We start from the raw sequence: 72,089 nt of genomic DNA, 5'->3' as shown, positions 1-72,089 counted from the left end.
ACTTTTGAGTTGGATTTGTCTTCTGATCTTGTTGTTGTAGGAAAGGAAGAACTATTCCTCTACTTTCTAGATCCTTCTGGCTGGTCTAAGAATTAAATTGTCATGAGACAGAATAACAGGAGAAAATCAAACAAAGTTTAATAACATGTACACATGGGAGAAACCCAGGAAAACTGAGTAACTCACCAGAATGGCCAAAGCTGCCACCTTAAATACCATCTTCAGCTAAAGACAAAGGATGATTTTTTTTTTTTTTTGTGAGGAAGATCAGCCGTGTGTTAACATCTGCCAGTCCTCCTCTTTTTTTGCTAAGGAAAACCGGCCCTGGGCAAACATCCATGCCCATCTTCCTCCACTTTATATGGGACGCAACCACAGCATAGCTTGCCAAGCGGTGCGTCGGTGTGCGTCCAGGATCCGAACCTGCGAACCATGGGCCGCCGCAGCAGATGGCATGCACTTAACTGCTTGTGCCACCGGGCTGGCTCCTAAAGGATGATTTTGGGCGTAGTGGTTTGGGACTTCAAAAGGGAGGAAGGCAATTTACATGGAGATGGAAATGCAAATGTTTGATAAACAAGTGTTTGCTGGGCCATCTATAGACAATGTGACCAAAGAGACAGAACTTTGATAAAAATGGGCTTGCTGGTGCATTTCTTCTACCACGCTTATTTTACACTATACACGTAGAGTTGTCTTACGGTACTAGCTCCTTCCTGGTACAGGCCTTCTATCTCAAATTCTTTTAGACAGTTAGGGGGAAGGTCAAACTTTCTTTCAGTCTTTTGTTCTTAAAAATAGTCAAGCCAAATAGACACATTTTGGGGTGGCCAATTCTGATCCCCCACATTGTGCAATCTATTATGTCTTTAGAATTATCTAGATTAATTGCTATGGCCTCTCTGAATTCAAACAAAAGGTATAACTTAGAATTATACAATTTGTACCCTTCTTTGTCATTTCAGCAAGAATATAAATCGAATAAATAATCTATTTCTTCATTAATAGTTTCTATTTCTAGTTTATCATATTTAGTAGGTTGTGTATAAGAATAAGGAAAAAAATATGGGCTGCTGCCATCAACGTTGTAACTAAGCATCCAGCATGGAAAACATCTGAAAAATAATATGCTATTTTTATTTCTGAGTAACACAAATGATTTTGGCAAACATATTAGTTTCTGGCCTGAGCCTTTTCCCACTTTCTCTCTACATCTTATAAAAACAAAATAAAAAGTAAGTAAAGCTTTATTTAAAAAATTTAGGAAAAATCTGAAAGAAAACCACCATCCCCATCATGGGAAAATATGGTGCAGTTTAAAAAAATCATTTATATAAGGAATGATGACAGTGTATTTTTTACTCTTTTTCAAGAATGTCCTACATAAGAACTAAATTTATGAAAAGAACAATTTACACACAACGTTAGAGAATATTGCTTCCTTTGTCTAAAACCTTAAGCTAGCCATTCATCCTTGGCCAGATATTTTGATGTGATAATACATTATCTTCTAAAACCTTGTTGCCCAATAATACCTGTCTCCAGAATTTATGAATCACCATTCCTGGATTTGAAGCATCTTTTCCAGAAAGTAAAACTTCTCAGTGAGGGAAAATCACCAGTGATAATTTAATATAATGTGTTTTAGGCCATCTATGAATGCCTACTGGTGGCAAAGAATAAAGACATCGTTGTATTTTTGTAATTTTCCTCTAATAAATTGGTATTAATTTATGGTACAAATGAGAGTTTAGTTTTCCCACTGGTATTAACTTTCTATTTAATTAAGTTAAACTAAAGAGTAATCAACTAATTCATAACTATATTTTCCAAGTCCAATTCAAAATCTATTTGCATAACTTCCCTAGATGTTCTATAAGTTTGTGGCATAGTCAAAGATTTCCAATCAAATGTATTATTGAGAGTTAGACAAAATACCTGGAGGGGGGAGGCATAATTTATATTGCTTTCCCAAATCTTCCAATCATTTTCCTGAAAATCTATAAAGATATCAGCTTGGTATATTGACCCATAGAGTGGAACTTTTATTTATGTTGTTTAAAACAGTTCTGAAACAGTGAATTTCCTTGAAAATCACTCTGAACAGTCAGAGACACTCATCATAAAAAATGGTTGCAAGATTGATAAATCAATGTTCTTCAAACAAACTACGATATTACTATTCATTCTAATAATCAGAAATCCTACAGAATGGGGAGCATAAAAACATTACAACAGAGACAAGGGAATAATTTATGGGCTAAAACTCACAACAAACTACTTCTTTCAAAAAGAAAACAGCACATTTCCTATCACAGCACCTCATTAGATAATGTAAACCAATAGATAGGGAGACAATGACTTTAGAAGACCACAAAAGCCTTAGGTCGAAATTAGAAGTTCTTGTGTTGGATAATAAAAAAACGAGGCTTTTTTAAAGAAAATGACATTGTTCATAAAAGGAAGAGGAAACACTAGAGACACATGAAACCTGTGGAAAATCTCTAATTAAGCCCTACATTTAAATTCCTATTATATAAATCTATAAGACATTTCAGTAACTGTAGTGTCTCTTAGAAATATTCTAAGAAAATTTAAAGACAAAATGTCTTAAGGAAATGCAGGATAAAATGTGCTAGAATGTACCTGAAAACCATATTTTTAGAAAAACTAAATCTTTTAAAAAGACAAAATTATTGTCCAGAATTTTTAGGGAAGATGAAAAAAGTTAAGGGAGAATATATTCTTTTGTTTTTTTCTGAAGGTATATTTCCTTGTGTTTTTCTTTAACCCTCTTTAATATACTAATGAGGGGAGTTTTTGCTTCTGTTTTACTCTCAAACTATTTCTGCAGTGCTTAATTTGTTTGCATCCTTAGTACAATAATTTAAAACAACAACAACATGAGCTAAATATTTTCCCATTTTGCAAACAAGGACAATGAAAACCAGAGAGGTTAAACTATTTGTTGAAGGCATAGAAGAAAAATTAGAATTAAGTAAGACTCCAAATACTTAAGTAGTTCCTGGCTAATGCTATGTAGCCACGTTTTGATGCTACCACAACATGGATGAAATGAAATTCATTGAATGTTGTCCATGTTTTCTTTTTTCTTTTTGGATGCCTTTCCTGACGTCCAAACAATAAATTTCTGTTTTTTTCTGAAAAATTAACCTTCCATACCTGTGATTTGTTGTTTGGGATTTAGGAAAAAATTACTACAATTTTTTGTGCCTTTGAATATAAAGTAGAAGAATAAGAAGAACAAAATATTAGTAATTTCCTCCCATAATTCCCTCTTCAGGGAGGTTGTACATTTTTCATGATAGATATAGGAATTTATATAAGTACTTATTTATTAAATTTTAGCAGTAACTCACAACACTTTTTTGTAGCCTACTTTAAAATACTAGATTGTTTCAATATGTGATATAATTGAGGAATTGTGTCAAACATCAAGCAAGTTGGAAATGATTATTAATTACTAATGCTGTGTAGCAATGATTATAAGTATCTATGAAAGCATTTCTAGGCTAAAAGTATGAACAGGAAATTCATAGAAGAGGAAATTCCAATCACTAATACACACATGAAACAGTTTTTAACCTTGCAAGGAATCAGAGAATTGCTAATTAAAGCATGAATGGGATACTGATTTCTTCCATGAGATTAGCAAATAATTAAAATATGATAACATCAAGAGTTGACAGGGAAGTCAGTACATGGAAACACATCCTCTCATCTGATGGAGAAGTACCCGGGGGCAATTGGCAATATCTACTAAAATTTTACATGTATATCATCCACAATTCAGCAATTCTACTTCAAATTCTTAGAATCTAGGCTAACAGCAATACTCCTATATTAACATAAGAAGAAATGATAATGACATTCACTGCAGCATTGTTTGTAATAGAAAAAAAGGCAAATAAATATCAATTAATATGACCAAGTTAAAAACAGTGAGTTGGAATTATGTACATTCCTTTGCCAAAACAATGCTAAATGAAAAAAGAATATATAACTTTTCTTATTCCCTCTTAAATAATGTATGTATTTCCCATGCCTAGTGCATGTGTGCATGCATGTGTGTGTTTGTAAATACATAGAAAACAATTCTGGCAGTTGCACAGCAATTAGTAACCAATAAGAAGACTGAGATTGGTGGTATTAAAAACAATATTTGTAGTGACTTCATTCTTATGTACAATCATTTAATATTTTTTCCATGAAAAATTGTTATTTATATAATTAAAATTTTGTTTAAAAATCAGTTTAATATAAATACTACAATAGCTTTGAGAAAAAAATATATAATCCCAGGCCTAATGTTCTTCATTTAGTTACCATTTAGCTCTGTGTCAACGTTGGATTATAACTGTTTTCAGCTCTAGATCATCTTTGACAAAATTATAATTCTTACCTATATCTTGAAACAGGTTATGTCTCACTCTAAACCATATCTTCAGCATGCATCACAATGTTATGTCTGAGAGACACTGCTTTAACAACAGTTATTATAAAATGCTCTAAGTCGTTTTGGTCCTGCACAATGCTTAGGTTCTTTTCATTGGATAATGATAACTTCTAGAGAATTTTGAGGTAGGTGAAGATTAGCTCTACCTCTACAGTCTTGCTACAAGCTTGAAAGGAGAGAAACTTTCAGGCCAATTTCAGCCGTACACACAGATATTTGTTAAGCAAACGTTAACAAGTAGACATAAAATATTTCATGCCACTTATATTTTAAGTTGAATGAAACCCCAGTTCTCTGACCTTTTAATGCTTCACCCACACCTTGAATGAATGTTCATATAAGGCAGACAAGGTAATATTCCAGAGATAGGATTCTATTTTCCTTTTAGTTGATAACAGAAATTAGAAATTTTTTAACCCACTGGCTGGACACAAGCCTGTTTAATGATCAAGTGTTGTGAGAATTTTGTGCTCTGATTATGCAAAGATGAGTGATTCTTAATTATTTTAGTCAATTTACATATCCTGAATACTATTCATTTTACTGAGGACCCATTGCTAATATTCATTATGGTGATCAACAAGCCATTAATTTCACCAATAGAAACATATTTCTAAGATTCATTATGCTATTTGGAAAAAGCCTTAGTATTGATTGATATATGGAGAGTAGAAGTGCTTTTAGTAGCTACTTCTAAGTTTAGATTTCCAAAGTTTTATTATAACTGAATACCCTTGGAATTCAAATTCCTGAATAGGGCAACTGATTAAGCTTAGGTATAATATAATTTATTTAGTACATTACTAATGTTTTATGTGTTTTAAATTTCATTGAAATGATGCATATACTCAGTTTTACCAAAAGTACATATTATGTAGTAACTAAAATTTACTGATGAGACAATGGAGGGCTTGGAGTTCATCATTGTGCTGTGGTGCTCTGACTGAGAACCAGTGCCTCACAGAGTATTTGTTAAGCTCCATTTTTTTTTGGCTTAAAAGTGTTTTGTTAATTTCACAGGTAACTTATTTCCTTATTGTCTCCTTCTATTACTATAACAGTCAATACTCTTGGTTACAAGAACATAATCCAACTCAAACTGATTTAAGAGTTCACACACACACACACACACACACACACACACACACACAAGGAAGTCCAGAAATGGGGGAATCCAAAAATTGGTCTAATCCTGGCTCCCTCTCCATGGCTCCGTGGTCTCCCAGACTCTGCCCTCTCCATGTATCAGTTCATCCTCAGGCTGGCATCCATTTTAGAGCAAAATGGCTGTAGCGCATCTTTCCAATATGTCATCCTTATTGGAGAGAGTATATATGTCAGAATTGTGATCAGAGTTTCTATGCTTCACTTTGATTGAACCAACTTAATCACATTCTCATCTCTGAAGCAAATACTAGGGCCAGGGGATGGATTGTGATGATTGGTGTAGTTAAGGATCCATCCTTACTTTCCTAGATGGAAGTTTAGTTAACCTCCCTGACACAGCACTTAGAAATTCGGTACAATAGTAAAGAGTAATGGGTAACAATGAGTGCCTAGAAGGAAACAAACACATATCCTCTGCAGTTATTAACTTTCTACTGTCTCCCTATGAGAATACCATGATAAACCCTTTAATTTTAAATAAAGACAGGAAGGGATAAATAATAAATAAATAATTATTAAAAAAAATACTTTGCTCATGCTCCTTTACAGTGAACTTATGGATGTCATAGAAAAAAACGCTTTCTAGATATTAATTTAATATACAACTATCACAAAAGCGCCATATAAAGAGATCTTCTAAATCGCCTTTTTGGTCATTCTTATGCTAAACTGGTAATAGCTGGATGATGTTCTTAAGTACATGGGTATTAGTCAAAATTCCATAAGCAACATATGGAGAGGGCAAAGGGAAGACATTCATACATTTTTTTCTCTAGAATGCACTTTTCCAAATTAAGGTAGACACAATTTAGAAAAGAGAAGTTCTACTGGTCTCTGAATTCCTGCTATTTCCAATACCAGTTTTATTTTTTAAAAAATGCTTTCGAAGAGATAAGATTTGGTCATTTTAGTGTTCTTTGACCTGGTCACACAACTTTACTTGCATTAGGAGACTAACACCTCTTTCCACTCAAATCAAAAATTCTTTTTTTGGAAGTTGTTTAAATACAATACATTTGTAATATGTCCATTTATTTGATTTAAATAATTCATGCCCAGCTAGGCATAAACTCTTATGTCGAGCTCCCCTTGCCTCTAGTAATGTAGAAAAGAACAGAAGCTAATAATAACAGGTGTAGTCACATTTAATTAGTAGAATTAATGTAAATACTTTGTAATTACTTTCTATAAAGCTTTTTTTTTTAATTCAATGAAAACAGGCCAGAAAAGCAGCTAATTTCAGAAATCCTGTGGCTGCTTGCCAAGAGTTTAAGCAACCGATGATAGTCAGGGTCATTGGCTCTCTGAAAAACCAAGGGTGCCTGCTAGTTGTAGGTTTCAGTAACACCGTTGGGAACTTTCAATTTAACTTGATACTTAAAACCGCCAGTGGGAGTTTTCAATAAACTCAATCAATGTTGAAAGCAAAAAGCTATTAAAAACATGGGTAAACATTGATTTTAGGTTTCTGGTCCATTCAGGAACTATTCTTGGGGAGGTGTCTACTGCCTCATTCCTACAATAAGTGACGGCTATGGTAACACATACAACTGCACGTGGTAGTTGTCACATCAGCTTCTTGCCCGTGTTCGTGAATGATTGCATTTTAAAATCATGTAGCATTTTCTTAGTGACCATCTTGGGATGAAAAACCTCTTCAGTCTTTGAGGCCTCGCGCAGTATGCATACCTAATTTTCAATATGGCTATAATTTTTGGCTATGCGACAGGAAACAAATCTTATATTTTGAGCATTTCCATTAGTGTCACTTCTGAATCCATCATCATTCAACTTATGTCTCCTGAAGTACATTTTGCTGATCTGGACATAAATGGGCTGTGAATTGTAGCTGCAGATGGCTCAGGAACATACTTTATAGGGAGCGAACTTTAGATGACTGAAAGAAAATTGACAGAAATACTATGGGGAGAAATTGTATATCATTTCAATAATTGAAGGAATAAACTAAAATCAAAATAATAAGAACCTGCTCCCTAACAAAAAATTTGTCACATCCACCTGATGGATTAAAATGAATTCGGCCATTTCATGCAAAAAACATAAGACTTTCCCATTCTCCACATTGTAGAAGATTTCTGGTTGGTTATTGGGTTGGCAGGATATGAAAGGCTGTGTCCTCTCAGAAGAGATTCACGGTGAGGAAGGTCAGTGTGTGAAACTAAGCCAGGGTCCTTGAGGGGAACCAGAAAGCGGCTGAGTAAACCAACATGAACGCCAAGTCCAGAGGGACAGAGCTAGATGGCAGACAAGAGGCAACATTCTAGTGGGAACCAGATTGCAGCTGAGGCAGATGGTGAAGAAGTGGAGAGAGACAGGGCCAAGTGTTATGGAGAGGTATTTAGTTGCAGTATATTAATAACAGTTGCTTAGAAAGTTATTGAACTTATTTAAATGTTACTAAAATTTATTTCCAACTGTAAGTTCACAATTTTTATAAAGAACCATTTTGAAATTTCTTGTAAGTGAACTACAGAAATATTTGATACAAGTTAGAATCTCCTCTTTTTCATTGCTGTAGATCTAGGAGCTTTTAGGTTCTTCTCTTTTGGTTTTCTGATGTTTCATGAGGTTGCATCCAGGTTTAAGTCTCTTTTACTTACTTTTCCAGGTACTTTGTGGTCCTGTTCAATTTGGAAGATTCTTCCAATATTTGAGGGGATAATTTCCTTATTTCTATTTTCTCTTTTCAATCATTTTGTTAGTTTAATGTTATCTCCCCCAACCAATCTTCTCCTTTTTTGACTATTTTTTTCACACTCTTTTCCTCTTTGTCATTTACTCCAACAGGACTGTATTTAATTATTAAAACTGCAAATATATTTTGAAAATTTGCAAATTTATTTTGTTTTCTCACATTTTTTTTTTACAACAAACTTTTCTGGTTTATATTTTATGGCCTCAAACACTTATCAAATAACTCCAGGGACACAAATTTAAGATATGTAAAAATTTCTCCAGTATTCCCTTTGTTTTCTAAAATATTATTTTCTCAAAGATCCAATGACCTTGGCTTTCTGTTAATATTTAAGGACAAAGAGTCTGGATCGCAGCTTCTTCTATTCAGATTAATTTCTCAGTAGGTATGTACTGCTTTTCAATCTGTCAAAAATACTTTGATCAATATATGCAGGTGCCTTGGGTTTCTTCTGTCGTTATGTAATGAGGCTTAGATTCTCAAAAAGCCTGTTTCCTCCACCGTAAGGCTGACTGGCAGTTGAAGGGGTGTGCAAGAGCTGTGAGACTCTAGGCAAGCGTGGTGCATTTATGTGAAGACCGGAAGTAGGCGTGCTGTTGCTCCCAGCCCTCCCCTGCGAATCTCAAATGAGATGCATGACTCTGAAGTCCTAACGTCATCTTAGAAAACTTCATTTTTCTGTAGGCATGCAATTTCTAGAAATAGAGCTCCAGTTTTTCCCTTGAGAGAAACCCCAGGTTCTAAAGCCCTGTGTAAGTTGAGTTGGAGGATAGAGGATGACTAGGGCCAAGTGACCTAACAACTTTTACCACAGAAAACCTGTTAATTAATCAACCTGTTTTCTGTCCCACTACTCACTCCCACTTTCAAAGCTTACCCATCCTAAAGTCATGGGCTTTTATAAAATTTCCTCCCACCTCTCTTCTTGCCTTCTTATGTTTGTGTTCTAGATCACAGTTTCTTTTATTCTGATCAATAAAGAATTGATTTTCAACCTTCCAGAAATATTTTAATTGTGTTTGCACATTGATACCCCGTCCCTGCTGTGAACACTGTACTCCTCACTGTCACAGATTTTAACATTTTGTACTTCATTGCAATAAGATTTAGGGGGAACTGAAAGGCAGATAAATTTGCTGCTTTTGTCAGCTTGAGCTAAAATTTTCTAGCATGATTTTTTTAAACTTAAAGATTGTATTAGTTTCCTACTATTGCAGTAACAAATTACCACAAACTTAGTGGCTTACAACAACACACATATTATAGTTTGGAGGTCAGAAGTCTTAAAATGGGTCTTATGGAGCTAAAATCAAAGTCTCAGTACCACTGAGTTCCTTCTGGAGATTCTAGGGGAGAATCTATTCCTTGCCTTTTCCAGCTTCTAGAGGCTACTCACATTTCTTGGCTCATAGCTGTATTACTCCAACATCTTCTTACTTGTCACATCTCCTTCTCTGACTCTCCTGCCTCATTCTTTTCTCATCCTTATAAGGATCCTTGTGATTATACTGGGTCCACATGAATAATCAAGGATCTAGGATCCTGGATCCAGGCTCCTATCTCAAGATATTTAACTTTTAATCACATATGCAAAGCTCCTTTTGCCATGTAAGGTAACATATTCACAGGTTCCAGGGACTAGGATATGGACATCTTTGAGAGGCTATTATTCTGCCTACCATAATCATGTACATGGTTTTATGTTGTCAGTAAGTATCTTGAAACATCATAACTAACTGCTACAGAGATATTCCATCAACCCACCTCACCAAAAAAAAAAAAAAAAAAAAAAGCCCATAACCTTGGTCCTTGGTTTGAAGGAGCAGGAGTACAAGGACTTTATAACACTTCCCCGAAGGATTTTAAACTTGCTGTGGTCCAGTGACCACGGTGGGTCTCCCCCTCTTCCCGTTTCTGAATGGGAGTTTTCACTGTCCTTCTCCTGTCTCTGTTATGTGGGAGGGAGGTAACTTTAACCTCAGTTGTGGTTTTTGGGGGTGGTTGTTGTGTTTTCAGTCTCTGTGTCATTGAACTAGGAGGTGCCATGTCCAGACTTGCTGTTGCGAACTGCACGTCACTGGGAGGTCCTAAACTTTGGGCTGTGCAGTGACTGTGGGGGGATGAGGGCTCTCTATGTGGGAAGAGAGTAAAATGGATAGTGGGTGCCCACAATTTCAGACTGTGATGATTCACAAACCTGTTCCTTTGTCCTCTTGGGAGGAGCCGTCAGAAGGACGGCTGCCCTTCTGACCACACTCATAAGCCACCCTTGCCATTGGTGTGGTCAGGTGAGTGATTTATGGGCAGTGGAATGAAGGCTAAAGGGATGTTTGCCACCTCTAGGCCTAACCCGTCAATGCCTCTTGTGAAGTCCTCCAATATCATAATTTATTTAACCAATATATCTACTGGTATAACTTCCACCTAATTGAGGATAGAGATATAAGTGGGAATTATTTCCAATAAGAATTGAAGGTAGGGAGAAAGTTTAGAAGAGCCAAGGCTGAGCTGTAACTACTGAATCTGATTATTTCCAGTGGTTTCTGTGATTATTATAGATCTTTTTGGCCAACTGAGCTTCCATGACTTTAGACACAAATTGCTATCCCAAGAAGATTTTATATGTATAAAATCAGTAGAGAGGGCTGAACTGGTGGTGTAGCGTTAAGTTCACGCACTCTGCTACGGTGGCCCGGGGTTCGCAGGTTTGGATCCTGGGTGAGGACCAATGCACCACTTATCTAACCATGCTGTGGCGGCATCCCATATAAAGTAGAGAAAGATGGACACAGATGTTAGCCCAGAGCCGATCTTCCTCAGCAAAAAGAGGAGAATTGGCAATGTGATATTAGCTCAGGCAGGGCTAATCATCTTCCTCACTAAATAAATAAATAAATAAATAAATAAATATCAGTAGAGAATCTGAAATGTTACCTAGTTTAATTCTTTATTTTAGAGAAAAGAGTCCCAAGAGATTCCAGAACTCCTACAATTAGTGTCAAAGCAGAGATAAACTTAAATTCTCTAAATGATGTACATTTCATAACAAAATATTAATTATTTTCAATGTTTGTTCTTCTTTATGATTAACAAAGATCCCACAAAATTATACATGCAAAGTCTTCTTCTTTAAGCAGCTATGGAAATCACAGTCTCTTATGATGCTTGTGTATTTGCGATAAAATTCATTATTTTAAATTGTTATGTTATGTAATGGTAACAAAGTAGTTAAAGGCGGGTATCTGTGACAAGAAAGTTGACAGTAGTCAGACTTATTCTGCAAACTGCCCATCAACTTTAAACCCTAAAAACACACATAAATTTAGTTATCAGTACCTGCCTGAAACTGGAAATTTAGGATTTCCAGATTTAGGAGAGAGATGTTGATACCTCCAAACTTGTAGTCTTTGCCATCCCTGAAACAATCTTGTCTAAACAAGTGGTAAAATAATGAGGCAGTTAGCTAAGAGAACTCTCATAGACTACTTAAGGGTCAGAATTGAACTTGGTATTTCCTTTATATTTTCTACATTACTGAGCCCAGTTTTGTGTGTTTTGGAGCTCAACTAACAATTGTTGATGGATTAGTTGAATTCTCAGAAGCAGTGAAAAAAAAAAATCGTTGGGAAGAGGAGCATGGGAATGCCCATCTCAGGCTCCACGGCTAGTTTCTTACAGGATTCAATGATATCAGAGCACTTTATATCCGTGGTGACTCCTGAAAATGGCCTTTCTGCAATAAAAAAAATCTTAAGCTACTGAGACTTCCTTTTGAATACAGTCTTCTTCTTAGAGAATAAAGACAAGACAGAATGACTATTCTATAAAATTCTTAAGGGCAAGATAAACCTTATAGCTACCAACTGTTGACACAGAAAAACACCTGGTATACGTATTGATTTATAATGAAAAAAAGTCTTGTCTGCACAATCGGATTGTTTATAGAAAATATGTTTGAAAAACGAACCTTCTGATTCTAGTCAAGACAGCCATTTCATCAGCAATTTTCAGAGACCTGAAGTTGAGATCATTTTAATATTGAACAGATATTCTCCAGCCCATGCCAATCATTATTTATAAGTGACTTCAATTGCTGAATTAAAGAATCATGATACAGAACTGCAAAAATTTGTCATTAGACCACTGCATTTTAAAGAAGGCTTGGAAACCCTGGGGTGCTGCAAGCAGCAACTCAACGTGCTATGAAAACACATTAACTCTGGAAGGATCTGCTCCACCACCACCATTTAACCCTTAAAAAAACAAAACAAAACCAGAAAACAAACAAAGCTCCGCAGAGGTACAGAATGTTTCATTCTTGAACAGCACAACAAAAAATGACTAACACTGTTAGGCACTGAAAAGTACAAAATGTCTCCAAAGCTAGAGTAATTGACCATCCATAGCCGCTATCCCTAAAACAAAGGGCAGGAGAGGGAAAGTGAAAAGCAGCCCCTCGTTCACACTAGTTATTTTGTCGTCCTTCATGGCTGGCTTTTCTCCTTTCATAGAGGAAATAACATTACTTGAAATGTGAATTAGAAAATTTCAAAAGTGTTTTCCTGATAGTCTAAGAGGTATGTGCTCTGATTTAATTCTTTTTTAAACTTTTCCTTTTAATTACTGAATTTTATATCTGCTTGATTTTTTCTTATTTGTTTATTTTGTTTTTGTTTTTTTTCCTTGAGGAAGATTGTCACTGAGCTAACATCTGTGCTCATCTTCCTCTATTTTGTATTTGGGATGCTGCCACAGCATGGCTTGATGAGTGGCGTGTAGGTCCCCTCCCGGGATCCAAATCCACGAACCCCAGGCTGCCGAAGTGGAGTGTGTGAACTTAACCATTATGCCACCAGGTCGGCCCAATTTTTCTTATTTTTACAGAGAAAGATCTGTATTTTTCTACTATTAGGAATTGAAGTGGAAGACATGCTGATAATTTGTGTATACTTTTGCAAATATTTCTTTCCCAGGAAATGGATGAAAGAAAACAAATATTCTGTTGTTTTATTTTGGCACGAGAAGGGTTCCAGTAGCCAGGGGGAAGAGCTCCCTCCAGAACTACCATGGCGGGGAGCTTTATCACTGCAACAAACACTTTCTATTCAATTTATACAGCATCCTGACACTAGCTAGTGTATTGCGATTTTTCTCTAACTGGCCTAGCAAGCTTTGTTTGGAGTCAGTCTTGGCAGTGTTCTACTCTAAGTGTAGGATAGCCATCTACACCAGAGATGATGCAGCAGTAGTGGTCTAACCCATTAAATCCAGCGAGGGAATCTTCCCCTGTGGACTTTAGGCATTGCCATTTTAATTGCTGTCTATGACGTACAGACAGAGGTGCCCCTGATAGGAGTTATCAACCAAGCTTTTGTATCTCAAGACCTAAACACCCTCAGGTGGAAAGGATAGTGTTACTGGGGGCTTTCTTATATGAGGTCAACTTCCATTCACTTCCGTTTCCCATCTCTAAAAGAAATGGCAGTGAAATGTGGAGCAAACTGACAGAAAACACCAGCTCTGAGGTGGAATTCTCCCACTAGTTTTCAACTGTGATTAGCACAAGCGAAAAGGAGATTATCAAAGCCACAATGGCTCAGGTGTGTGGAGACAGCATATTCTGGGCAGCTGGGGCTGGTTACAAGAGCCTTCGGGTTGTCCTAGGCCTTGTTGACACATATCTTTTCAGAAGATACCACCTTCAAGTGGGACTCTTGTGCTGCTCACGCCATACTCAGGGCTGTGTGTGGGGGAATGATAGACTCAAAAGAAAACTTGGAAAGAAATCCAGAAACCGGGCTTGATTTGCCACAGTTGGTGTACCATACGGAAAACGAAGGCGCTACTGGTATAGATAAATACTACTGGAGTAGATAAAAAAGCGAACTTCCTCAAGTATTTATAATAGATGGGATTTATTCAGGGAATTGATTTTTCACATAATCAAGACCTGATATCTGAAACACTTTGAGGTTTTCCAGAGATTTGCATCTCAGGTTATTATGTTTAGCAAGCCACTGTTACCTTTAGGCTAGAGGGAAATGAGTGTAGTCAGCGTTACTAGAGCCCTGAGGACAGCTGGAACAGGCACACTGTGGGCTTATCCAGTGGGAGCTGGAACCACCGGGAAGATGCAGCCTTGGCCAGAAAGCCTTCCAAAGCTGAAAGTGTGACAGCAATATCCTGCATTCTGTCATCAGCCCTCCAATTTCCCACCTGTGTCTCTCTTTGATAACTCCCAGTTTGCCACCAACAAACTGACACCGGAGTTAGGAAAACTAAGCTGGCACAGGTCAGGTGCCTTGCAGTGCAGTGAAGATGGGGGAAGGGATAGGGATGCATATGAGAGCAGCCAAGGAGGTCTGGGAGTAATTTTCACTAAGGATCACCGGTTCTTGTGATCTATAACACTGGTCCTCTTTCTAGAGGAACACTCTCCCCACTCATTGCCTAGTACTAATGCCTTTTGCTACACAAACAAGCCAGTTTAAAATGTGATGCAAAATTTATGAGCCTTGTGTAGCATAGTGACTTATCAAAGAAGATTTAGAGTAATGGATAAAAAAGAGGTACTCACATATTTATTCTCCAGTCAGTGCGCATGAATATTCTTATTACTATCTAGTACCATCTCTTCTTACTTGGGTCCAGGAATCATCTCTTTGTGTTCTTTGTTTTTAAATGCATCATGCCTGGTTATCTTAGTCAGTTCTGGCTGCTATAACAAAAATGCCATAGACTGAGTAGCTTAAACATTTATTTCTCACAGTTCTGGAGACTAGAAAGTCCAAGATCAAGGCACTGGTATATTCAGTGTCTGATGAGAACCCACTTCCTGGTTCACAGATGGCTATCTTCTTGCTGTGCCCTCACATGAGGGAAGGGGTGAGGGAGCTCTCTGGGGTCTCTGATAAGGGCACTAATTTCCATTCACATGTGCTCAATCTTCATGACCTAATCACCTCCCAAAAGCCCACTGCCAAATACCATCACATTGGGATTAGATTTCAACATATGAATTTAGGGGGAACACAAACATTCAGTCTAAGACACTGACTAATTTTATATCTTTCATTACAAGAAAAAGATAGAGACTCTGCTATTACTCCCAATGCCATAGCTCTATATTTAATACAGAACTGGTCTATACTTAAACAATATGGACCTTCTTTCCTTTACATTTCCCTAAATTTACATAATGCTAGGGTTTCACTATTACTTATTATGTTGATTGCCCATTGTGCTGCCCATGAATCCTGGCTCCTGATGACTCTCTCAAAGATTGTTGCTGTACCTTATTGATAGTGAACACAAATCATGTCTCACCCAGAATATACAGGAAAATGTGAACAATAATTCATTTTTTGGTCATGTTAAATTAACTGTTCAGAATTTTATAGCATTAACATAATTAACATAGAATAATAAATCTTCCAAAAATAACTTCTCTGAAAGTCTTTAGGTCATAACCACTGCATTCCTAGATTGTGATCTTTTCCAACTTTGTCTGCACCCATGTCTTTTGCACTCGAAGTCAGAAGGGACAATAAGTAAGAATGTCTGTCCCTTGTCTGAGAGCTTAAGACCACCCTAGGAGATGTTGGAAGTCACCACATTGATTGGAAGAGCTGATTAGTATTGTGGAGCAACAGTCTTAAATGCTCTCAGAGGAGATAGTTGCGGTCACCTATATTAGTTTACTAGGGCTGCCGTAACAAAATACCTCAAACTGGATGACTTAAGCAACAGAAATTTATTGTCTCATGGTTCTGGAGGCTGAGGATGTTTCCTTCAAGGACTGTAAGGTATAAACTGTTCAATGCCTGTCTCCTAGTTCCTGGTAGTTTGTTGGCAATCTTCGGTGTTCCTTGCCTTGTGGCAACATAATTCCAATCTCCTCATGGTGTTTTCTCTGTGTCTCTGTCCCTATGTCCAAATGTCCCTTTTTATAAGGACCTAGACATATTGGATTAATGCCCATTCTAATGATTTCTTCTTAACTTAATCATTGACAAAGCCTCTATTCCAAATAAGTTCACAATCACAGGTACTGGGTGTTAGGACTGCAACACATTTTGAGGGGACACAATTCAACCCAGAACACTATCCTTGGAAGACTGCCTGTTGTCTGGCATGGAGCTTGCAGAAGAGGTGAGATAACTGCCCTTGGTGCCAATGATAGGCTACATATAGGGTAAAAGATGTCTACTCTACCCCCATTGCTCTTGGGTGTTGTGGACGGGAGGCGGCAGCATGGTTGGAATCGAATGGGAGAGAGCCGGTTAAGCACACACGTGTGGCTCAAGCCCAAGGGTTGGCAATGAGCTGTTGGAGAACATGAGTTCTGAACTAATCCTATGTCTGATGAGTGAGAGTTAACCAAAATCATAGCATTAGCACCATTCTGGCAGCCTAATATTACATGATCTTATGAGAGAATCCTATTTCTCCCATTTCTTTGGTGGTATGGAAGTACTTTTCAACTTATAATTTTCTATTTTTACTTCTTATTGCTTATTTCCATGGGAATCTCTATGGTGGTAGACATCAACTCATTTAGAAGGAAAGAGCAATACACCAGTATCCTTTCATTAGGAAATTAAACATATTCCATGCAAACATATTGTTGATCATATGATGTATAGCCAAGTGATGCTTACGTATGAAATAATTTTCTCAGTTTTACTTTGTGTTGAAATCTGTGCTATTAAGCTGAAATTTCTTTTAGATGTTGAATCAAGTAATCAAAATAACTGAAAAGAAAAAAGATTCCATTTACATAGAAGTTAGTAAATAAAACCGCCATTTTTCTGTTTTTAATGTTTATGATAGCCTTCTAAAAAATGGTCTGTAGGAGCACAAAACTTGACACTCTGGTCTCTAATTCAGGGTTATGTTGAAAAAGAAAAACAGCTTGGTAGAAATTACTAACGTCAATGATGTTAAAAATTCCTCATTGAAGAAAACTTAAGTACAGAAGTACTTTAAAACTATAATCTCTGACTTGTACAAATTAAAATATATTTTAAAAACTTACACTCAAAAGATGGGTTTTTCATTAGAAAGAAGATAGCTGAAACAATGTTCCAATCTCAAAGTATGTGAAATTTCAAATTCTAAGGAGAATACGTGTACAACAATGTAATTATCTACTATTAGTAGCTGTGAGGGGAAAAAAGCTTTTTTCTTTTAATGAAGGCTTATTATTTCACTAAATGAATCATAGTTTGGCTAAATTCAGTGATAATTCAGCTGTTAAAATTTGGAGTTTTATCATAGTCTAGAGGAAAGAGAGGTTGAGTGAAAACATCTACAACAATTTTCTGTTATCTTACAACTTCGTGAGACATTTATGTCATGGGACCAGGGTCTGGTTCTCAGTATTTTATAATCTGGATAGTGACTTTATCAGTCTATCTAGGGATGCTTATGTGCTAGTATATTCATTCAAATAACAATAGATTAATTTAAAAGTCAGAAAGCAATTTTATAACTGCGCATGGAGACATTAAGATGTTTAACCATGATCTCCATTTACATCCTAACTCAATGTTTCAGTACTTTCCTGTATTCTGCAGAGTTAAGTCTAATATATTTATCTTGCCAAGTAGCACACAGAAACCTTATTCCAGACTTGTTTTTACCCTTATCTGCTGTTACTCCTCCTCATACCCGCTATATTTCAGGAGTTTTTCCAGCTTCACCCTTGCCTGCTTCTGTGTGTTAGCTGTATCATACCCTCCACTTACAGCGTCAGTCCTCCTTTCCAGAGCTGTTCAAATCTTTTTCAGATTTAGCTCATGGAATCTCTTTCATGAAAGCTTCTCCTATTCTACCCCCTGCTTCCAAATGCCAAATGAAGAATTATCATCTCTTTTCTATATCCTTTTATTTAATGCTGTGGCTATGTTTTCATGGATTTATTGCCTTTGTAATTACACACTTTGAAGGCAGCAAATAAGACAAGACATATTTATTATTATACTCTCCATAGTTTTATGCAAAATATTTTCCACTTAGTATTTTCTCAATAAAATAATAATTTGATTAAATATGCTGAAGTTAAAAAACAGGTAAATAAAATATTTATACTGATTAACCAGTTTGCAAATTTATGAAAAGATCTAACTAGAGAAATTTGGAGGATTTAAATTAATAGCATTAATAATATCTAGTGGTTTAATCCAACCCTCAACAGAAAAAAGAAATATTTGCCAAGCAAATACAAACATTATTTTCAGTATTGTGGTTCTTATTCTCTAAGAAAGAGCCAACATATTGCTTAATGCTTGGCTCATAAGTAAGTGCTCAATGAATGTTGCCTGAATGGATGCCAGTGTCAAATTCTGGCCCTTTGGCTCTCTCTCTCTCTCTATTTTTTTTCCCCCAGACTTCAGGCATGCCTTAGCCTTCTGCTGACATTACATCGAAGAAGTTACAATTAATTAGGTCACAGTTTATCTTACATTGGCTTTATTTTAGTCTCTTTAATGAGATTTGAGAAGCACCCTTGTGTAATCATTTTCACATTTAGGAACCATCTGTTAGAATAGGTCACTTCTGCAGATGACTCATCTCATTAATTTATGTTGAATCTTTCCAGCTTCAATACCAGCTTCAATTTCCTACCGGTTCCCAATCTTTGGAGGAACACCTCATTTGGCGTCTTTAGCCATCTATGATCTGGAGAAAGAACTAAATTCACCCTGATTTATATGCAAATTCCTTTTACAATGAGAATGATTCACAAGTCAGATTGACTCCACGTTTATACAGCCTATTGTTACTCCCCATGGAGAGCCAGCATGCCATTTAGAAAGGTGGTAATTTGAGCCTCAATTAGTATTGGCTCAAATGGTGACTCATGACAACTGTGTTCCTTCAGAAATGACAAACGATGAATCCTATTGAATTCTTATATCTTCGTTCAATCCTAAACACTGGCGAAAGCGTAGTTTGAACCCTGCATGAAAGTATGTCCACAATTATCTGTAAAGAACAATATTTGGTCTGCACCTTTTCAACTACTTTGTCTTTCTACACTGGTTGAACAGTAATGCTATTGAAAACAGCGCTAATTGTATATTTTGTATTAATGGCACTGAACACTTGCACATATGGACAAAGTAAACCAGAACATTCAAGGATTTTAGAGAAAGTTGAAATAACCTCAATATCAGAACTTGACATTATAAATATCTATATGTATATTTATAATGTATAATGTATATGTGTATATATGTGTGTGTATGTATGTGTATATATGTATTTCCCTCATAAAAGTGGAAAATTACTGTCATAAAAGTTAATAACACGTTTAATGAAGTGAAGTGGAGAGAGATCATTAAATGTTAGAATTGAAGGAACCTTAGAAACTTCAATCATTTCACTTTTCAATAAGGAAATAAATACAGAAATCTATTGTGACCTACACATGACCAAACAGCTAATTATGGAAAAACAAGGACTAGAATCATGTGTCCAGGCTGTCAGAACTGTGTGTGTATTTGTGTGTGTGTGTGTGTGTGTGTGTGTGTATGGTCTAATAGAATTTATTTTTTTGGGTAGTTTTAGGTTCACAGCAAAATTGAGTGGAAGATACAGAAATTTCCCATATGCCTCCAGCTGACACAAATGTACAGCCACCTCCATTGTCAGCATCCCCTATCAGAGTGGTACATTTGGTACAATTGATGAACCTACGATGACTGATCATAATCCTCAAAGTCTATAGTTTACTTTGGAGTTCATGCTAGGTGTTATGCATTCTATGGGTTTGGGCAAATGTATAGTAACATGTATCCACCATTATAGCATTATACTGAGTAGTTTCACTGCCTCTGTGCTCTACCTACTCATCTCTCCCTCCCCTCTAACCCCTGGCAACCACCAAATTTTTTACTGTCTCTATAGTTTTGCTTTTTCCAGAATGACATATAGTTGGAATCATACAGTGTGTAGCCTATTCAGATTGGCTTCTTTTGCTTAGTAATATGCATTTCAGATTACTCCATGTCTTTTCACAGCTCATTTCTTTTTAGTGTTAAATAATATTCCATTGTCTGGATGTATCACAGTTTATTTATCCATTTACCAATAGAAGGACATCTTGGTTGCTTCCAAGTTCTGGCAATTATGAATAAAGCTGCTATAGGCATTTGTGTGCAGGTTTTTGTGTGGACATAGTTTTCAACACATTTGGGTAAATACCAAGGAGTGCAATTGCTGAATTGTATAGTAAGAATATGTTTAGTTTTGTAAGAAACCACCAAATTGTCTTCCAAAGTGGCTGTACCATTTTGCAGTCCCACCAGGAATGAATGTGAGTTCTTGTTGCAAACATCCCCACCAGCATTTGGTGGTGTCAGTTTCTGGATTTTGGCCATTCTAATAGGTGTGTAGTATATCTCATTATTGTTTTAGTTTGCATTTCTCTGATGACATGTGATGTGGAACATTTTTTCATGTGCTTATTTGCCGTCTGTATGTCTTCTTTGGTGAGGCATCTGTTAAGATCTTTGGCCCATTTTTTAATAAGATTCCTTATTTTCTTACTCTTTTGTTTTAGGAATTCTTTGTATGTTTTGGATAATAGTCCTTTATCAGATAGGTGTTTGTTTGCAAATATTTTCTCTCAGTCTGTGGCTTATATTTTCGTTCTCTTGATAGCGTCTTTCCCAGAGCAGAAGTTTGTAATTTTAATTGTCAAGCTTATCAATTATATCTTTCATGGATTGTACCTTTGGTATTGTATCTAAAGTTATTGCCATTTCCAAAGTTGTCCAGGTTTTTTCCTATTTTATCTTCTTGGAGTTTTACAGTTTTGTATTTTACATTTAGGACTTTGAGAGATTTTGGGTTAATTTTTGTAAAAGCTGTAAAGTCTATGTCTAGATTTTTTCTTTTGCATATGATGTCCAGTTGTTCCAGCACCATTTGCTGAAAGGACTATCTTTGCTCCATTGTATTTTCTTTGTACTTTTGTCAAAGATCACTTGACTGTATTTATGGGAGTCTATTTCTGGGCTCTGTGTTCTGTTCTACTGATACATTTGTCTATTCTTTCAACAATCCCACATTGTCTTCATTACTGTAACTTTGTAGTAAGTCTTGAAGTCGGGTAATGTCAGTCCACCTTTGTTCTTCTCTTTCAATTTTTTGTTGGCTATTCTGGGTCTGTTGCCTCTCCATATAAACTTTAGAATCAGTTTGTTGATATCCACAAAATCACTTGCTAGGATTTTGATTGGTATTGCATTGAATCTAGATATCAAGTTGAAAAGAACTGACATCTTGACAATATCGAGTCTTCTTATTCATGGACATAAAATATCTCTCCACTTATTTAGTTCTTCTTAGAGTTTTTCATTAGGCTCTTGTAGTTTTCCTCATATAGACCTTGTACATATTTTGTTAGATTTATATATAGACATTTCATTTGTTTGGGTGCAAATGTAAATGTATTGTGTTTTGTATTTAAAATTCCACATGTTCATTGCTGTTGTCTACTTGACTTTTGTATATTAACCTTGTATCCTGTAACCTTGCTATAACTTCTTTAGCTCCAGAAGGTTTTTTTTTTTTTTTTTTTTGTCAATATGTTGGGATTTTCTTCATAGATGATATGTTATCCACGAAAGCAGTTCTATTTCTTCCTTCTCAATATATATCTGTATTACTTTCTCTTCTTTTCTTATTACATTAGCTAGGACTTCCAGTACAATGTTGAAAAGCAATGGTGAGAGGGGACATCCTTGCCTTATTCTTGATCTTAGTGGGAAAGCTTCTAGGTTCTCACCATTAAGTATATGTTTGCTGTAGGAGTTTTTTTCAGATATATTATTTATCAAGTTGAGGAAGTTTTCCTCTACTCATAGTTTACCGACAGTTTTTATCATGAATGTGCATTGGATTCTGTCAAATGTTTTTTCTGCATCTATTAGTGTGATCATGTGTTTTTTCTTCTTTAGCATGTTGATGTGTTGGATTACGTTAATTAATTTTCAAATGTTGACTCAGCATCATATGCCTAGGATAAATCCCACTTGGCTGTGGTATATAATATTTTTTACACATTGGATTTGATTTGCTAATATTTGTTAAGAATTTTTACATCTATGTTTATGTGAGATATTGGTGTGTAGTTTTCTTTTTTTATAATGTCTTTGTCTGGTTTTGGTATTAGGGTAATGCTGGCCTTATAGAATGAGTTAGGAAGTATTCCCTCTGCTTCTATTTTCTAAAAGAGATTGTAAAGAATTGGTATAATGTTTTTCTTAAATATTTGGTAGAATTCACCAGTGAACCCATCTGGGCCTGGTGTTTTCTGTTTTGAAAGGTTATTAATTGTTGATTTAATTTCTTTAATAAATATGGGCCTATTCAGATAGTTTATTTATTCTTGTGTTAGTTTTGGCAGATTGTGTCTTTCCAGGAATTGGTCCATTTCACTGAGGTAATCAAATTTGTGGGCATAGGGTTGTTCACAGAATTTCTTTATTATTTCTTCAATATCCATGGGATCTGTAGTGCTATCCCCTTTTTTATTTCTGATATTAGTAATTTGTGTCCTTTCTCTTTGTGTGTATGTATGGTTTTGCCCCACTATTACATTATTTTCCTCATAAATTTATCACCATAATTTATTATAGACATCACTCCTGTCAAGATTCTCTTAAAATAGTTTCATTTATAATTTTACAACTTAATATTAATTATCTCTATTTTCTTAATTTTTTTTATGGCTGAGAGCCTGGACTTCCTCAAGTATATAGAGTAGGCCTGGAAGAAAAATGTGGCTCACAATACAGAAGTCATTTTTTAATCAGTTACAGAATCTTTCCTGACCTTATCTTACTGATCTATGTTAACTAACTAATCAGCAATACTTCTAACTGTTCCACATGGTTAATAATTTTCCTTAGCTAAAATGAGTAAAGAATGATAAGGACATTAGCAAAATGAGAATATAATATCTTTATTGTTTTGTGTGATTGCATCAATGTCCAGGAGAGACAGATAACCTGATTTAGGTTTTGGATTGGCCCTGTGTGAGACATTGCCCATCTGGGAGCAAATGGCAAAGGACAATGATGGAATGATTTGGTAGCTCTTGAAGTTCTCTTCAGAAGGGCTATGTGTTATTCTGCTCACATTTCCTTGGCTAAAGCTAACCACAGAGGCATTTCTGATTTCAAGGAAGTGGGAAGCTAAAATCTCATCACAGAATGGAGCATTCAAATCACATGTCCAGGCCTGATGAATGGGTGAGGATCAAACCCTCCCACACATATGGGCAGCAAATATTTGAGAACAGTTATGTAATCAATTTCAGAATCTAGAATTAATATATATAAAAAAATTATCTATAAATAGTAGGTAATAAAGATTGAAATTATTAAAACATCAAGACTTTGTTTCTGTCAGTTTCCCAATTACTTACAAAATCTACAGTTACTGTTCTAAACGCATGTCTTATTGATGTACAACACTGGAAACTAATTCCTTGGTGCCTTCTTTTTAAAATCCTAATGAATAATGGTAGAATGAAAGAAAGGAAGGGAACAAGGAAGGAGAGAGAGAAAGAAAGACAAGGAGAAAAGAAAGAAGAAAAGAAGAAAGATAAAAAAGAATGAAAGGAAGAAAGAAAGAAAAGAGAAGCGGGAGAAAGAAAGAAAGATTTCCTATGTGTTTTAGGGTGACCAACTGACTTGGTTTCTCCAGGACCAAGTGCTTTCCTTAGATGTGGAATTTTCAGTGCTGAAAACTCAGAAACTCTAGGCAGACTGGGACAGACGGCCACTTTACTTGTACATAGCCTTGATAAAGAAAGAACGTGCATAGAGAAGCAGCAAAAAGGAGTGGGAAGTACAAGTTTGCCTGCTGTGGTCTCATGCCTGCTGAAAGAAGACAAGCCATTCCTGGGTCAGAGACAAAGGGCTCCACTACTTACAGCAAAGGCAGCAGTCAGAATATTGGCATTGTCTTATTCTTGTGCCTTGAGTCCTTATCCCCACAGGATGATGTGAAAAACGTAAAGGTGCACCTGCACAAACTGTGAGTTGAGTTACAAGCGAGGAGCTCTGAGCTTAGGGACCCCAAACCTTTTAAATAGGCAATAAACCTGACTGATTTTTACTCCAGAGGAAAACATTATCTTGATCATACTGGACGGTAAGCATGCCTCTCTTTGTCCCTGGATGGAGACAGTATGTCTACCTTCCAAGGCTTTTCATTATACACATATCCATGCAAAGATAATCTGGAATAAAGATAGTCAATGTCTCTGCTGGCAAGACATGCAAAAATGAGACAGACTCATGGAGAATTGTCTTCTAACAATTTTTCTACATTTCTAAAGCTGTTATGGGATGCACTTTAGCATTTTAATGGGATATTGGGAGAGAAAATTCAATATTCTCTCTTATATAATTTAATTATTTAACGTATGGGTACTGTAAAAGTATGGATAAAGAATAGTTATGCTGGGAGTTAGGACAGGGGTCTAGGAAATTAAAATTACCTCTAGTCACACACAAACACACACACACACACACACACACACACATTACAACTGTGAGTTCAGATACTGTGGTCCATACAGACTGTGGTCCACACAGCAGTGGTTGAGGACTGTGATCTTTGGTATGGTAAAAAAAATATGTATATTTTTATATACATATATATAAAAATAATGAAGACAGCTTCCTAAGTTGTCTGCATATTGCTCACAATACAACAGCAAATCCTGTGAATGCAGGTAGGCTTCTTATTTTCTTTGTCTCAGAGGTGCTTCTGGGGAGTTGGGTTGCACATTATTTGGCCCATGGGAGCGTAGACTTGACATCCTCTCATGTGCCTTCTCCATCACCCAGCCTTCTTTGACTGTTTAATTTGCCCAAGACTGCACCTTCAGTGCCTGAAGAGTCTCCCATAGCCTTGTAATAAACAGCAATATTGCTGAGTACTGAGTCCCTGTTTTGTCTCTTGCATTCTCAATAGTTAACAAGGTTTTTAATCTATCATCAGACATAACATGTCATAAGGCAGTGGTCCTCAACTGGGGATTTTGCTCCTCACAGGACGTTTGGTGATATCTGGAGACATTTTTGGTTGTCACAACTTGGGGAGAAGGATGTTACTAGCATCTAGTAGGTAGAGGTCAGAAATGTTGCAAAACATCCTGTAGTGCACAGTACAGCCTCCTACAATAAAGAATTATCTGGCCCAAAATGTCAATATGTCCAAGGTTGAGAAATCCTGCTACAAGGTACTGTGTATAGTTAGCCAATTTTAATTCAGTACTTGGAAAATATTTATTATAATTCTATCAAATGTATGTATATAATTATACTCATGTATTTCCTTTTGTCACTCCTTCTGCTATTAATTGTGTGTGTATTTCGAGAGGATAGTACTAAAGATTTCTTTAGTGTGAATTGCTGACCAGTAAATCAGATAAAGAATGGCTGTCCATTTGGAAGTGATTTGAAATATACAGGAGTACAAATTATTGTATGTTTGCCTATTAAAACCCTTTTCACTACATCCATTTCTATAAGACTAAAGAGCTAAGCTTGAGATGAGAAGAAGTTCATGAGATGCTAAATCTTAATTGATTTTTAATTATTTAAAATGGACCTTTTAAAAAATAGTCTTGATTTCTCCATAACCCAGAGACTATTTCTATTATTTATTTGCCACATCAGGTGCTTTACAGTCTGCCTTGCATTTGTTGACACTTTAATCGTTAAATGTTTCTCAGTTTATCACATTTTAACATAAAGCATCAAAATCTTTAAAATTTATTCTATTCAGCATATATTTGGGCAATAAGTAACAGAAGAGCTATTATTATTGGCATATGGATTCAACAGAAAGTATAATTCAAGGATGAAAAGTTTTATCAATGGCCGAGGTTGTTTTGGCTGCTGTTTCAGCTGCCTAGAATCTATAGTTGCATGTCTAAGTGGTAAGTGTTTGGAGCAGGTAGGGGTTCAGAATGTTAATCTACTTAGACAACAATCTAATTGCTGCTCCTTCACTTGAAGCAATAAAGGTTCATTTGAAACTGAGATTCCATCTGTTAATCTCCTTGAAATTTCAGATAAACAAACCAAAAGAAATCAATCACCATCCCACAGCATGGTCTATGAGCGTCAGAGATTCCTAGGAGGCTACAAAATTGAGTGTGATGACCAATCTAAAATTGGAGTTCAATTACAAGGTGGGAAGAGAATGGAAAGGACATGAATGATCCCCACTGAATCATATATGGAGCCGTTTGTGAATGAATTTCAAACTCTGCAACCAGTATCTTTAATTTCTGACAGTACGATAAAGTTTTGGAAGTTGTAGTGGATGTTTCTTCCCTTAAATCTTACTGTCATTGTCCTGAAACTTTACTTCAGAAAAGTGATGGAGTAACATGTTGCATATGGCTTACTCTGGATATATCTAAGCCCTTTTGAACCGAACTTAGATGGGGTTGGTCAAATGAGAGAACATCTGGGTTTTCAGTAGTTTTCTTTAGGAACTCTCAGCACGTTGTCCTTGCTGTGTGGAGTTGTGAACTATAGACAGTCAACAATATGTACTTAGAAGTTGCTCTATTGAAAAACGGGTGTATTTTCCAATTACTCATGTACAATTTTTTTTGTACTCTTGGTCTTGTACCAAAAACGTTCTCTTTTATTATCACTTGCTTTTTAAACTTTGTTTAGCCACGTAAAGAAAATCTGCCTGTGGCATAATTTATCTCAAATCCATTCTAAGTTGTATATTTGTTATCCAATAAAAAAAGTATAATTTACCTGCTCAAAAAAATCTGCCCAGATCCCATTAACAGGGTGCACCCCTCCTTCAGCAGTTGTCAATGTTGACTGCTAACAGCTCACAGCTTCTCTCTTCTCGACGGGATCACTTCCAGGCAAAGGTGGGCCTCCTTGTCAGGGGGCCTCCACTTCCAGCCCCCCATGTCTCGAAGCCATGCTTGACTGTCATGGAGGTACAAAAATTTGACCCCCTCACATCTAGGTGGGACTCTGTGGTGTAATTTGTGGATAAGAGCTCCCTGTGAAACGAAGCTTAAGCTATTCTCTAGCAGACACCATATACTTAGCTGTTTCTACTACTTTATTCTACATTCCTCACTGCCTCTCCTGAAAGCTTTCCTCCAATTAGTCTCTTTAAGAAGAATTCCCATCTCGGGGTCTGCTTCCTAAGACCTAAAAGTACCTACTAATAGACACAAGGATATTATTATTTATCTTAATATTAATATAATTACCTTAATAAAATTATAATATCAATAATTAACATTGATAATTTTCTGTATTCTAGGCACTAAGCCAATTACTTAAATGTCTTCTGAATTTATATGACCTAAAATATCATAAGTAGTAGTTGCTAAAACTTTTTTCTATTTTACAATTGAATAAACTGAGACAAACAGAAATTAAGTAACTTGCAAAATAAATGAATAAATAAATGAAATACATGTAGCATGCATTGCAAGAATATATTTTATGTTTTACATGCAAAAGAAATAAATCTGGGACTTAAGTGAGTTCTTAGCTGGCATTTATTAAGATACCAGTTATGATGAGAGGAGAGGTGATCAGTGTTATGGAGGAAAGAAAAAGCAGCTTACAGGAGATTGGGGTACAAGTGAGGGAGTTTGTGAGTGTGTTTGCTGGTGAGGGTGGGGGACTTCTTGCTGTTTTTTTCAGTCTTCACTGTTAAGATGACACAAGAACTAGGCATGAAACAAGTTCGAGGGAATGACGTATGTAGATATCTTCAGGAAAAGCATTCTAGGGAATGGAACAGCAAATCCAAAGTCCTCGAAGGAGCAGGTTGATGTGTCAGATGGAGCAAAATCATGAGTAGGGGTGAAGTGAAAGAGAATGAGAACAGAGAAGACATTTTCTTTAACTCTGGGTGAGATGGGACACCAGTAACGTCTTGGACTAATAGCGACACAACTTGTCTTCCATTTCAAGGGTCCCGCAGGTTGCTATGTGTGGTTTGAGGGTAAGAGCAGAAGCATGCAAAGTGGTTAGGAGATGTTTATAGTGACTCAGGGGAGATAAAAGTTAGCTTGGATCAATGTTAGAATTCTGACACCAATTCCAATGTGTGGGTTTTTTCCCCAGAGCAAGCAATTCTCTAACACCAGCTGGGTGTCCTACAACTCAACTCAATTCTGACACATCCACCTGAAGACAGCATCAGATCCCACGGGTTAAAGACTCAGTCCTACGAGACTGCATTCCCCAACTTTAGACACCATTCACAAGTCCAGGTTGTCACCCCTTTCCCACTGGCTATACATTGGAGGTCCAATGACCCCCTCCTTGGGTTTGATTACTTTGCTAGAGTGCCTTACAGAACTCAGAGAAACATTTTACTTACTAGATTTCTGGTTTATTATAAAAGCACATAACTCAGCAACAGGCAGATGAAGAGATGCATAGGGCAAGGTATGGGGAAAGGGCATGGAGCTTCCACGCCCTCTCCCAGCTCGTCACTCTTCCCAAATCTCTACATGTTCACCAACTCAGAAGCTCTCTGGACTCCATCCTTTTTTTTAATGGAGGCTTCATCACGTAGACGTGATTGGTTAAATCAATGGCCATGGGTGATTAAACTCAATCTCCAGCCCCCTCTCCGCCCCAGAGGTCAGGGGGGTAGGACTGAAAGTTCCAACACACCAATCACATGGTTGTTTACCCTGGAAATCAGCTCCCATCCTTAGGTGATGTAGGGGCTTCCCAACTTACCTCATCAACATAACAGAAGACACCTTTAGTGCTCTCATCAATTAGAAAATTCCAAAGGATTTAGGAGCTCTGTGTCAGGAAGAGGGATGATGACTAAACATATGTTTCTTATTATAAATCACAGTATCACAAATGTGGTGACACGGAAATTGTGAGAGAAAATCAGATTCTAAATATATTTTGAATCAAATATTTATTTATATAAAGAGTTAAACAAAATTATTTTTCCTAGTGAGCCACCCTGATAATGTCTCTCAGGGAGGCACCTGCCAATATTGAAACGAAGACTTAATAACCTTTCTTGGCCTATGAGTTGAAATATAGAGCTCAGGTGACGGCTGACTGCCAGGATTGCAGGCAAGATTAAAGGAACTCTGTACAATAAAATGAGAAGAATTAAGACCTGGGGCATGGGACAGGTAGGAGTTTAAGAAAAAGAGCATTGGAGGGGAGCCAGATGACAGAATGCTGATTGCTACACCAGGGATTCCACCCCACTGTGTCTAAAATCTTTTATATTCCTACAAAGGTCTTGAGGTGATTGAATTTCTTGTGGAGAGGCAGCTGTTTTAATATTAAGTTGACATAGGGATGTAGCTAGGCAGCATCAGGGACGAAACAGTGGGGAGGCCTCCTGCAGACCTGGAGTTATTAGACACTCAAGGAACACTCAGCGAACCGAGTTCATTAGTCACTTTGACAGACTGCTCACCAGCAAGTCCCGTACATAATATGCCCTAGTGGTTCTATTGCTAACATCACAGAAAATTTACATGTTCTTCTAGTGGGCATTTATAACTAGATGTGGTACAGCTCTAACCTTTCTGGTATCAGCTTCATACAGTGCTAGCCACTCCATCTCTCTCTCCTCTCCTTCCTCCTCTCTCAGCAAAGGAAGGAACTCTGCAAACCAGTGGAAGAAGTTTCCTATTGTCTTTCTCCGAAATTGGACTATATACTCATAGGAAAATCCTGTGGCACGGAAATAAACCTAGACTCTCAACTGAAGTAGGTTTCACCAAATTTACTGGTGGGGTGGGCAAGAGGCTTTGATAATTAAAAATTCTAGGGAATACTTGCAGATGTCTAGACAACATATTTAGAGACGTAAAATTATGTCCGATTGTTTGTGTGATATTTCTCATGAAGATAGAGGGAAATTCACAATAGAAAAATGTTAAATTTAATGGACAGAAACTCACATTCTTTATAACTTGTACATCTTTGTACTGTTCTATAAGAAATTGGTGAAATGAGGGAAAAGAAGTTTATAGCATAAACATATCTAAATGTATAAACTTTGAGGTTGACATGAGCAAAATAAAATGACACATCTAGTTAATTTTTACCTATGATTTGCTATCATGACATATGCATGAATTTAATCAAGTGTGAGACAGAGCATAGTATATCTCATATAATCTTATATATCTAGAGAGTTGACAATAGTCCTGATTGTGAGGAAAAATGTATTCTTAAATTCTTTAATAAAAGTTTCAAAGCCCTTGATATTCGTTTATTTTTAAATGAAACATCATGCTGTAAGGAAAATTTTTATTTTTACGACATTTTAAAAACAGCAGGAGTATAGAGTATGCACAAACTCCAGTCATGTTTATGTTGATTATCTCAGTGAAATCCGATATCACAATCACATCATCAAATAATGAGATTCAGGAAAGCATTATTGTTTGAATAAGTAGTGCAGTGGGATCAAAATGAATGTAAAAGAGTGCAACTATCGTTTTCCACTAACAGCAAGAACATAACAAATAACCTTTGCAGAGGGACAGAAGGATATTGTTTATAAATGATTTTAATTTAAAGTAATAAAAAAGTCTTCCCCATTACCTTTAAAATGATATATCACATTTTAAAGGTCGCAGCAGTAGCTTGAACCAACTTAAAAAAAGCAGTGTCTATTAGTTTACACACAGGAGGAGCGTGGTGGGCTGTCTGACGCTCTTGCAGCAATTCTAAGCACTATAAATTTTCTTTTTGTGAGAGACAACAATTTAATGCTTTACCACTTACAAAAAGTCATTTAAGTGGGTATTCTATTTATATATACAGATATAGCTACTGTCAGTGGGGTGAACAAAATCTCGTTTTATGACAATGTTATTGGAAGAAAAAAAGCAAAATGACAGTTAATAGTAAAATCTTATCTCTTATTAATGACATTTTTTTTTCATATGTATACTACACAGTAGGAATCTGGCTACATAACATTGGAACTCACTAAATTTTATATTCAATTTTTCCATTGGTTTTTGTCTTACAATAGTCAAAATGGCAGAATTTAAGGGTAATATTATACCCCCTACTTTAATAAATGTGGAGAATTATTATCAATGTATTGTGCAGTGGACACACTAGCTTTCTTTCATTTTACTTTATAGCAATTACAGTCTTACACTTGTTACTGATTTTTTAATATCCTCAATTGCCTTAAATATGTCATTTCATTTTATTAAATGTGGAAAGCATAATTAACAAGGTGTTACAAAAGATTTTTAAGTCCATTGAGCAAACAAAGCCATGGAAGATGAATAATGTAGAAAATTTTCATATTAGAGTTGATTTCCTTGATAATTTCATATATACATATGAATCGTTATGAAATATCAATATATTTTTCAATGCTTATGGGTTTGTCAGTCATGAGTATTTAATACAAGACAGTCTCTTAAATTTTTGTATTCTCTTAAGTTTTTCCATAAATAATACCACTACTCTAGAAAATATTAACAGAAGTTAAGGATGGAAACAGGAAATTTCTAAAGGAAAATTAGAACAAAGAGAAAGGCATAAGGCTAAAGGAAACTGAGTGAAGGGAAGATTAGTTCAGGTAAGATTATAACAGGAAGAAGAAGAGTAAAAGGCCAACAGTTTCTTGTTTAATGATTGGGCATAAATATCACATCCACATCCATAAAACAATCTTCTGATCATTCCAGAATCACAAAATTTTTGTATGTATTAAAAATGGATAAAGTTTTTTCAGTAACTAAATTCCTTTGTAAAACAACTGAATACAGAATTGTATGAACCTGAACTATAACATAAGGTGGTTCATTTCATTGCAATCCACATTCTACATGTTGCGTTTTACTATTCCAAAATGCAGAGGAAAGACAGGCAGATGGCCAGATGAAATTAAAACTGTCCAAAGTACTGAATAAAATTTCATATTGAGAAATAAGAAAAAAGTCATGTATTTTTAGATTTATTTTATAAAGGAGTAGATTTTTAAGGTCAGGGATAGGGTAAAATTAATTATGACTTTAGCGATAGAAAAAGAGAGAAGATGCTTAAGCCACGATCTTGCTGAGTTATTGCATGCATGAGTTATCCCAGGGCAATATTTCAAAGTGAAGGCTGAAAAGACCAAAAATATGAAAGAAGAAAGATAATTTTGGGAGTTATCTGAAAACAGGTAAGCTCCAAAAAATAATTAGGATCTAAAAAGAAAAAAAATTGTTGCAAAAAATGTGGTACTCTAAAAGATGGTGGGAAAAAATGATGAATAAAATAGTTGAAGCAATCTATAGATTCAATGCAATCCCTATCAAAGTTCCAACAACATTTTTCACAGAAATAGAACAAAGAATCCTAAAATTTATATGGAACAACAAAAGACCCCGAATAGCCAAAGGAATCCTGAGAAAAAAACAAAGCTGGAGGTATCACACTCCCTGATTCCAAAATATACTACAAAGCTATAGTCACCAAAACAGCATGGTACTGGCAGAAAAAACAGATACACAGATCAATGGAATAGAATCGAAAGCCCAGAAATAAACCCACACATCTATGGACAGCTAATCTTTGACAAAGGAGCCAAGAACATACAATGGAGTAAAGAAAGTCTCTTCAACAAATGGTGTTGGGAAAACTGGACAGCCACATGCAGAAAATTGAAAGTAGACCATTACATCACACCATACACAAAAATTAACTCAAAATGGATTAAAGACGTGAATGTAAGACCTGAAACTATGAAACTTCTAGAAGAAAACATAAGCAGTACATTCTTCAACATCAGTCTTAGCAACATATTTTCAAGCGCCATGTCTGACTTGGCAAGAGAAACAACAGAAAAAATAAACAAATAGGACTACAGCAAACTAAAACGCTTCTGCGCAGCAAAGGAAACCATCAACAAAATGAAAAGACAACCTAACAATTGGGAGAAGATATTTGCAAACCATACATCTGATAAGGGGTTAATCTCCAAAATATATAAAGAATGCATGCATCTCAACAACAAAAAAACTAACAACCCAATTAAAAAATGGACAAATGACCTGAACAGACATTTCTCCGAAGAAGATATACTGATGGCCAACAGACACATGAAAAGACGTTCAACATCATTAACTATCAGGGAAATGCAAATCAAAACTACAATGAGATATCACCTCACGCCCGTCAGAATGGCTATAATTAACAAGACAGGAAACAACAAGTGTTGGAGAGGATACGGAGAGAAGAGACGTCTCATACACTGCTGGTGGGGGTGCAAACTGGTGCAGCCACTATGGAAAACAGTATGGAGATTCCTTAAAAACTTAAGGATAGAACTACCGTATGATCCAGCTATTCCACTGCTGGATATTTATCCAAAGAACATGAAAACACCAATGGCTAAAGATGCATGCACCCTCGTGATCATTGCAGCATTATTCACAATAGCCAAGACTTGGAAGCAACCTAAGTACCCATCAACGGACGAATGGATAAAGAAGCTGTGGTATATATACACAATGGAATACTACTCAGCCATAAGAAATGATGAAATCCAGCCATTTGTGACAACATGGATGGACATTGAAGGTATTATGCAAAATGAAATAAGTCAGAGGAAGAAGGTCAAATACCGTATGATCTCACTCATTAAGTAGTAGATAATAACAACAACAAACAAACACATAGAGACAAAGATTGGATTGGTGGTTACCAGAGAGGAAGAGGGGAAGGAGGAGGGCGTAAGGGATAATTCGGCACATGTGTGTGGTGATGGACTGTAATTAGTATTTGGGTGGTGAACATGAGAACATAATGTAATCCATGCAGAAATAGAAATGTAATGATGTACACCTGAAGTTTATACAATGTTATAAACCAATATTACGGCAATAAACAGGGGGAAAAAAAAAACAGTTGAAAATGGAGTAGCATACTCAGGAGTGAAGATATAAAATTAGGAGGTGAAGTTTCCTGGATTCAAGGGATAAGGTGGTAAATTAGAAGACAAATGCCTGTGTTCTACCAAATAACAAATGCTTCAACATGGCTGAAAAACAACAATGGATGAATGAATAGCTACCCTTTGAAAATGTATTGGTCCATCCTTTTGGTTATTGAATCTCAGTATGCATTCACTTCAATATAAAAAAATTCAAATAAAAAATTATTTTGTGATGAGACATCAGAAAAGGCTCTGAAGTATACAGTTTTCTATTAGATTTTGAGATATAGTATTTCTTATCCACTAGTTGACCAGTTCATAAAACATGTGTCCAAGTACGAAAAATAAAAATATTTTTTAAAAAGCCTTGAACACAATACTAGTTCATGCATCTAAAACAACAGGCTTTGCAGTGGTCAGTGCTTGCTGTTCATAACAGTCTCACAGCTGCTCCTAGTGTTAATGGCCCCCAGACACCTAACCGTGGGTTGACAAAACATTCATCCTCCTCTCTTTAAATCTGCAATAGTCTTGACGCTCTTGCCAGTGTGATGTAATTTCTTTTCTGGTCTTGTAGTGCATCATGCTGCTGCAATGACAGGGAAGAAGCAATATGGCATGAGAAGGGCTTTCTGAATGATGAATTTATGAAAAGAAGGTAATGGTTTATTTGTTCTTTTTATGACAGGTGACATGTTACAGTTACCAAGCAATATCAAAAGGAAACAACAATGTAACTCTTGGTTCTCTGTCTCATCTATATTGCCAACACTATTCCTCTCTATGATCATTCACACGTTTTCTATATCCACTGAATAGCACTTAATTCTGTGATACTGAATGCATGAAAAAATTAAAACATTTAAGAAAATTAAAATTCAAGGGAATAAGATTTACATCTATTTTATAATTATCTGCTCTGCTCTTTATCCAAAGTTAACATCAGTATGAATCAATAATGAACTGTTAAAGTTGGAAGGGATTTGGGAGACCACTTAGTCCAAATAACGCATTTTTAAATGAAATTGTGTTTTAAAAATTATTTAGAGCACATATTCTACTCTGTCCATTTACTCTGTGTGTGTGTGTGTGCTCAAAATATTCTGCTTTATTTGTGTTAAAGAGAAAATGAAAATCTCTGAATGTATGCAACTTAGGAATTAGATTTGCTGACATGAAATAACATGGATGGACATTGAGGGTATAATGCAAAGTGAAATAAGTCAGAGGGAGAAGGTCAAATACCATATGATTTCCTTCATTAAGTAGTAGATAATAACAACAATAAACAAACACATAGGGACAGAGATTGGATTGGTGGTTACCAGAGGGGAAGGGGGGAGGGAGGAGGGCGAAAGGGATAATTTGGTACTTGTGTGTGGTGATGGGTTGTAATTAGTATTTTGGTGGTGAACATGATGTAATCTATGCAGAAATAGAAGTACAATGATGTACACCTGAAATTTTTACAATGTTATAAACCAATGTTACTGCAATAAACAAAAAATTAAAAAAACAACAAAAAAAGAAAAGAATACATGTACATAGATTTACATCACCTACTATTGTTTGACTTGTGGAAACAGATTTGAACGTCTTTACCAGGAAAGTTGCTATTTTGAGTCATCTTCCACCTCATGCATCTTGGTTTTTTTTTTTTTTTTATTGTGGTCTGTCCATTGACTCATCACAGACAAAATACTTATTCTTTATTATCTCGCTGCTAAAATTATTGACTCTTTCTTGAACTTCTGCATGTATTTTTCTGATCTTTGTTTATTTTCATTAATCCATCAATTTGTCTATGCCTCTAGACTTCCAGCAAACATTATATGAATTACTACTATGTACCAGGCTCTGTGCTTTATGATAAGAATGTTTAATTTTAGTGATAATATTAAGAAGATAATTTTTAATTGACTTTATTTTTAGAGCAGTTTTTGGCTCACAGCAAAAATTAATGAAAAGTACAAAGAATTCCCATGTAGCCCCCGCGCCTACACATGCATAGCCTCCCTCATTATTGACATTCCCCACCAGAGTGGTACATTTGTTACAATTGATGAACCTACATTGACACATCATTATCACCAAGAGTCCATAGTTTACATAGTTCACTCTTCTAGTACGTTCTATGGGTTTGGACAAATTTATAATGACATGTATCTACCAGAAGATACTTTTTGAGATAACTTTTTGTGATGTTATTTATTCTCTGTCCCATTAGCCCTCTCACAGCTCTATCACTACATGGATGATTCCAGGAGCAGCCTTAGAATTCTATAAGCACTGCTTTCAAGAGGGGACTTTCAAGAGGCGATATTGTTAAGAACAAAGTATCTTCTTTTTCCTCTTGAAAATAACCTCTTGAAAATCTTAGCAGTCAATAGTCTTAAGAGCAAAAGTGCTTTGGATTTGCAAAGGCCAGACTCTGAGAGAGAAGTCCAAAAGTATTGTTTTGATGATCAACAGCCAAAACCCTCAATGTCAAGTTTAACCCAAGAACTATAGAGCTGGAAAGAATGCAGAAATATGTAAAAAGAGTTACCTGACTGAATTAGACGAAAATCTGGTAAGTGGAAAGCTTTGAAGAATTGGAAGGACTGTGGGCGTCATAGGCTTCATTTTCAATACCAGAGCAATGTGTCAGTGTCTCTTGACTTTTAATCACCGTCAGGTAGAAGGTTGGGAGATACAGAAAGAAAATCCTGATTTGGCTGAGTGGTTGCTCGACACATAGAAATTTAAGCAAGAAGTGATCAAATATATTATGAATTGCCAAGATTATGATCTATGTCATCATTAGAAATGAAATTTGAGTAGTTATATTATTATAAAGCAATAAAGTTACATTTTTGCCCAATAGTTAACGTATAAAGTTAGCAGTTGCTAACCAAGAAACGGGAATAACTTCCCTGGAAGGAAATTCATCCAGGAAATAGGAACCAGCAAGTTTGGATCCATGATTACTTTTTCTTTTCCTCCATGTAATCTCATGGTGATAGTTTTCCCTTTACTTCTACTTAATTTTTAACTCTCTTTTTAGTCTCACTATAACTGAAGTTATTTTTACCTTCTGATCTCTCTCTTATAGGTCTTAGCATTGAGTAGCAGGATTCTAATTCTAATTTACTTGGAGAGACAATCTGATTGGCTTATCTTGATTGTGGTTTCTATCCTATCAGTTCTGGTTGGGTGACTGGGTGTGGGGTGGGAAAAGACAAGTGGTTGTATTTATTTTACAAATATGGAGACTAGGACCAGTTTTATCAGGTGACAGACAGTTCTCAAAGAGGATGTCAGTTGAATGAGAACTCTAAGTTATGTTCATTGCAAATTATAATAATATTCCCTTCATAGGAATTGAAGAAAAGTTAAAACATATAATAGAACATGTGTATCAAATAAAACGCAAATATTGTTAGCATTTTAAATCATATTTGTAGCAGAAACATATTTTCTTTCTTTCTCAGCACAGAGAAAACTTTCTGAGCCCTAATTCCCAAAACAAATCATATAAATTCAGTTTCTCTTGACACGTGAGAATTTTTTTCTCAAATTATTTACAAGTTACATTAACAGCGGGATTTAGTTTTCACACAACTGACGATTATTTTAACATTAAATTATCCTAAATCACCAGCTAACTTAGGAAAAAGAAGAGTTGGTCCATTTATTTTGATCACAAAGGATAAAAATATTAGTCTGGGTTTAAAATGCAACTGAACCTGAGATTCCATGAGCTAACATAAACATTATGATTGTTATATGACTAGAAAAACATAGAACGTGTGACATGTAATAAGGATCTAAGTATAGAAATACAGATATTCTCAGTTTTACCTTGAAGTTGCTTTATCATTAAGTAATCTGTTTAGATAACAAATATGTAGACATATTTAAAATGGTGTGCCATTTAGAGTAACTACATTTCAGATCTATATGGCCAAAGGCTTTACAAAAAGAGAAGCTAATACTGATTTGGAAATTGCATGCTTTATTAACACATGTGTAAACTTATTAGGAAATGATGATAAGGATGAAGTGAATATTTTCTATCCTTTTCCAACTTATTATTATTATTATTATCTTTTAATTTAGAACTGCAAATGTTTTGGATATACTGTCTTCAAATTTTTGTGAAGATCTCATCTATTAGTCTCCATCTACTTGTATAATATTAAAAATAAAAAAATGAGTTATTTGTATAAGGTATAATTCTAAAGTAACATTGAGAGAGGCAGATGTTTAGGACTAGGAGTCTTATTTGTGAATTTTTCTCCAGTATCTGCAAGATTATCTTGCAAAATCTTCAAGAAAGAGGCAATTACCTATACATCTCCACAATAAAGACAGACCATTCAGCAGAATGAGTGATAGTAACCAGGGAGGTAAATGGGTTGTCAAACTCTGTCACCTTATCACTGAGGATTTCCTACATAAAAATGACAGGGAGGGTATGTGATGGCCTTAGACTTAAATGATAGTGAAGCAAAAAATAGGAAAGGATAATCATCTCTACACAGCGAATCAGATTCATTCCTCAGTGTGGGAAGGTGAGCTGTCTTACAGGAGTCCAAGGTATTGTTACAGACTCAGAATAGTAAAGATGGCACATTTGTGTGTTGTATTGGTGGAGGGTGATAATAAGTCTTTCAGGAGATTGTTAATGCTGCTCCTCTTCAAAAGGAAGCTTCCGTTCCGAGTGGGAAGCAAGACTGTGGCAGCTATGAATCGAGGGATGCCAGTTCTCTCAGTTCAACAGGACAGGTGGTTTTGCTTAACTTTCTCTCAGAAGATTAACTCCTCTGGATGAAGGCATTGCAAGTTCAGGAGAATAAACAGACACACACCCGCTACAGGATTAAAACGCTGCTACTAAATGATAGCAAATAACCTATTGTTATCTTTTTCAATTTAGCTGTGGATTAATTTATTGCAATGTTTGCTCAAAGGGAAATGAACACAAAATAATCACATATAAATAGAGGAGAGTATTAAAATATGTCCCACGCATGGGGTCATATTGCTAAAGGATTGATGAGTGAGAGGCATGTTTTCATGGATAAATGAATATCTGTGGCTATCCCACTTAAGTTATTTGGATTTTTAGAATGCTGTTTTGTTTTTAGAAAATCATAAATCTCGATTAATAAGTTAAAAAATAAAAATGTGAGAGTATTCCTACAGAAAACCTTAGCTCTGTCAGAGCTTTCTCAAGAGTCAGTAGTAGAGTTGTGAAGATCATGCCTTAAATGCAGTACATCGATACGCAGTCATCTCCTCCTAAGCCCAGAAATTTACTCACGTTCTGCTAGTGCTCCCAATATACTGACATGTAACATGCATTCTGAAAAAAAAAGTAAAAGATAAATAATGGGTAAATATCAAAATCACTAAGAATAAATTATTATAACAAAATAGCATTTTGTACAAGCTATTTTATAAATCATGTTAGGCAGGTAGTTCCTTCCAGCTTAATTGTGAAACAAACATCGATTCAAATAAAATCTGTCAGGAAAGAAGTAAATTTGTACAAATTTTATGACTCCACTCTTCACAACTTCCCACTGTGAAATATAAAGTGTCAGAAAAATATAATAACTTATAACACCCTAAACCAACTATTATCCTACAAATCCAATGTGGCTGATGAAGATTCGGGCTTTAACTCTTGATGGAGAGCAAGAGCTATGGCTGGAAGGAAGCTATGGGGACAATGTAATCTTATCCACCATTTCCCTCTGAAGTAGAGTCTTTACCAGGAGAAAAATGGAAAACTGCTTTTTAAGGTGGCTAAGAGCATTTTGATCCTCAATGCCCTTCATTTCTACTTTTAAATATTCATTTTATCGCTATAATTAGCATAAATGACACATATCCTTTGGCAGAAGAAGAAGACAGGATCACGAAGCATCCAGAGTTGCAAAGTTAGGAATTGGAAGTGGCTGGGTCAGGAAAAGCCACAGAAGTGATGCATTGTGTGATTGACACATTTCATCCATGATTTCTCAATAAGGAATTGACTAAAGACTACTTAAAAAACTAACTTCTCCCCCACACTTTCTGAAAATAAGGCTGAAGCACCAAGAATTTTTCTTTCCATCCAGAATTCAGAATAAATAAATTTTTGACAGATACCAGAAATTTGACTAAAGCCTACGTCGATCTATCTAACTCTACCTAAATATTAGAAAAGAGAATTTTTTTACTGTGGTAAAATATACGTAAAATGTATTTTTTAAACCATTTTTAAGTGTACAGTTCAGGGGCATTAAGTTTATTCACATTTTTGTACAACAATCACCACCATCCATCTACAGAACATTTTCATCCTCCCAAACTGAAACTATGTATTCATGAACCAATAACTCCTATTCCTCCTCCTCCCTAGCCCCTGGCCACCTCCATTCTACTTTCTGTCTCTATGCATTTGACTACTCTAGACAGCTCATATAACTGTAATCACTTAGCACAATGTCTTTAAGGTTCATCTATATTGTAGCATATATCAGAATTTCCTTCCTTTTTAAGTCTGGATAATGGTCTAGTGTATGTATATACCACATTTTGCTTATCCATTCATCCATGAATGGACACTTGAGTTGCTTCCACCTTTTGACCATTGTGAATAATGCTGCTATGAACATGGATGTACAAATATCTCTTTGATTCTCTGATTCTAATTTTTTTGGTAAATATTCAGAAAGCAAATTGCTGGGTCATATGGTAATTCTACGTTTAATTTTTTTTAGGAACCACCAAACCATTTTCCACAGCAGCTGTGCCATTTTGTATTCCCACCTGCAATACACAGGGTTCCAGTTTCACCATCAGTTTGTCAACACTTGTTATTTTCCTTTTCTTTCTTTCTTTTTTTTTTTTTTTTGACAGTAGCCATCCTAATGGGTGTGAAGTGATATAGCATTGTGGTTTTGATTTACATTTTTCTAGTGATAGTTATGTTGAGCATCTTCCCAAGTGCTCATTGGCTGTTTATATATCTTCTTTGGAGAAATGTCTATTCAAGTTCTTTGTCCATTTTTTAATCACGTTTTTTGTTGTTGAGTTGGTATTATTATTATTTTTAGTTGTTATTGTAGAAGTTACAGTATGCATCCTTGCCTTATTGGAGTCTACATTAAATTCATACTTTTATCACTTCCTAGTCAATGTAATGACCTTATGGCATCAATAACTGCTATTGACTCATGATGTTAATAAAAATGATTACAGGGGCCAGCCCGGTTGCACAACGGTTAAGTTCGTGTGCTCTGCTTCGGTGGCCTGGCGTTCACAGGTTCAGATCCCGGGCACGGACCTACACACCGCTCATCAAGCCATGCTGTGGTGGTGTCCCACATACAAAATAGAGGAAGATTAGCACAGATGTTAGCTCAGGGCCAGTCTTCCTCACACTCATACAATAATAATAATAATAATAATAATAATTACAGATAGCTGCTATTGAAATTAAACATTGGTGGTAGTTCCCACTAAATTTGCAGATGCAGGAGAAGAAGAAGGCAGGGAAGAAGAAGGAAAGGGAAGAGGATGAGGAGGAAGAGAAGGTGAAGGAGAAGAAGACAAGAGCCAAACAAAAATACCTCTACAACCCATGAAATAGCAAGAAAAGATAAAATGACAGAACGAAAGCCAAACATTTAAGTGATTTCAGTAAATGCAAATAAATCAAAATTTCTGCAGTTTCCTGATTGGCAGGAAGAAATCTTTCATATCCAACAATTGTGTGTTTACCTAGTTTCTAATTTAAAAATAATATAATATAATAATATATTGTCATTTGAGAAGTAGGTTGGCCACATATGATAGGAGCAGGTATAACGTAATCTGGAGTAGTTTCCCTTGGTTTCACAGTCCCTACGTGAGGCCAAGGGCAAGCAGCCGTCACACATTTGGAAATCTCAATTGTTACCATACCTTTTGGTAGTTAAATTATGGTCCTAGAAGAACTTATACTAAACATCTAAGTACTTCCCTTTAAGGGATTATTTATAAATATTGTCGTGTCCTGTTTCCCGAAAGAAATTCAGACATAATAAGGCCACATTATCTTCCCAGAGGAGGAAACAGAATCAATGGCTAGCTGTTTTTGAAAAATATCTGTGCCTGTGATTTTCCAGAATTCCTGAAAGCCCATCTGACCACCTTCTCCTATTCAATGACAAAGACAATCAAAACAAAGTAGAGAAAAATATGATACTATCAAAAGATACACATATATCAAAGGGACACAGAAAGATTTTAACTGTCAAAAGTGAGGCAAAAGCATACAGACTTAAAGTAAAAGATGAAATAGTAATACTAGAGGAATTTAAAATAAAGATTCTTACATGGTAGAGAAATAGTTTTTAAATATCGAAATAGACGTATTTCATAAAGAAAATATGAGTTATAAAGGCTTAATACTTGAATAACATTATCAACCTAATGAAAAGCAATTGTAAAGAATAAAAGAAAAAAATAGCACAGTAGAATGTAATTTTAACATACATTTTGGATCTTGGACAAAAAATAAGCCAAAATAAATCAAAGGAAACTGAATTATATAATGTAAAAACTAACAAAGAGGAAACATTCAGGAATCAACGTAATATTTAGAACAGCTCATGCTGTACACAGTAAAGTGAAAAAGTGCCAATCATTTTCCCAACTAGAATTGTGTGGATAAATTCCTGACCACAATTCAACAATTTGAAAAATGAATAATAAATATTTAAACAAAATAAATGGAAAATTTGAATACTATAGCAAGATGTTTTAGGTAAGAAGTAGTAATCCACAGTTAGTGTGGAGAAACACAAAGTTGAAAATAATCAAATCTGAAAACACAAGGCACTTGTACTTCTTTAGCAAATATACAATGTAACTAGAATAATTTTAAAAATGAGCTTCTTTAAGAAAATGATGTCACACAGACAAAAATCTTCAGAGATGGACATTAGAAAGAATTTATACATGTGATGGGGTTTAGAATTAAACTATTCATAATGAACGTCTATTTAATAAATGATGCTGGGGCACATTTTTAAATTATTTAGATGAAAATAAAACAAGATCTCTAAAACTACCATATACAAAAAAATTAATTTTTAAAATGGAAAGATGGATTGCAGAAAGAAAGGAAGAATAAAAGGAAGAAAAACTCAGTAATTATTTGACTAATGCTGATTTTGGTGAGAGATTGTCTAAGTGTATAGCTATATGGGAATTATTTTTATGTTATTAAGCATATATTTTTACTATGAAGACTATACATTTCTTTAATTAAAGAAAATATTGTATGTATTTATTTGTAAGTACGTGAACATCCAATTTCATAGTAGAAAGAGGTTTCAGTTAATTTTTGCGAAGTAATATATTAGCCAGAAGGCCCAAAATGTAAGCTAACTGTGCACTCTAGATCCCATGACTCCCGAGAGAGGAAGATTTTGACTGATCCTGTGCTTACAAAGAGATAGTAAGGCCTTTCAGTTACCAGTTCCACAGGTAAGTGTGGAAGTTGCCACTTCATCTGAACAGCAAGTTAAAAGCAGAACAGACCGAAAAGTCAACAGCTCATTTTGGATCCATAAGAGAGGTGAGGATGCAGGACAAATTGCTGCCGTCAAGACTAGAGAGACAGAGAGGTGCATATAGGGAGTCACGGCTTACCCGGAACAGAAATTCACAAGAGGAAATCCCAGGAAAACCAGTGCCCAGGGAGGAAAACCCGAACTATAATTGATAAATTTCTGGAGGTGCAGTGGAGGCAAATCTGAGAGTTAACAACTCCAGGGGGACCAAATCATAGGGGAGCCGTCACACTTTTGTGAGTTTTCCCTTCAGGAACTCAACCAGATTCTCACAGGAAATATTGGAGAAAAACCCTTCCTCTCTAGCAAGGGGAGGGGAAAATGGACCATTCTGAAATATGAATGAGCACTCTGTTCTTCTTAACAAGGCCTGCCCTCAGGGGAAACTAGTTAACCGGAGCCTAACCTTCTGGGATATTATCAGAGAATAACTGACCTGGGGTAATGGGAATACTCAACTGCAGCCCACTCTAGTCCTCCCTTGCCACCTAAGAGGGGAGAAAAAAATGAAGTTCACAGTCCTAAGGCATAGGCTCCCTAAAAGACTGAGACCTAATCATAGAACTACATGATGCTTCCCCTCCACCACACCTCACCACTACATTACTAAAAGCCTATTCACAGCAGTTCCTTTTACAAAGTACATCATGTCTGGCTATCAACAAAATATTACAAAGCATACCAAAGGACAAAAAAAGAAATTCGAAGAGACAAAGCAAGCATCAGAATCATATATGGCACTAATGTTGGAAATATAGGCTGGATATTTAAAACAACTATGATTAATATCCTAAGGGCTCTAACGGATAAAGTAGACAGCATGCAAGAACAGATGGACAATGTAAGCAGGGATTTAGAAATCCTAAGAAAAAAAAGAAATGTTAGAGATCAAAAACACTCTAACAAAAATGAAGCAGTCCTTTGATGGGCTTCTTACTGGACTGGACATGGCTAAGGAAAAAATCTCTGAGTTTGAGGATATATCAGTAGGAAACCTCCCAAACTGAAAAGCAAAGAAAACAAAGAATAAAATAAATAGAACAGAATGTCCAATAACTGTGGATGATCACAAAAGGTGTAATACACGTATAATGCAAATACCAGAAGGGGAAGAAAGAGGAAAAAGGACAGAGGAAATATTTAAAATACTGACTGAGAATTTCACCAAATTAATGTCAGATGCCAATCCAAAGATCCAAGAAGCTCAGGGAACACTAAGTGGGATAAATACCAAAAAACTCTACATGTCAGCTTATCACTTTCAAACTACAGAAATCAAAAATAAAGAAAAAATCTTGAAAGAAGCCAGAGGAAGAAAACACCTTACCTATAGAGACACAAAGATAAGAATTACATTTGACTTCTCAGAAATCAAGTAAGAAGTAAGAAGTAAGTAAGAAGTAAGAAGTAAGTAAGAAGAGAGTGGAGTTGTGAGAACAAAACCACCAAACTAGAATTCTGCACTCTGAAATTATCCTTCAAAATGAAATAGAAATAAAGACTTTCTCAGACTCACGAAAACTGAGAAACTTTGTTGCCAGTAGGTATGCCTTGTAAGAAATCTTAAATGAAATCCTTTAGAGAGAAAGAAAATAATATAGGTTAGAAAATTGAATTACCATAAAAAAGGAATTAAAAAAGGATTAAGTAAAGGTGAAATAAAAACTTTTATTTTTATTATTCTTAATAGATCTAACAGATAACAGTTAGTTATAATAATAGTAACAATATATTCAATTATGTATCTTGTGTATATATCTTCTGTGTATGTCATATAGTTTATACAATGTATAGTTATGTATGCTTATATATAAGTGAAATGAATGACAGCAATGATTGAAGAGATGGAAGGGAGGTATGGAAGGGAGAGGTTAGGATTATTTTGTTATATAAGGTACACACATTACCCATGCAGCCGTATAGTATTATATGAAAATGGACTTGGATTAGTTGTAAATATATAGTGCAAACTCTGGGGCAACCAATAAAAAAAAGTATAACTGATATGCTAAAAAAGAAGAGAAAATACAATTATATAACAGACACCTCACCAAGGATACAGATGATAAAAAAGCATATAAAAAAATGTTCCACATCATATGTCATCAGGGAAAAGCAATCTAAAATAATGAGGTACTATTACACACCTAGAATGGCCCAAATCTGGAACACTGACAACACCAAATGCCGGTGGGAATGCAAAATGGTACAGCCACTTTGGAAGACAGTCTGGTGGTCTTTTACAAAGCTGAACAAATTCTTACCTTATTGTCCAACAATCATGCTCCTTGGTATTTACCCAAAGGAGTTGAAAAGTTATACCTACACAAAAAACTGCACATGGATGTTTATATATGCCTTATTCACAATTGCCAAAAACTTGGAAACAACCAAAATGTCCTTTTATTGGTAGATGGATAAGTAAACTGTGGTACATCCAGACAATGGAATATTATTCAGCACTAAAAAGAAATAAAAAGACATGGAAGAACCTTAAATGCATATTAGTAAGTCAAAGAAGCCAATCTGAAAAGGCTACATACTGTATGATTCCAGCTATGTAACATTCTGTAAAAGGCACAAGTAAGGAGATAGTAAAAACATCAGCGGTTGACTGGGATTTAGAGGAGTGGAGAGGAGGCATGAATAGGTGGAGCACAAACAATTTCTAGGGCAGTGAAAATACTCTGTGTGGTATCATAGTGATAGAGACATGTCATTAACCATTTGTCCAAGCCCATAGAATGTACAGCACCAAGAGGGAGCTCTAATGTAAACTATGGACTTTGGATGATTATAATGTGCCAATGTAGGTTCATCAATTGTAATAAATGTATCATTCTGATAGGGGCGTTAATAATGGGGAATTATGCATGTGCTGGGCCCAGGTATATAGGAAATCTCTTTACCTTCTTCTCAATTTCACTGAGATCCTATAACTTCTCTAAAATAATAGTATCTTGAGAAAAAAAGAGTGCTATGTGTCACTTTAGGACAAGATATCAGGAAGGACTTTGAGGTGAGGAAATGAGGAAGAACATAAGAAGTTATCTCCCTATTGTCTAAAGCTGGACTTAGTACTTGACAAAACGCTTTTAGTTATAAACCTAAGAAGCAAGAAATTTCAAGTTGTAATGATATAAAATTAAATTTCTATCTCATCTTTGAATTTTAATGTTGAAGATAGGCTTGCTAAATATGTGTTGACCAAGATAAACTGTGTTTAATTTGCCACTAGTGATTTGGGGTGTTTGTTTAGCTGTAAATTACTAGAGAATTTCACGTTGAAGCGTCAATAGCAGGCAAAGATATAGAAGAATTGTACATAAAGTCTTGAAAAGTATTTGACTAAATATGTTTTACACATGCCTCAATATTAAGTATCAAAACTAAATCACCAATAACAAATTAGAAATAAATATTTGAAACATATACGGACAAAGATAAATGATCACTAATAAAATGATCTTATATATCAATAAAGCAGGAAAAATTCTCCAATGGAAATAAGGGCAAAATTTTTAACTCATTACTGAAAAGAAAATGCAAAAGTCTTGTAGACCTATTAAGATTTACACTCCATTGAATTAAAATATGCGAGCACAATATAAGTGGTGAAAGGAGTGGTAAACCCATTTTTCCTAATCTGTGGGTGACTTCATATTGGTATAAAAATTTTAAACAGTAATTTGACAATATTTATAGAGGGGTTTAGAAACTTCCACGGCCTTCCACTTGGAAGTTTTACTTTTATGGCTGTGTACTAAGGGTATAATAAGAAACTATTCACAAGAACATTTCTGGTAACATTATTTGCAATAGTCGAGAAAAGAAAAAAATTATACACAGATTAAGTCTTCCACAAAGTATATATATTTGTTAATTAAATTATGGCAAAGGATATTTGTTGATACAATTACAGCACTAAATAAAATTATAACACTAATTCATAATTAATAAATATGCTTTCAAAAATATGTGATATTATAAAAAAATAAATTGGGATGAAGTGTTAAATAAACATTCTGGGATAATAGTATGATACACATCATAGTGTTGATTTTGTTTTAAGAAATATTCTTAAATTGTTACCGAACCAGGTTCGTTTTTGCCCATAGCCCAGAAAGCCAAATGCCAAGATGAGACATTGCAGCAGAGAGAGAGTTTAATCACAAGGCAGCCAAGTGAGGAAAGTGGGAGAACAAGTCTCAAATCTGCCTCCCTGATAATGGGGACTCAAGGATATTTATGGGGTAGGGGGCAAGGTGGTCTGAAGTGTGGAGATAGACGATTGGATATGAGGAGAGGTGAAGTAATTGATGATCTGCACAAGCGTAGTCAGACTTCATAGGACACATGTTCACAAAATGGCAGCACTAGCATGAGCTGAGAGTGGAGTTTTTAGCCTTTGACGTCAAAATGTCACTTATCAGACATCCGTGCAGGCCCAGTTGATGGGTTGGTGGTCTCAACCAGCCTGAAGTTGACAAGGGGTCCTAATTCCTGAAAAACAGCTCAAACACCCCTTACCATGGTGACCCAGGCTCCAGGGAGATGTTATCTATAGGAACCCAGTGGGAGTCAGCTAGCATATTGCCTACGCAGCACAGTTAACAATGGATGGGTAAACAGCTAAAAGCTATAATCAGTAATTGCAAAAAAGAAAAAAAGTTTAGCTCCTAGTTACTTAATTATCAATGGCTAACTGTTTGCTGGTTTCAAAATGATTAGATAACAATTCTTGATGACCTTATTCTGTGGGTCAATTTATTCATTCTCTCTCTCTCTTCATTTCTAAGGTTTTCAGTGTCTACCATTTAATAATTATTTAATAAATTGCAGATCTTGACCATATAGACAGGCTGAAAAGTACGGATACAGTGGCAAGATTGAGGAAGATATCATAAGGCCAATAATCTTTCTTTAAATTGAATCCTTCTCTAAAGTAGACCCTGATGAGGAGAGAAAACCGAGAACACTACTTCCAGGGCTGCAGCTGTGGGTGCCTCTGAAAATGCACTTATGGTGGAACCTGGGAAACAATGTGAAGAAGCAGAGAAACAGAAGAAAGAGATAGATTGAAACTTTATGTCTTTTTCTCTTTTCCTTTTAGAATTTGTATTTGTTAAACAAAATTCAACTGAGTAAATTTGAAGATCTAATTGGCTTTATTAAATGATTCATGAAACTGGCAGTGTCTCATCTAGCAAGCAGAGATATACTCTGAGGAGTTATACAAAACAGAAAGTGTTTATACGAAGAAGATGAAGCAAGGAATTTATTAGCAAAAGAAAAGAAAGGATCATTTTGGGCCAAGACATCTTCTCTGTAGGGGGAAGGAAACAGCAAGAATTGTATCATTCAGATTGCTTCTTCTTCTGAGGGATGGAGAGGGCCCAGGTGGCACATTACCTCATTGATGCTGACCAGAAAATTCCAGACTGGTTTCTTGCTAACATTTCTAGAGAAGGTCAAAAGTCAATTAGGTCAGGTATTAAATCTAGGTTTGGTATCATGGGCTTTAGCACAACGATGCCATTTTGAGCCTGTGGTTTTTCCCTTTAATAATTTTCCCCTTTTAATCAGACTCTCATCTGGACTGAGAGATGTCATCAAAATTTAAGGCATTACTGCCACTCTCAGCTACCACTCTATAGTTCTTGCAGCTTTATCAATCCTTGATGTGGTTTCCATAGATCATGAAACGATTCTGCCTAATCCCTGTGACATTCACAGGTCACAGTTCCGGGTTCACAAATTTTAATTTGGCCATTCTATTTGTTCCTTTTCTGATGTTCCAGTGCTGGGAGATCATTTGCTTGGCAAATAGTGGCTGCAAACATGCATGCTTTTGAGAGAATATGACGCATCAGGGGGATTTTTTGATAACCATAAGCAGGACAATTCTCAATGTCTGGAGTGCACTTCAGAACCATAGTCCCCAAGACCCAAACCAACCAAAATCAAATAAGTCAAAGAAAGACCATGTTGAAGGAGTCATCTTTTTAAGCCAAGTCTGTTGCTCAGTGATCTTATGGAGCTGAGTCTCAACTTCCCCAGAAATGCTGATCCAGGTGCAGCAGATGGTATTAGTCACACCACAGACACCTCCTTGCTCAGCTAAAAGATAATCGTGGGCTATATTATCACCAAGAACAACCTTAGCCAGAGAGTCTAAATATTTTTGCTGGGCAACTAATGTTTTAGCAAGACAACCAGCACAATCTTCAAGAATTAAGGAGAAGTCACTGATCATACCCTCATTTACATTTACTCCTAACCAGGGAAGTAGGGTCCTGCCAAAGGAAGCATACCCTGAATCATGAAAAGCCTCCTGGTAGGTCCTTTCTAGAACAGTTAGGGACATAGTTGGATAACTTAAGAGGCATTGCCCAGCTGTGCACCAGCCATCTATGCATTCATAGACCCAAGGAGAAGAATAATCACCACAGATAAAGGTAAGTCCTGCCAGGGCACAAACCATTTCCACTAAGGTGGCACTGTTAATAGATTCATTTGCAGAAATTGTTGCATTTTCTCATTCAAGCCAGGGGTCAGTTAGATTTTCTCCTAGCCTGAAATAAAAGTTCATTCTAAATTCCAGAGGTTACCTGCCTTAGCAATGGCCTGGGAAATACGAATGATGGCATTATGTTTCCATCTCAATGCCAGAGTAAAGGAAAGAAAGAGAAGAAACAAGGATTTCATGTTTAGTTTATAAAGTCTTGATCTGTCCTATTGGGTGGTAGCAGTCTACCTGGATGTCAGCTACTTTCCTTCCTTATCAATTTAATTTGGAGGTCTCCAGTGTTTGTACAGGACCAAGTGTCAGGTGGAGTCTTCTTCAGTTGTGAGATGGATATCCAGGGCTCAAGTCCCTGAAGTTTGGCTGTCATCTGGGTAGTGAGGAGGACCTGGTATAATCCCTTCCAAACAGCTTGGTGATTCCAAATCAGAAGGGTGGGAGAAAATTGGAAACATTAGTTTGGTGAGTCATAGCTAGATATTTGAGAAGACTGGAAGAATTCAAGATCCAGTCCAGTCTACAAGTATATAAGAAAACCTCAAAAATGATTAATAGGACTAAAATCTAATATCTACAAAGGTGCAAACAATTTTTCTCTCTACAATTACCCCCATTTTTTTACCAAAGATAATCACAGTAAAACTAAATTTGTTTGCATTAAATGTGGCCTGATTATTTATGTAGGTGCAGTAAGAATAGTGATAGACCATATGAGCTCTTTTTAAGACGTTTTTGCTGGAAACTTGTAGGTACCAGGTTGAGTTTTCCAAGCAGTTCCCTGAAGCTGTCTGGCCATATCTGAGTCTATGCACATGTCTCTCAAATATGACATTCCAATCAAAGCGTTGGTAATACAGCCAATGTTTCAATTGTGTCCTGTTACAAAGAGAACAGATTCTTGTTGAATTTATGCAAATAAATATATTGTCATGAAAATAAGAATACTTGCTGAGAGTTTCTGAATCCTGAAGGGATCAGGTAAGGAGAAAAGTAAATGTTTCATCTTTGTTCACAAGGTATACTTTACCAAATTGCTATGTCATAGATAGCTTAAGAGAAAAGGTCTCCCTAAATCCAGAAAAACAAAATATTAGAGCATCCTCCTTAGTTCACACAGTTCCCTGTGATTAATACTTGTTCTGCTTGAATCCAGTTTTTCCCTTGATTCTCTCAATCTTGCCAGATGATTGAGAGTGATAGAGGCAATGATAAGTCCAAGAAGTTTGGAAGGTTTTCGTTAAGGCTCATATGATTTACCTAGTGACGTGGGTGCCTTGATCACTGGAGATTGTGGAAGGTATATCCCGAGTGGGAAACACATTTTCTAACAATTTCTTTGCTACTATGAGGGCATCATTCTTGCAGCAAAGGAAGGCTTCAATCCATGCAGAAAACATACATACAATAATAATAACATGTTGATAACCCATACTACATGGCAGTTGAATGAAATCCAACGGCAAGTGCTCAAAGGACCCAGAGGGAGGAGTTCTGAGGCATCTGGGGACAGAGATAGTTTTTTCTATAGTGGGTAAAGGAATGTAAAAACCAAAAAATGGGGTTTTGCAGGGAAACAGGAAGAATCAAGCAGCTGTCTTGCGTTTCCCACAGCCCCAACTGTTTGTTTAGTTTATAGCCATTGTTTACTCATTTTAATTTCTCTGATTCAAGAGCAGACTTTTCCATGTTACAAGGACATCAGAATGGCAAAAATATGGCAGTGAGCGGTCATTTTTTACAGAAGCAGAATGAACTTCATCCAACACGTGCCACAATCTTTATAGAATCTGTTACTGCTGACTTTTCATGAAAGTCAGCTAGGGAAATTATTTTGGCAAAATCCAGAGTCCTTGTTTTCTAGGTAGATTACATCTTTTCTTAACCAAAAAATTCCCCCACATCCTACTTTCCTTGCATACAGTGTTGTTTCCCTTATAATTCTTAGTAGCTTCAATTACATACATAAGAATTTTTAACCTTTAAAAACCTTAATTTCTAGTGAAAAATAAAGAAGTAAACAATTATGAGCTGTCTTTTATATTAGCATTCTATGGCTTGGCAAGTTTATAAATACTTCTTATAATTTCTAGAAACATGCTTTTCAGCATGGCATAAGACATGTTTAGTAACAGACCCAAATATCTTTGATTCCTCTGTAAAAGGAAGAAAAATGTGGATAAATCTATGTTCAGTAATTAATCTTTCAGTATTTTATTTTATTTGGGGATGATCTAGATAGTCAATGAATTTCCCATCATTTAGTTTAGCAAAATGCTAGGGTTTCAGGTTACCAATAAGATTTGAAAAAACTGTTTTTAAGTACATAGTCCATAAAATGTAATTGTTGCTAGAAAGTTTACCTATAAGCTCTTATCCCACTTACATCTATTTAAGTCAATTGCTCACAACAATTGTGTTTAGATCACCCCTGAAAAATTCATGAGATTAGACAAAATCAGCCATCACTTTAAGTAATCTTTCCTGCTGACAAATTTTGTAGCAGAGATATGAACTTATTTGACTTTTAGTAAACCTAGGTAGAATAAAAGTTATATGTTTGCATTATATTCAATGTTGGCAACTCTAATGACACGTCAGTTTTAATGAAGTCAACAGACTTAAACTAGCTTTAATTTACTAAAGATTGATCCTAGATCACATGAACTTGAAAAACATTTGAGTTAGTTTTTATTATTTTTCCAAGAGTTTAAGCACTTAATTTTCTTTAAGCCAATTAAATAGAGCTTTTTTATAAATTAATTTTGCCAATACTATCCTAAGGTGGAAAAACATCCCACATCTACAACATACATGTATAGACACACAGAACATATAGACAGATGACAATGGAGACCTATTAGTTATGAGACAGGTACCATAATGCAAAACTCACTGGTTTATAAAAGAACAGTTGGATCCATATTGTGTATAAAGTGAATAGTTGGAATAAATTAAGATTACCTATTCAGATGGCTAAAGCTTTTTACTAATATTTGCAGAGAAGACACTTAGATTTTTTTCAAATGACCTTTTCTCCTTTTGATAAAAATTACCTCCCTGAAGTTTTCATTTCAAAGAATGGTTCTTAGGTCCCAGAGAAGATGGGGATAGAAAACTTACATCACAAAAGTACAGAGAAAAGTATTCAAGTTTTTTTCAAGATGAAGTTTTTGAGGCATATTTGAATATTAGCAAAGGTCTAGGATAATTTAAAATTTTAAGTGCAAGACAATTGTGTTTCTAATACCCTGATCTTTTACAATATCTACAAGTATTTTGAGATAAATAGGGGAGGTTTTGGAGTATGATAAAAAGGACAGATGAACTTTGAGCAGCTCTCTAGAGCCACACCTTTGGTCCCACAGAGATTTATAAGACAAAGACAGTTGTTTCTAGTTCTCCAAAGAACTGGACTGCCGCCTGAATAACAGGCTGCAAAGAGACTGACCCGCCCCTCCAATTACATTTTCCCCAATTTGCTTCTTTCCCTCTGGGTACATAGTTTAGGGGAGAAGGCCCAAGAAAAAAAATTCCTATCAGGCTCTGAATATCAGCTTCCATTTTGGCCAAACTTCTGATCATAAAGTCATTAAATTCTTTCAAATATCTTGTCACATTTCAGGCAGAACAAACGGTAAATATTTCTGGCAGTATTGAATAACCCCGTTAATTGTAATTTTAGTTTTCCTTTGGTTGTTTAAGGGAATAACACAGCAATTTACCAAAAAAAATTCCTCAGAGTTTCAACTGTAGGTGGAGCCCATTTTGGGGCATTTACATTGATGTTGAGGAATTTGCAGAGGGCTTCTGAGGACAATCTTTTTTCCAGTTTCCCAGTTGATTACAATTGAGACATTGATTTCTGGGCCAGTGTTTTGATAATGGATCCCTAAAAGGGTGAAGTGGGGGACATCTAGGTGTTGTTTTAGATACCTTTTGTGTCTTTAATTTTTCATTAGCCTTTTGCAATGAATCTTTCAATGAATCTATTTTGGACTCCTGAAGCCTTCTGGAAGGTTCTACATATCATTTAAAATAGGTATCCCATTCTGTTTGTTCAACCTGGGATCTCTTGCTCTCAAATGCATTTCTTAATGAGTGATCTGGTCTAATGGAACATTTCCCAAAATGGCCATTGTAATTCTAGGTTGTCTTCTGTAATATTTTGCCATTTTTACAGATACCTTTAGCTTCCAGGACCAAAATTCTTAGACATAAAATAAGCAGGTGTGTCAGAAGGTGGTGTGCAAAACTCTTTGGATATAAAGAATCCCATTTTTTTTTAGCTAGGCCTTTGGGTTTTTTGGAGCCAAACTAATACCTAAGAGGGATGCATCTTAGAGTTGGAAATTGTGGGGTGTTTTACAATGCACCTCATTGCATGGAAATTTTCTTGAGATTGGTGGGTGACCTAGTGTCAATCTAACCCATTCTGTGAACTACTTAACCTCTCATGGAAATCTTCTTCTTAACCTATCTAACAGCTTTTAAATGATTGACCCATGGCTACCAATTTAGTGGCCTTTTTGGCTTCCGAGATTCCATTAGCAATGGCCTTTTCCTCATGTACATAACGTATGAGGTAAATGTACCTCATATATTAACATACTAGCAGTAACCCAGGAACTGGGGACTAGGGAAAGGATTGAATCAGCAGGCCCCAGTGGAAACCAGGGACAAAACCAAGGGCTGGGTTTTAGATGTTACTGTGGTCTAAATTGGACCTATTCCAATCTCCAGACCTACTCGGGTCTCAGATCCACTCAGGTTCTGGCCGGAAACCACCAACAATTCCCAGGGAGCTTTGGACTGGGGTAAAGGATTGAACCAGCAGCCCTCAAATAATGGGAACTGTGGGGTGATTCCAAACAAATGGAGAATTGTAGCTGCCACCAACAATTCCCAACCTGGAATTGGGGGAAGAATTCCAAACAAACGTGGAACTACAGTAGTTCCCAATGTGGAATCCAGGACAGAATCAAGGGATGGGATTTTCCACTCAAAAACCTGAGAATTTTGGTCTGAAAAGCCAATTAAATGGAGAGCTCAGTGCAAAAAGAGTGTGGAGCTCAAACTAAAGAGGAACTTACCAATGGCCCTAGGAAATGGCGAGAAAGACAGTGAACTCAAAAGGGTTCACAGAGCGCCACACCTGTGTTTCTCGTTGTCCCTGAAGCTGCTGGAAGTCTCCTTTGGTCCTGCTGCTGTCTCCAAATCTGTTAAAAAACAAAATTCAACCAAGTACATTTGTACATTTGAAAATCAAATTGGCTTTATTAAATGATTCATGAATCAGGCAGCATCCCACCTAGTAAGCAGAGAGATACTTCAAGGAGTTACATAAAATGGAAGGTTTTTATAAGAAGGAGAGACAAAGAAATTATTAGCAAAAGAAGAGAAAGGATTATTTTGAGCCAGGACACCTTCTCTTTGGGGGTAAGGGAATAGCACGAGTTTCTCATGCAGGTTGCCTCTTCTTCCTCCAGGGGAGGAAGGAGGCCCAGGTGACAGATTGCTTCATTGATACTGACCAGAAAATTCCAGACTGGTTGATTAAGATTACATTTCTGAGGAAGGTCAAAACTGTAGTTAGGTCAGGTATTAAATCTAGGTTTGGTATCATGGGCTTCAATACAAGTGATGCCATTTGGAGCCTGCCGTTTTTGTTTTCAACATGTTGATTGCCACGTTTAAGATTCTACTTCCCAATTCCCTTTTAATCCTCTTAGTGCTCAGCACTGAGGCTCAGAACTTGGATTTAAAGTTGGGTCTAAGAGAATCCAAAGAGTCGGTGAGACTTCCATGGTGTCTTTTATACTATACTGCTTTCTAAAGTAACTTGCAGTGTTGGCATAATCTTAGAAAAATGTTTTTAAATAACCTGTTCATCTTGAGTATTAATTTATAGTAAAAATAATTTAACAATTTTTATCTGATCAGGAAAATATTCTATCTGCGCTTTATAATAGTGATTCAAATCAAGTCTAACCAAGATATGTCCTAAGTGTAGAGATTCCTAAGTATCCAAATCTTGAAAGAATTTTAGTCTCCTAGCAATGCAGTCTAAATTTAAAGATATGAAAACTGAATCACAGAGAAGAGCATTCTTTAATCCCACCTCAGTGTCTCTCAATTCCCTTAGTCCTTTATTTATTTTACAAATACAGGCAAAAACAGCAATCCTCCACATGCTAAAATTTATCACTCATTTTTTAAAATAAGCGTAAATAATCCAATTTTTGCATAATTAAATTTTCTTAAATATTTTTTCTTAAATTTCCTGGCAGATAATTCTTCTATTCTACTTGTATATTTCACTATTATTTAACAATGATATCTGGGATAAAATTCACGAACTGTGTTTTTGCCATTTTGCATAGAAAATAACCATTTAAGTATCCAAATGAAAGTGAGGTAGGTAATATGCCATGTGCAGTGTGATATTCCGAGAATCTAACCAGAAAAAGATATTTTCCCTTATAGAGTCACACTGATATGAAGAGAGGGCACAGAATAAGAACTGAATAGCAAAAGGCAATATAAGTATACTTTTTCAAAAATGAAATTTGCAGACCATTCTATCTTAAAAATATAGACTGGTACTATTTAAAAATTATATAATTAAGGGATCGAATGGTAAATGTTAAAGCTTATGCCTTTTTCTATTAACAATTGCTAAGGACATATCTTCACTATAATTTCTTTATAAAGAAAAATGTACTTTAAGCTCACTTGAATTAATTGCTACTGAATAAACAGTTTTGTATTTATTGATATTTATATATCAGTTATTTATATTTTACAAGAGTTCTTAAGCTATGTCTTTGTAACTAAAGTGTAAAACATAACATTCGGTTTCTACTGCCTAATGACACATCTTCAGACCATTTTGAATTTAAAAGAAGTATAAGGGAATAACATACTTTTAAATTAATCTGAAAATAACCCAGTTTGGTTATCTTTTTTCCTAATCCACCCGAAAACCTAACCCAAGTGAACAGAGGGTTAGACCCCATCACAATGCAGAGATAATGGAACCGCTTTCAGGCTCCTTCACTCTAGACAGCAGTGATTTTCAAGATATCCAGCCTCTTTACTGAGAATCACAGAAATGTGATGAAAGATGTTCGAGATAGACTGTATTCTCATGACAGAATAATATTTCAAAATCACTTCTTCTGGAACAACATGACTACTTTTTGAAGCTCTCAGCTTGGTGCTAGACTGAACTCTTGTGCTGTGATTCAGTCCTACTGGGTAGAAGGAACCAGGCAATTGAGGCTTGATCTGCCACGTTGGTAGTCTGAAAATCCAATTGCGTAAGAAATATATCAGACCAATCCTGTTTGCCTGAGAGCATGGCGAAAGAGGTAGAAGTAGAATATTTCTGGACTGTGCAATTATATAATTAATGCCTAGAAATTATAGAAGAGTCTTTTTTATTTACACAGGAAAAAACCACAACTCTATATGCATACAGTCCATGCTGACCACAGACAGGTAGAATATATTTTTTCTTCCTTATTTCTCGAATTCCCGTTTCTTTCTTTTTGCCCTGATTCATAGGCTTATTTATTTATTTATTTTTTTAATTTTTTGTTTATTGCAGTAACATTGGTTTATAACATTGTAAAAATTTCAGGTGTACATCATTATACTTCTATTTCTGCATAGATTACATCGTGTTCACCACCAAAATACTAATTACAGCCCATCACCACACACATGTACCGAATTATCCCTATGGTATTTTTCCTCCCTGTGAAAGTCCTGAGGCAAAGTATCCTGAGGCTGTTGCCCAGGGAAGACTCAGCTTACAGTTTCTGCTTTGCTGCTTCACTAACCTGTGTCCATTGTAAGCTTCTAGGAAATCTACATTAATACTTCTTGTTGCTTAAGAGGCACAGGTGGGCACATGTAAATAGAGTAGGAAAGATCACACAACAAGTATTTGCTCCTTGTCAGATTGTTTTGTAGCTTCTGATCTCCTTAAATGGGAAGTATAGAAAGAAATGCTTTGCTCCACAGATAACAGAACGGTGTGGATCAATTGGTCAAACTTCCAATTGTGGGAAATATATAGTTCAGAGAATACAGAATAAAAGACAAACAACAAAGAATTAAAATTAAAACATAGACGAAGATGGAGGGGTGCTCTCTGCTTGCTCACTGAGGGAACTGTGTTCAGTGCTTCCAGATCTGGTTTTTCTCCTTACTGCTGAGCTCCTTTTAATAGAATAACAAAGAAGAATCTTATTAATGCTTGATGACATGACAAAAAAAAAAGTTTTAAAAACATTAGCAGCCAACCAAGACCCCACAGGTCTTCTTGAGGAAATAGCATGAGACTTTACAGATTGGTTAATATAATTCTCAAGAGTGATCTCAGAGTTAAAAAAGAAAAAAAGACAACAAATCTTGGAAAGTATGGATACATGTTTTTTTCTTAAGAAGACAACCAAAAAAAGCTAAAACATCGTTGTATTGAGTGAAACTACAGAGCAGCCTAGTCACATCCAACTCTTTCCTTTCATAAATGAGGAAATGGAAGGTCAGAGTAGAGAAGATGCTGATGGAGGTTATGTTGTGAGTTGACAGCAAAGTAGAAAAGTTGGGATCAGATGACAACCTGTGTAATTCGCAATCCCAGAGATGCAAGATGTTTCAAGGTCAACATGAAGTAATTTAAAAAATATTATTATTAATCTATAGTGCTTTAAAAAGACACTCCTTGTGAAGAATATGTGCTATCAGAAAATAGTCTTAGAATTCTGCTGAATTAATGAATGACAAAAGAATAGCCCAAAGTAACTGCTTAGTGAAGCGATTATTTATGAGCCCTGACTCTGACTGGTTTTATGAGATCTACCACATAGCAGGAGCCACAAAATGGGGAAACACAGAAGCAAAGGCAGAATAGAAGTGGGGAAACTGGCTTTATTCTCATATGTGCTAACTTTCACAAATAGAATCAAGATATCAGAAGCACTGCTGGAGATTCTCAATCTAATTCTCAGAATAGAAGCCCATCTAAACTCATCCCTGGGTGGATGAGAACTGAAGAGCCCTGAAGTCTGAGCACAGTGAGCTCAGTGTTACCATCCAGTGTTCCCTGCTCCATGAAATCCGATGCTTTAGAAGGACCATCAAGGGGGGATCCAGAAGACGGGAGCAAGAGCTAGTATTTAAAATGATACTTAAATTGTGATACATGTAATCAACTCTTAAACCCCTCACCTCCTTTAGAACCATATTGTGTTGATTCCTCTTTTCTCATGCAACACTCAGGGCTATTTGCTTATTGCTCAACATGATAGCCATCATTTTGAGCTGCTTTCATCTTTTTTATGGATGGTGGGTATGGGGAGCACACATAATATTTTGAGACTAGCGCAGTTTGGAGACAGCATGAGTAGAAAGTATAGGAAACTGAAAGGTAGTTTGAAGATTGGGGGAGTGAATATAACAGACTAAATAGTTTCAGGTTTATCACCAATAGAATCAAAATGAATACTTAGCTCTAAGTACTCTAGGTTTGCCTAGAAAACCAACTGGAAAAGATGGTTGTAAATGTTAAGTAGCAGTGTTGAGCCCAAAGCTGTGAAGGGTCTCAGATGTTATCCTACTTTCAAGCTAACAAGTTAACCTGACACCATTTCTCTCTTTCTCTCTCACACACACACAGAAACTCTGGACGTCTGGATGAGAGAACAGGCTTTTTATTTACTCACAGACCAATCTTAGCAGCACCGGATCCCCATTCTCCAATTCCCTGTGGAGGAAGACAATGAGAGCCAAATGTCACCTGCACATGCAGTAGGAATTGCACCACAGGAGAGGAACCACAAAATAAGGAGACTCAGAGCATATATAGGGTGGCTGGCACATCTACCCTTCCTCCCCTCCAGAGAGAGAGAGGGAGACAGAGAGAGAGCGTTGCTCTGGAATGTAAACAAGTTTTCTCTGAGGAGCATGGGAAGGGCCCTACTCTGAAATGTAAGCAGATGACTCTAGAGCAGTACACAATCTCTAACTTCCAAGTCATGCTTGTGATTTGACCATTTAGCCCTGCCCATGCAGAAACATGAAAATATTCATGGAGAGTAGAGTTGTTTCAAAACAATGAGAATTTGCTTGGCAGCCTGATTTGAAATGAATTGATTCACATGCCAAGGGGAAACCAAGAAACAAAACCAGATAATATGCCCTTGGAGGAAAGGTATGATTTCTATGTTTCTTTATTATCTCTCTTATAACCCAGCATTGTTATAAAAGTTGATAATATGAAAATATAGAATATTATGTATCAGAGAGGCCATACCCCATCTTTTTGCCCAATTTTATTGTAATGTACTTTGAATGAATATGACTCACGGTGTTCAACCACAGAGCAATTTACTCTGTCTTCCAGTATTCCTTTAAAATTTATTTACTGTGGGATATTACCCTCTACTTCTAGGTAAAAACTTATGAAATCCATGTTTTTTCCCTGTCATTTTTAAGTGAAAATTTTAAGTTCAATATAAATTAATGAAATTACTTTAAGTTAAAAATGACAATTTGAACTGCTTACGTAAAATGTTCAATCCTCTGTAATAGTCACTGTGTCCAACTTTATTCAAAGTTATAGCCATTCCTCTTCCTGTCACGTAGAAAAGGCTAAATACAGCCATGCGAGGCCCAAGAAAGGGGGATAGTTGCCTACTGCTTTCTTTGTTGCTCACCTTCTCTGAAATTTATAAACCATTTCCTATTTCTCTAATGTTGAAGCTGGGGAAGAGAGGAAAAGTAAGGGAAATGGCAAATATTTTACTTTACCAGATGGTTTCACAATTGCTGGATCTGGCAGATATTTAAAGCTGAATTTATCTTAAGTGGCACTTCTTGCGTGTAGAGAGAGGGGATTCCTCATAGATTTATCAGTACTGGAGATCTCTTAACTGCATCCATAGGAGATGTCCTCATAAGACAACTAGTGGCTTTGCCCCTTCCACAGTGCCTAGAAATGTTGAAACTGACTTGAGCTTTTGCCTGTTGCATAACTGCTTTTGTTGGTCCTATTGCACAGTTCCTAAGATGAATCCACATCGAGGTGTCCTTATACATGGCACATCTTGACTGATGAACGTTCATGAAATATTTAACACGACAAAGTCTTAAAGTGCAGGCAGACCCCATTGTGCCACTTCTTCTTGACTCATCTCTCAACATCGAACTGGCAACACATCGTGCCTTTATATTTCTCAGGCAGAAGTTAGGAACCAACCTGCTCTGTGTCCCCTCTGCTTCCTCAAACTGAATGGGGCACATACTAAACTCTCTAATTAAAAGCCTTAAGACCTTTCTCTTTTTACATGAGGAGAAGCAAATATACTTACCTTCTTTCCCACTTGGTGGGGTGGAGTCACGTGAACTTTCTGCAAAGAAATCCTTATGATTTCTTCTCCGTTTTCCAACATTCCATCCCATCTGTAAGCTTCAATCTGAGTAAAATTTTGAAGACTGATTCTGGGCTACTTCCATTAGAACATTCTGTAAGTGTCTTTGGAATGTAGAACATGCTGTCCTCGCGCTTTCAGCCTAAACTAAGCCAGGAAGTGTCCTATTTAACTTCCTATTAACATATCATAAGCTCCTCAAAGACAGCAATTAGCTCTTGTATTTCTTTTTTATACCACAATATGCTGGGTTTGCAGAAGACAACTGAAACTTGTCTATGGACTGACAAGACCATCACTTCAAATGCATTTGAACAATATTATACTCAAAAATGCTATTTTTAGACACATGTCCAGGATTTTCTCTGTATGGGAAAAAACACAGGCTTTGGAGTGAACTTTCTGGTTCTTCCTCACTTGCTGTGTCAACCTGAACACATTACTTAACATCTTTCTCTGAGCCTCAGTGTTCTAATATATAAAGTTGAGATGAAATTATTTTGCAGTGTCTTTGTGAGAATTCCACACTATATATATAAAGCTGATAAGGGCTGGCACGTGGAAGCATGTAAAATATTGCATATTTTGCTACTATTGTTTCTCACCAAATTGGAATTCTGATATAGTTTGCAAAATCCATTTAGATTTTTGTCTCCATCTCACCCTGCTAATCTTTCAGTGCAAATACTAACAAAGGTGAAAATGAAGACAGAAGGAGAGATAGAACATGAAAGGGAATGGGTATTTCTCTTACTAGATTGTCTATCCTACAAGTAATTCATTATTGGCTGCATCCCTGGTAATTATGACTTTAAAAAACACTACATAAAAGGGTTCATAATGTACATAGTCTAGAGTAAGTGTAAATTGAATTAAGAAAAAAATTTTTAAAATACTTGGGAAATGAAAATCAGAATTTGATAAAAAATAAAGCATAGACTTTAAAAATATGATTAAAAAATGTCATATTAAGGATATTAATTTATGAACTTTCTAGTTATTATCTTTTGTGCTAAAGTTATCTTTTGTTTTTCCTTATCATGGAAAGGAAAAACAAACACTTTTAACTATAAAAAGGACAATTATTTATAATCAATATTATTTTAGAGAACAATTTTTATGGAAATGAAAGTCTGGATAATAGTTGTGCTTACTCTGAGATTTAATAGATTATTGTTGTAATATCAGAAAAAAGTATAATTAGCTTTTTAGGAAATAGTATATCAGTTATTAACATGTGTGCAAAATAATAATAATTAATGTTCAAATAGCAATAATTGTATATTGTTATGTGTGTAATGGGAGCCAAAAAACAAATCTACAGCAGTAAAACAGGAAAAAAGATCTCAGACACTGCATTTCTCTCTAATAAAACTATAAAGTCTTTTAGTTAGAGCTAAAACGTTCTACTTGAACTAGCTTTTGTCATGTGGAAATAACTGAAAAACATTTTTTTTTTTTTTGGTATTCAGACCATCATGAAGACCAACAGCTTTTTAAGGCAGAGGCTATAATTTGAATGGTGAAAAATAAAGCTTCTGAGACTCTGAGAACTTGTTTTTGTCAGAGAGAGAGAGAGGTTCTAATATTTCCAAAGTGTGATTTGATAGAATCTGAGTTCTGCTTATAAATACAGATATTTTATAGATACATTTATACATCATAACAAAATGACTTTTGAAAATGCTTTCTTATTTTAAAAGAATATATTAGACAATTCTTCTCTCTGAAGTTGTGCTATTGCCTAGCAAATAGTTGCTAATTATATACCAAGGATATATTAAACTTTTAGCAATCAGGACAATAATATGAATTTGTATGTTATTATATACAAATAACAATATATTCCATTTTCATCTCTAAATCATTGCTGTCTAAGAGAACCATTCGCAATGAAAGAAATGTTTCTGCATTGTATAACATGGCAGCCACAAACCTCATGTGGCTATTGAACATTTGAAATGTAGCTAGTGTGTCTAAGGAGTGGACTTTTAATTTTTTTAACTTGTTAATTTAAACTGGAATTTAAATCTCCATATGTGATTAGTGCCTTCCCTATTAGACAACATGCCTTTAAAAACAGAATTATACACATCAGAAATCTGATTGCCAAATGTATACATTGTCATGGAGATCACTCATCAAATCTTTCTAATAATTTCCAAATCATTTGTTGCTTTTTAGAATTGTTTCAAGTGATATCACTAGATAAAGCAGGCGCTTATCTGGTCTCCAATCTGACAAAAGGAACTGCATAATAAGTACTTACTCTCTTATTTTCCCAGCTTCTGGCACCTTATTGCAGCCAGAGGGCACCCAGGTGCTCTGCCACCTGTCCTGGATGGTACATCCTTTGTGTCATTGCTTCTTCCCACCATGACTGGTCTCAGAAAGACCTTGGTGACTTTGATCACGCTTCCAAAAATGTGGCCTGTTTTGTCACCTGCTCCACTTTCCCCATGAAGACTAGCTCCCTTGGAGCAGTGGGTGGACATAGTACATGCATTTACCTGTGGCACCTGTCACCTTAATGCACTTAGTGACCACTGGTGGCATCTTTGCCAAGCCCTGCTAACTGCCACTGTGGCCAACACTATGCAAATCTATCAGTAGGGAAATATTCGAAAACTTGAACAATCGGTGCAACCTTTGTTAATCATAATCACTGATTATCTAGACTTAAGAAATCACGTTTTTTTGTTGCTTTTGTGTTTTCTAACATTTATTTGTTGCTTTAGGTATTAGTGGGTACTCAGATTGTAGTTTGTACATATATCACTTAGGAAATTCATAAAATATTTTAAGGAGCCGCATATGTTTAATAGCAAGAATGAAAAAGGAAAAAAAAGCATGTTTACCCAGCTGAAACACCTTTTCACTTTTTGTCTGAATGTCTTTTGTTTCTTGGATTCGTTAATACATTTTGATCTTTTCTGATATAGTTTAACATCTGTTCAATTACCATGTTCTCCACACACATTTCCTCAGCATATTTTCTGCTCCATCTTCCCTTAGTTCTCTTGGACAAATTGAGTGATGTTGATTTCATTTGGGATGTGCAATATTAAAGGTGAAGTGGAGATTATGCAAGTGAAGTAAGCCATCAGGATAAAAGTGGAGAAGTTCAAAGGAAAAATAATGGGAGAAAAGGTGTTCAACAGAGACAGAGAGAAAAAAGTAATGGAAAAAGTAAAAAGAAGATATATATTTTAAGATCTAGAATATTAGTGATTTTTCTGACTGATTTGATTAATTTTTTTCATAAAATTTTACCATTTCAATATGGATCTTGTAAATATCATCACTATTACCTTAGCTTTGTGAATAAGATCATTGTACTGAAGCTATGCTGCTGGAGAGTATTTCCCATTTTCTTCTTTCTCTGCTTTCACCTGATTACTTAAATTTGCAACATAATCTCTTAACAGGTTTAACTTGATTTTCTCATTTTCTGAATGAAAATTAACTCTTGTTTTTGACTGAAAGCTTCCTCAAGGTCTCAAGTATTATTCATTTTATTATTTGTACCTTGCAATTTCTCCTTGTCTTTATTCTCTTTCACTTCTTGCAGAGCCTTTAATAGACAATCAAATTACAAAGAGAAACGTAGAATCCAAGCTGGCATTCAATTTCTGTATATTCTCTTTCCCCCCCTCATTATGAGAAATGAAACTCTCAAGCTAAACACCGATATAAAATGCTGACGTTCTTTGCTAATATCAAGATTCTCTTTAAATAATAGAGTGTATTTGTTAAATAACTACCTAAGAAAAGAAAACACATACAAACACACACACACACACACACACACACACACACGCTTGACCACTCAACTCAATATGTAAGATCTCTGGGTCACTTTTACTGCCAAATGATGTTACTTACAACCTTTGTTTTATTGACTCAGTTCATTCTAAGTTCATATTAGATTTTATAAAGTTCTCAATTATGTGTCATTTGTTAATACCGATTTCTGTGGACTTAATGTAGAGCTGGGAAGTTATAAATTTCTTTTACAGAGATGTTTGGGCAAAGTCAGTTTCAGTATCTTGAAATTAAAACTCCTAACAATAGAAATTTGATTTCAGTTGCTAGCATTTTCTTAATTGCATAATGAAATGCAACGAAAAGATTTCACATTTAAAACAGTAGAAACAAGGATGAGAGGCCGAAAATGGCAGGAGAAACACCTAATATTTCACTTTAGCCGTGAAAACGACTATCATGACTAGTGAATCTTATTTTTTGTGCTTTATATCAGAGATATAATACATTGCAATCTTCAGAGTCTAAAGCTTGACTCGGAAACTTTAGGAGTCTTGCTACCTTCGTCCTTCCCCCAACATTTTTTTTGTTAATAATCAGAACTATTTTACTTATCAGAGAACATAAAATTAAACTGAAGGAGTAAAAACATCAATTATAGGTATTTTTAAAAATTGCTTGCTGACTTCTATCACCTTACACACAGTAAAGGTAAATATTTAGTTATCTGGATATGGCCATAATTTTATCGGGTCTGATACACACACACACACACACACACACACACACACCCCTTTTTATTTATGAGTAAAAATATATTTTCCTCTGCATGATTTTTGCTTTTAAATTTCTGCTATGATTTTAGTGAGGTTTGTAGTACATCACATTGAACAAGAAACTCATAGAGAAATGTTTCCATATGTAGTACCAACGCCCAAATACCTCAGGTAATTATTAGAATGGAGTGAAGGGAGGTTATAATGGATCAAGCTATCCTATTTCAACTGTACTGATTATATTTCACAGTGGTTACATGGGCCCCTTCTGGATTGTATGAATTAATATGCCTCCAAAAAGGAGCAGACTCGCCCTTCTCGAAGAGTGGAGTTAGTTTCTGTATTGTACATTGTCACTTCATAACTTAGTGAATGAAAATTAATTCTCTCCATAATTATCTATAATGCAGGCAAATCTCATGAATAATGTTGAACCAAAAGTATCAGTTATCAGTATGCTCCTATTACAGATTTAGTTTACTCACTCTTTAAAAACAACCTGAATTTGAAAATGCCATCATGAACTTGGTGTACGTTTAAGGAATCTTATTGAAGTAATTTCCCGTCAAGTACCTTTTGATACGATCAGTCTCCTTTTGTTATTTATTTATTGCAAGAGAAACCACACATATTTATGTTGAAATAATGCAACTCTGGTGACTAGGTTTTTGAAATTGTATTTGTTTTGTTTTGATTTCCACAGACTTTTTTTTCCTCCAAAGAAAAATTTTTTAATTTAATTATACAGCATGAATTAAGTTTCAATAGTGATTAATTATATAAGTAACAGTATATATTAATTAATATATAATTAATATAAGTACTTATATTAATTATATAAGTAACAGTAAACTGCCCTGGCGATACTTAGCAACCTGAAATTACTAAAACAGAAACCACTTTCTTAGCAAAATAAAATATTTACGACAATATTTAACTAAGATATTTTCAAATGAAATGTATAATGCTTTAATAGAAAGTCTTTTTAAGTGCATTTTAAATCTAGAACTTCTAAATAAAATTTGGATAATATGAGGCAAAAATCTGAATAGCCAAGCCTGGAATAAATATACGAAAGACTTCACCTCAAAAATGAGTCCTTTATTCAAGACACAGTAATAAAAATAAACTATAAAGGGTTTTATTTCTTCATGATTTAGTCATGTAACTCAATGAAAAGGATTTTTTGAGCTTTTGTGATGAGCAAGATGTTATGTAAGTACTATGGGTTACTTCTCTCACATCATATCTAATAAGACAAGGAACTGTTTCTAATATATACAAAAAGAAAGTTTTGGCTTTGAAATTCCAGAACTTCTTGAAAATTGGAGAGAATCAATGAATCTTGCTAATTCTTAACCTGAATAGTGATTTCATTTTATACATCTGTTGCAACCACATGAACTGAAGAAGTGTTTAGTCAACATGATATTTTGTGCTTAGGAATTAGAATTAAGCTTTGAGAAATAGTGTGTTTGTAAATGATTTATCACAATAAATTGACCCCAGTAAGGCTGAAAAATTTTAAAAAGAGGTGTCAGATTTCTAGGACAAAAGAAAAATAGAGTAAAAGTTTACTGGTTGAATTTAATCACTGATTCATTTCTTCAACAAAAATTTATTAGATAAGTACTTAATATATGCTACATACTGGCTTAGGGGTTGAGCATGCACCAGTGAACAAGACATTATTCCTCCACTCAAAGACTTCACAAATTTGTGTGTAAGACTCATATAAGTAAACATTATAATAGAGCATAATATATTCTGTTTTAATATATGTCTAGGGAGCTATAGAAACAGAGATTCTTACCTTAGCCAACAAATGTTGTAGGTTGGGGAAAATTACCAAGAAATAATAACATTTGTGTTGAGTTCTGGGAGTTAGCAAGGAATATTGGGGGAGGCAATTATATAGTAGATTATAAAGAATCCAGAAACAACTTATCATGATAGGTTTAGAAAACTTTAAGTATAAGGTGTTTGTAGAATCCTTGCAGAAGGTGAATTTGGAGATATTAACAAGGAGCATATTGTAGCTTCTATCATGATCATCATCATTTTTACTGTATTGGCAATGAATGAGCCAAACATTGTACTTAGAGTTGTTTTGTGGTTTTTTGTTTGTATTTTCTGAACCTAGAGTTTATATGTTATTTTGAATCCTCATAACGAATATTCACTGTCCTAAATGGTGTTGAGTAACATGCTAAGTTGATTTTAAATTGAACAATGATAACTCTGATGTAGTATGTAAGATATACTGGAAGATACAAGGCTGAAGACAAGAAACTCTTTAAAACCTCCATGAGAGTGCAGAATTTTGTTAATTTTTTCACTATTTTGTGTACAGCACTAGAACAGAGCCTGGCATATCAGTAGGCACACAATAAATACTGATTAAAGAAAACAATAAAGGTATCACAGTATTGTAGTTCCTAAGTAGTAAGGCCATTACTACTAAAAGAAAGCAGAAAAACTGTGTGCAAGATGTTTAGGAAGTGGAATCATCAGGGCAAGTTTAACAAATAAATTCGATGGGTATTGAGAGGAAAATAGATAACCTGAGGATGGTTTCCAGGTTTTTGACTTGGGCTACTGTGTGGGATGGTGGTGCTATTAATTGAAATAGGAAACACAGGGAGAGGATGCTTTGACGCTTGAAGTTGCCTCAGAAGTTAATAACCAAACACGATTCATTTTCCCCATGAAGTCCATAGATAAACACACATTTTGACCGAAAAGGTTGCCTTCAGACAAGCTATGTGCACTCATTCCATGTCTCACATAGGTTAGCTTTACTTTTCTTCCGAAAGAATATTCCCAATTGAATATAATTCTTTTTGACAGAAAAGACAAGAGAGAAATGAAGGCTTATATAGCTAGCTACTCGTTTTACCATCAGGCAATTGAACTCTATGATACAAGCTCTGGATAAAATGGATAAATCCATTTCTTGTTGCTTTTCACACTTTAAAACTTGCTTAAACAGCAGATTATACCATATATTTTCATAATTTTCTGATAATATTATCATTGATTCACTTAAATGCATCTTCTTTCTTCACCTCTTCAGTGTTGTTGGTAATTTGCTAAGAGAAAGGCAGTGGAAACAGAAGAAAGGCATTTTAGAAATTAAATTGGCAATACTTGTAACTAACAGGATGAAGGAAGAAGGAGGGTAGACTCAGAGAAACAAGGCTTCTTTAAGCAGCAGAACTGAGGTCCGTGTTAGAAAATAAAGGAACAAAGAGGTTTTCTTTGGTTGTTTTGTTTAATTTTGGTTAAGCTACTTGTACTGGTTTTCATATTATAAATGAAATATTTTACTTTGAACAAGCAAAAAGCAAAAAAAAACCATCTTTTATATGATACAATGCATTGGCTTCTTCCAAATGACTTTTGGAAAGCGTTCTAAAGAAGAGAGATGGTTTTGTTGTTAGGTTTTATGAGACATCATCAGTATATTTAATCTTTGGTGACGTTGCTACGTGCCCTAATTAGAAATCCTCTTGTTGCCAAATATCTAAATGTCCAGGGAATGCTATTTCTGGCTGTTTCTCCAAAATTATAGGACAATATGCTGCTCTCCCTGACCATAGGTATTTATGACATGCTCTCTGTTTTACTTGTACTTCAGTTGACATAATATTTTCCAACAAGTTCATGTGTTACTTTTAAAGTAACTTAATTCAACTCTTGTAGACAAAAAGAAACATTTCCTGTCTGTGGTCATTGAGGATGAGATGGTGGCACCAGAGGTCTCAGTAACACCGCTTCAGGGAAATATTTCTAGGATCTGACACATTCAGCAGCAAAAGAAAGATGAAAAACTGGCCTTTTTCTGAAAATGTGATAAAAGCAACATCATACCAGAAGAAAACTGACAGCGAATGGAGGTAGATCCACCTACGAGACCTGGAGGTCAACACATATTCAAGTGCAGATCAGAGAATGAGCTTCCCCAGAAGAGGAAGCAGGAGATATAAAAGAGAAATCTTTTCATAGAAAGCAACTGCTCTATTTAACAGAGCTTGACTTCAATACCAGTCAATTCAAGTGGCTTCACGTGGAGAGAGCATCTCTGCCCAGTGTCCAGAGAGAGCAGGCACTTCCTAGACCTTTGAGCAAACATGCCAGGAGGTCATGTTAAAACAGCTACTCTTTCTTGGATGTGTGACATGAATCATACCACTAGGGAGAATTTCTTGCTATGGAGGGAAATTAGAGTCATTATAAATATTTCTTAAAAACCAACAAATGGAACCCAATTGTAAAATAAAGATCAAGCATTTGTTTCTTGAAACTGAAAAGATCATCATAATGTATGAGGAACACAAAACATATTTTAATGGTAGAAGGTCACTTTGAGCATCCAAGTTATTGTTAATGCAAAGCAAATCCAGCATTGCTTTCTAAGGAGGTACAAATTTTGGAAACAGATTCTTAGGGGGAAAAAATGCTGTAAAACTGTAGATGTGAGCACAGAATGTAAGATCAAGCAAATAATCCTGATGTGAAGAAGTTATAGGGAAGCTAAAAGCTACTAAAACCTGTCAGAGTTCCGTAATTAAAAGCTAGTAGTGACACTTAAATATGCTGTAATATATATTATTGTATACCTAAATATAATCTTCCAACTAAAAAGGTTCTAATCCAAAAGTGATTTCAAAATAAAACATGTTTCCTTAAAAATGCATTGTTATTTTATCTGTAGGATACTCCACATAATACAGCTGAAATTAAATTAAATTATACATATTTTCCTTCCAACTCACTTAATTTCATTGTATTATAAAGATAATGTTCTCCAACTCATTCTTTTCTTTCTCCTTCCAATGTTTTTGTTTTTGAATAAAAAGGCTTTTGTGATGTCTTGGATTACTTAGCAGAAAAGCATAGCCACAGAGCTGGGAATATATCTTCTGTGCTATGGAGATGTTCTGTCCTATGGAGATGGAAGTTTTAGATTCCAGTTAAAAAGGAACAAAACGATTGAGAGAGAGCTTCAAATTTTAGAACCATGGGAATTCTTCTCTAAAAGGTCATTGATTAAATATTGAATACTTTTATGTAAAAGTCATTTATAAAGTGGATTTTTGGTTATAAGTCATAGAAGAATGTAGATTTTTGTGATTCATAGCAGAATCAAATTATAGCAAAATGTCATAGCGGAATGTGGGTTTTTAGATTTTGGGTTACAAGTCATAACGGAAGCAGCAATCAAAAAGATGTCAAAGATGTGCTAGAGGATTGGATGTAACAAAATGAAGTTTAATAGAAATAAATTTAGTATCAGACTTGTGTCCAAAAAATCCATCTGTACAGTACAGTATGTGAGAGACCAGTGTATATACACATAAATATATTTGGAGGCTTTCTGATTATGAAGTATGTGTGAGCCAGCAGTGAGATCTGGTTGCCAAATTGAAACAATCTTAGACTTCATCATTAGTAATAATTGGTGGGGAGTGACAATCCCACTCCACCTCGCACAGTCTCTTGTCAGACCACAAATGGAACTCTATGTTCAGTTTTGTTGTATGACAGTTTAAGAGGCAAAAACATGATGCATATGCAGAGGCAAGTAGCCAGTGCTTTGAATGGACTTGTAGCAGTGACATATGAGGAATGATTAGGGGAGGCAGAAA

At 35.6% G+C, this 72,089-nt stretch overlaps 1 long non-coding RNA gene and 1 pseudogene across 1 annotated transcript; one reads left to right on the top strand and one right to left on the bottom strand.

Annotated features, from left to right (window-relative positions):
* Positions 1 to 13,620: 13,620 nt before the first annotated feature.
* Positions 13,621 to 14,237, top strand: LOC131423045 (inositol polyphosphate 1-phosphatase-like; annotated as a pseudogene).
* Positions 14,238 to 34,654: 20,417 nt separating this feature from the next.
* LOC131392999 (uncharacterized) lies at positions 34,655 to 60,237 on the bottom strand. The gene is made up of 4 exons (XR_009215823.1): positions 60,191 to 60,237; positions 55,550 to 55,675; positions 39,646 to 39,687; positions 34,655 to 34,926 (listed from the first exon to the last, which is right to left on the bottom strand). It is a non-coding gene; the product is annotated as an uncharacterized LOC131392999 (long non-coding RNA).
* Between the last annotated feature and the right edge of the window lie 11,852 nt (positions 60,238 to 72,089).

The sequence above is a fragment of the Diceros bicornis genome, chromosome 27, assembly GCF_020826845.1.
Source record: "Diceros bicornis minor isolate mBicDic1 chromosome 27, mDicBic1.mat.cur, whole genome shotgun sequence".
NCBI classification, from domain to species: Eukaryota; Metazoa; Chordata; class Mammalia; order Perissodactyla; family Rhinocerotidae; genus Diceros; species Diceros bicornis.
Note: the sequence above shows the minus strand (reverse complement) of the source record. Positions and strands in the feature narration are given on the sequence as shown.